This window comes from Lactuca saligna, chromosome 3, assembly GCF_052625555.1.
Source record: "Lactuca saligna cultivar CGN05327 chromosome 3, ASM5262555v1, whole genome shotgun sequence".
Classification (NCBI taxonomy): domain Eukaryota; kingdom Viridiplantae; phylum Streptophyta; class Magnoliopsida; order Asterales; family Asteraceae; genus Lactuca; species Lactuca saligna.
In genome coordinates, this window is record NC_136419.1 from 129,421,768 (window position 1) to 129,493,856 (window position 72,089).

At 36.8% G+C, this 72,089-nt stretch overlaps 1 protein-coding gene across 1 annotated transcript; it reads right to left on the reverse strand.

The window, feature by feature from the left end:
- Window positions 1-13,861: 13,861 nt before the first annotated feature.
- Window positions 13,862-22,207, reverse strand: LOC145037237 (ATPase E1-E2 type family protein / haloacid dehalogenase-like hydrolase family protein). Its single transcript, XM_078985854.1, has 11 exons — window positions 21,192-22,207; window positions 19,726-21,071; window positions 19,098-19,208; window positions 18,713-18,989; window positions 17,855-17,943; window positions 17,655-17,763; window positions 17,342-17,551; window positions 16,695-16,820; window positions 16,501-16,599; window positions 15,535-15,726; window positions 13,862-14,642 (listed from the first exon to the last, which is right to left on the reverse strand). The coding sequence occupies exons 1-11, from the start codon at window positions 21,582-21,584 to the stop codon at window positions 14,049-14,051; spliced, it is 3,546 nt and encodes a 1,181-aa protein (XP_078841980.1). The 5' UTR covers window positions 21,585-22,207; the 3' UTR covers window positions 13,862-14,048.
- Window positions 22,208-72,089: the final 49,882 nt, after the last annotated feature.

The following is a 72,089-nucleotide window of genomic DNA, read 5'->3' on the forward strand; positions in this document are numbered from 1 at the left end:
TAAAATCCCTAGCCATGACCATCCACTCCCAACTGGCCACCCAGATCAAGGAAGCCCAATTAGAAGCCCTGAAACCAGAAAACGTGGCAAGTGAAGCACTAAGGGGGATGGATAAGAACTTGGAAGTCAAAGGGGATGGAGCTCGTTATCTCATGAATCGAATCTGGACACCGAAGTTCGGTGGGTACCGAGACGTTGTAATGGACGAGGCCCACAAGACTCGATACTCCATTCATCCGGGGTCAGATAAGATGTATCTAGACCTCAAAAGGTTATACTGGTGGCCAAACATGAAGGCTGAAATTGCTACTTATGTGAGCAAGTGCCTCACTTGCGCCAAGGTCAAGGTGGAATATCAGAAGCCATCAGGACTACTTCAACAACCGGATATACCCGAGTGGAAGTGGGAGCGAATAACCATGGACTTCGTAACCAAACTGCCTAAGACATCAGGTGGGATGGATACCATATGGGTGGTTGTGGACAGATTGACCAAGCCCGCGCACTTCCTGCCAATAAAGGAAACAGACAAGATGGAAAAGTTGACCAGGACGTACATTAAGGAGATCGTGCGACTACATGGGGTACCAACATCCATTATCTCGGATCGAGATAGTAGATTCACCTCGCGTTTCTGGCAGTCCCTACAAAAGTCTCTGGGAACCAGGTTAGACATGAGTACGGCCTACCATCCACAAACGGACGGACAAAGCGAGAGAACCATCCAGACGTTAGAAGACATGCTGAGAGCCTGTGTGATAGATTTTGGTAAGGCATGGGATACCCATCTACCGCTTATCGAATTTTCTTATAATAACAGTTATCACACTAGCATTGGAGTCGCTCCATTCGAAGCTCTCTACGGTCGCAAGTGTAGATCACCACTGTGTTGGGCCGAAGTTGGAGATACTCAGCTAGCCAGAGGGCAAGTCCCTGATAGCACCCTTACCGGGCCTGAAATCATAAGGGAAACCACAGAGAAGATCATTCAAATTCGGGAAAGACTAAAAGCGTCTCGTGATCGACAAAAGAGTTACGCGGATAAGCGACGCAAACCTTTAGAATTCCAGGTCGGAGACCGGGTACTACTAAAGGTTTCCCCCTGGAAGGGGGTGATACGTTTCGGTAAACGGGGGAAACTAAACCCAAGGTACATCGGTCCGTTCGAAATCCTTGCTAGGATTGGTCCTGTGGCGTACAAACTCCGACTACCACAAGAACTTAGTAATGTGCACCCTATCTTCCACGTGTCCAACTTAAAGAAGTGTCTGTCTGACGAGACACTCGTAATACCACTCGAAGAAATCGAAGTTAATGAAAATCTCCACTTTGTGGAGGAACCCGTCGAGATCATGGATCGAGAGATCAAAAGAACAAAACAAAGTCGCATTCCCATAGTGAAGGTTCATTGGAACGCGAAACGAGGGCCTGAGTTTACCTGGGAACGTGAAGATCAAATGAAGCAAAAGTATCCACATCTTTTCCCAAACCCTTGAAGTCCCAGCCGAATTTAAATTTCGGGACGAAATTCCCTCTAACGGGGGGATGATGTGACAATCGTCAATCTTGAGTCAAGTCAAGTCATCAAGTCAAGCCGGTCAACTCTATTAAACCTTGTGTATTAGGGTTTGTGTTATGTTCGTACTGTATAACTTTCTATATAAATGGGAAAACATCACTGGAGAAAGGTTTTGTGTTAAAAACTTCCTAAGCCTTAGTACTAATCAATGAATTAAACTGATGAAAACCATGTTGCATACTCATTAGGAGTGTGTGGGATCCTTAATCATGACTTAACGGGCTCAAGAGACTCGCATTACGTAACCAAACACTCACAAATGCCACACTAGAAATCTCTCCAAGAATGTCAAATCTCTCCTAAATCTCTCCAAGTATGTGAAATCTCTCTCGAATATCTCTCTGTATGAGAAATCTCCCCAAGAATGTCAAATCTCTCCTAAATCTCTCCAAGTATGTGAAATCTCTCTCAAATATCTCTCTGTATGAGAAATCTCTCCAAGAATGTCAAATCTCTCCTAAATCTCTCCAAGTATGTGAAATCTCTCTCAAATATCTCTCTGTATGAGAAATCTCTCTCAAATATCTCTCTGTATGAGAAATCTCTCCAAGAATGTCAAATCTCTCCTAAATCTCTCCAAGTATGTGAAACCTCTCTCAAATATCTCTCTGTATGAGAAATCTCTCCAAAAATGTCAAATCTCTCCTAAATCTCTCCAAGTATGTGAAACCTCTCTCAAATATCTCTTTGTATGAGAAATCTCTTCAAGAATGTGAAATCTCTCCCAAATCTCTCCAAGTATGAGAAATCTCTCCCAAATCTCTCTCAAAAGTTTCCCGTAACTTTTTGGAATCATTCGGGTCATTCCGGCCCTTAACCGGGTCAAAAACGGCTTAAAACGGGGCGAAAACGAGAAAAATAGGCTTTAGGAACCGAAACCGGAATGAGAGGCTTCTTAGGACCAGAGACCGAGCCTCTGGTGGCTAAGAGACCAGAGGCCGAGCCTCTGGTGGCTAAGAGAACCGAGACCGACCGAGCGATCGGTGCCTCTCGGTCCACCCCACTCTCTGTTCGCTAACTCCGCCTCTCGGTTCGCTATTCGGTCTCTGTCTCTCGCGCGCTTCTGTCCCTTCTCTCCCCTCTGTCTCTCGCGCGTTTCTGTCCTTTCTCTCCTCTCTGTCTCTTCGTGCTCTCGGTTCCTTCCCTCCTTCCCCTCTCCTCTCGGTTCCGCCTCCCTCTCTCTCTCGGTTCAGCATAAGAGGGCCGAACCTCGGCCAGGTTTCGCATTTTTGTCATTTTCAGCCCATTTTTGATATTTTTAACATTTTAAGCCCGTTTTTCGTGATTTTAAAGCGGGATTTTCTTCAGAAATTTTATTTTAACATAATAAACTCTAAATATTCATAATTTAAACATATTTTTATAAAAATCATTAATTAAATAATAAAGATCTAATGGAGGATTTATTTAAGGTAGAGTGTTGACTTTGCCTTAACTTATGACACAAGCAACCACCCCACACCCACTCTATGACCAGCCATACCTCCCCACCTTACCTATGTCACTTCAATGTTCCCTTACACTCAAATTTCACTCACTCCCACGTTTTTGAGCTGGAACAAACAACCACACACCTCATTTTCTCTCATTTCTCTCATTCCACTAAGTAACAAACACCACTTTTTCTCTCAAACTCTTCTACACAAATTTTCGAGATCCAAGGCTGATTTAAAGTGTTCTTCCACACTTAGTAAGTAAAAATTCATCCTCCCTATTACTATTTCACTTCATTCTACTCAAATCTTTGGTTGCTTACACAAACTCCCTAACTATGATGTTAGATTCTCGAAAATCTTCAAGGCATCTCCAAGTGTTCTTGAATTAAACACTTCCATTCTTCAACAATCATCTACTGAAATCACTCAAGGTGAGTTCATACCCCTACATTTTCATGTTTTCTCAAGTTTTCAGGGGGGGAATACAAGTTAAAACACCAAGAACATATCTAAATTTTTCTAACAGCCTTCATCAGAAAAGTTCAACTCCATTCACGGACTGTTTTGGGCATCTTAAATATTTTTGTTTTCAAAACTGTACAAGGTGCAAATAGTTCAAGTTTTTAGCTTTAAAATGGCTACTTGCACATCTCCATACGATTTTTCTACAATTTATGGTGATTTTTACAAAACTGCCTATCATTTCAAACAACAATCCGGACCAGTCTGTGATTTTGGACTTTTTCCCCCAAGTTAGAGGTCATATTAATTTGTTATAAAAATTATGAGAAAACTAGACACATTTTGTGAACTCTCAGAATTTACGGATCTAGTTTTCGACTTCGTATGATTTTTCTATGATTTTTCCAAAACAGGGCAGAATTGCTAAATTTTGTCAACAGCATGTAAATATCATAACACTTTGTAATATGTTGAGCAAAGTGTATAATCATAAGTTTTTAGTATCTGTATGTGTTTCCTTGTTAATTTATCATTATGAACTGAAACTAAGACATTCATATTGAATATTAAGTATTATTCATTCATTTTGGAACACGTATTATTAGACTATAAAAAGCATAGTTTGATAAATTCACAATACTATTACATTCCCATAAAAGAATTCATACATATTACATACGTTTTAGATAAACTATAATAGGTATAGTTTATGATACATCACTCAACGCACTCGTACAAAAAGGGTACATCCATACAAGAAAGATTTATATTCACACACATTTCACGCAAACTTGTTTACCTATGTGTGAGACTCTCTCTCTCCCCGTACGTCCGAGTGCGGGATATAATTCCTGGTAGTTATAATCAAAATCTCCTTGAGGGAGAACGTGATACTTGTATATAGATCTATATTGGGTTTGACACCCCACACCTTGCTGCTAGCTACAGTGGGACCTGCAGGTCTACGGGTGACAAATGTCATTTCATTTTCGCGACGCCTGAGAAACGTTGTGGCAGGTTCACATAGTCACAGTATGATTATAGCGACTCACTTAGGGGGATAACAAATCATGAAGTTTACGGGGTTTTCCTAAAACCGAAGTAGGTTTTCGGTTGATAAAATAAATTTACTTTCCATAACATTTTAAACTCACAACATTTTTACCTAGAAACGATGATTTCTCATACACTCTAGTCTTTGGTTATAAGGCTACATTTCTCGGATTTCAAGGGAAATATCGGATTTTTCTGAAACAAACGCGACATTTGCATGTGAAATACTTCTACTAAGTTTATTAATAAAAGCTTATGAACTCACCAACCTCTGTGTTGACACTTTTCAAACCACTTGTATTCACAGGAAAACACTAATCAGGTTATCAAGTGCTTTTGAGGATGGGACGTTAAGGCGTCAAACTTTTCACATTTTGACAACATATTGTAATTGATTTTGAAACATGTAATTCATACAAGTGATGTAACTTTTTCAATTATATATATGTGGATTGTGTTTGCTTAAATTACTATTAAAAATTGTGGTTATGATGCTATACATGAAGTCCTCCACCCCCGAACGTTTCCGCCATCCTTGGTTTGGGGGTGTGACAAGATACCACATAAAGTTGCAAACTTTACATGCATGCAAGGCCTCACAAGGCTAAAACATCAAAGCTAAGCTTCCTACAAGGTTTTAGTGCATGGAAAGGACCTACACTGGATAAAGTGAGCAACTTTATGTCATTAGGGACCTAGAGAGGTCCAGGTCTAGAACCATATCCTTGTGATAATTCCAACTCCGAGTAGGACTCCATTTTGCACCAAAAATTGTCATTTACTTCAAGGAAAAGGGATCTAAACAACTAAGATCAAGGTAATGACTTTATACGTCCAGATGGTTGCCAATATAGAGTAGATGTTAGATCTACTGCTTCTCTCCTTGCTACTTCTTCTTCAAGCTCCAAAATCCTTCACAACCACACCAAAATTTCTCTCTCTCTCTCTCTCTCTCTCTCTGTCTCTCTCTCTCTCTCTCTCTCTCTCTTTCTCACTCAAAGAGGTGCAAGGTTCAACTAGAGTTTTCTATGGCTAATGAAGTGGTAAGTGGGGCACAAGAGGCAGGTTATGTCCTTTAAATAGGGTGCAAACACTGAAAATTAGGGTTTACCTTTACAGCGCCTACTCATCGAGTCGGGGCCCTCTAACTCATCGAGTAGGATTTAAAATCCGCGTCCTCATAATGACTTCTACTCGACGGGTTGGAGCTCCCCGAATCTCCAAGTCCATGCAAAAAACCCTAGAATTGATAAATTAAATAATACTTGAAACATGTGTTACATCTGGAGCCTTTTGTTCAACTATTGAACAATTGCACTTTAGTCCCTACACTCTTAATTAATTCCATAAATCCCAAAATTAATTCCAATTAATTTATAATTAATTATTAATTAAATATTATTATTTCTAATTAATATATTATTCTTATAACATATTAATAAATTATTTATTTCAATTTAGTAATCAAATAATAAATCAACCACTTTCTCCAGAAATCGTCCTGTCCAATTGCTAGGTTTGAGGACAACCCAAAAAGTCAGTACTACTATCAATTCAAGTTTATACCAATTATAGTTATGAGCTTAGATACCTAATATAACAATTGGACCTATCAACAGATTCCCACAGGTTTATAAGAATCTCCAAGGTCTTGAAAAAGTGGTTCCTAATTTTTATGAGATTATCATAACTCCATAAATGAATGGGTATCCCCATAATTTTAAGTCATGCCAGCCTCTCGAACTTGATTTTCTCAAATCCATCTGGCTTTAGCCACTTAAACCATTTCCCACACAATCCTTTTTTCCTTTAAAAACTCATTTGTTCTGGTCGATGATTGCCAGTACAACATAGCAATCATACCACCAAGATAGTATATATTTATACCTTCTACTCCATCGACTTCAAGGATTGTTGGTAAATTACGAAGATGCTCTAGACTATGTACTTTGCTAACCAGAGCCTTCATGGCGAACAAATCTGCTTTATATGCTTGCACATTAAGATAAATGACTATAGGGGGAGACTGCCTATTGTGAATCTTGTCTACACCTTTGACAACATCAACAAAAGATCTTTGGTTGTCTGTCTAATCCCTACCTAGTATTTTGGTGGAATGCCTCACAGATGTTTTTCGTGGAGCAAATAACTTTGATTTTGTTGTTGCATTCTATAAATATCTAGCTACGTTGCACTTGAGAATATTGTTCCAATTTTTTTTCAGATTCGAGTATTTTGTCTAGTGCCTTGATATCACCTGTCACTTTAAACCTGATGAAGGCAAAGTTGGAACCACTAGCATCCTTCTTTATCGCTATGTTTACATCCACCACCTTGCCATACTACTTGAAAACCTCTCTTGACTTGTTATAGTTAGCCCCATTCGGTATGTTCATCACATAGAACATCATGATCATTTGGTTAGGCGAAAGTTTCCATCGATGAACTTCCGTTAATTCGCCCTCCTTGTTCACTTGACCTTTCACATTGTCTTTATCACAAATCCAAACCCAAATGAGTTTTTGTTAGTTGGAAGATTGGACTGTCAAGATTTCTCGATCCAAATTCCAATATGGAAGACCATGTTATTGGAAGGGTTATTAATCTTTAAAATAATAATAATATTTTTTTTTTACAAATTGATGTTTAACTAAGTCCAATTTAGTTTTGAGCGTAAATTGAACTATTACTTTTATAATTTTAACTTTTGATCTTGATATGAACCTGGTTTTTATCTTAAAAATTATAATTTGATTTTTTTAACTAAATTTGTTATTTATATTAGTATTACTAGAATAAATATAAATTTGGTCATTGTGTCAGTATATATATATATATATATATATATATATATATATATATATATATATATATATATATATATATATATATATATATATATATATATATATATATATATATATATATATATATATACTTTCAATCTCTTGAATAAAAGAATTACAGAAATGTCCAAATAGTAGTTTTTTTATTTTGCATGAAGTTTATTAAATTATCCTAATTTTTTTAATATTTATTTATTTATTTTAATATTTTAATTTATTAAAACTAACATAGGGCTCATATCTATCCTGACCCCACTCATGTAGGCCTCCCTTCTGCCGCGACCATCACCACGACATGTTTCCCTCTCCCCCCTCTATTTTCATATAGCGGTTGATTATAACAAAAATACAAATGAAAAACTCTTAACAAACTTTTAATCCAAGCTTGAATTTGAAAATATGCTTGAACTTAGAAGTTTTAGGTTAACTATCTCTATACATAATTATGGATTTTAATTTATTGTTTTCATATTCGTATGGCTGATTGGATAGTATAAATATTTCGATTGGATGTAGCCCTCTAACAGGTGAGCCCCTTTATAGGAGGCCATTTTGTTCATACACGTGTGAGAAGAATAACGTGGAAACATGTCATCTAGAATATTGTTACACTAAGATTGATCTCTAGCTCCACCTACACAAGATGACGAGGTTGGCTAAAAAGACACTTCATATTATAATATGGACACCCTAGTTAAATTTTTAAATATTTTTATTAGCTGAAATTACATTGTTTTGTGAAAAAATTGATTATAAGTAGTTGATTATAGGTTGATTTTTTATAAAAGTGATAATAGGGTGTCTAAGGGGTGTCTTATTAGCATCTAAAAACTTAGACAACAACTTGAAGTATATTGTATATTAAATAAATTAGGATATTGTATCTAAAATATATGTTACATTATTATAATTTTCTTTTATTCATTTATAATTTCTTGTTTTCGTTTTACAATTTAATAAGTTAAAGATAAAGTATAATTCGATCGACTCATTCACAATCCTTCATGTCAAAATCACCACTCTATACACAACATTCATAATTAAACCATATTTGGTCGATGATCAATGAAATTTCAAAAACCGTTTGCTTATAAATTTATTTTTATTTAAAAGAGTCAGCATATAAAGTGATTAAAGAAAATAATACATTTATTCTTAAAACATAAACTCACAAGCCAATAAATATAAAATTATGTTTGTGTTATTAAGAGGGTGTTTTGAGAATAGCCTAAAAGATAAATCTTTTAATTTATTACCGGTTCTATACCTATTAGTCTTAAAAAGTGTTTGAAATTAGATAGATACTTATAGATATCTTACATTTTCAATAAGTCATTTTTTATAATTTACTGTTTCTAAATTATTAAAAACCATTTATAACGTATAGTTGTCTCGTATTTTTAAAATATTTTTTTGGTCATTTTGCAAAACACTAAAAAAAATATTAATCAACTTATAACATTTTGAAATGACAATCCAAACTTTTTTTTTTTTGAAAGTTTCATTTTTATAAGACATAAAACGTTAAAAGAAATAGATAAGCAATTAAGCACTCACAAACACCCTCTAAATTATATGTGGCTTTCCAAAAATAAAAAGGAAAAAACACATGTCACTAAAAGGACGCATATGTTTGGATCAGGAATATTGGTGAGGTTTAGCATCCCAAAAAGGTTTGGTAGTTGTACAGAAATTAGTTGCAAAATGTACGTGTACAAATGTGGTTAGTTCTTGTAGTTTGTGCCCAACATAATTACATTTACATTATGGGTCCCAAGTCCAACGGCATACATCAAAATTTGACATCTGGAACCAATAACTAAACCTAATAAATATGATTCGATCTTTGGCTCTTTGCCCCTATAAAACGTGAACCGTTGATATTATCGTGTCACCACAACCATCAATATCTCCATCGCTATTATTGTTGGCTGTGATTGATTATTGAATGCTGGTGATGTTACAGTATCAGAAGTCGTATGTTATGCTTTTATGGAATAACGAAGTTTTATTAAAAAGAAAACTAGTAAAATATTGGGAAGTGATTCGTACACAATAATTTTTTGTCATACACAACAATTTATGCATTATAGAGTTGTACAATACAACACTTTAATGCACAAATTGTTGTGTATGGAAAAAAAAAAAATATTGTGTACGAATCAGTTCCCTAAAATATTAGTAAAAGGGAAGCGTTACAAAACAGAATTAGCTAATATAAGGTTGTGTTTAGCATAGTAGTTGAAAGCTGTTGGATAAAAAGCTAGTTGTTAAATAAAAAATTAAATGAAAAAAATAACATTTTGTAAAAATAGCTTAAATATATAAAATAACATAAAAGAATATGTAAGAATATGTGTTTTTATAATCAATTAAGGGTGTATTTGGACATCTAAAAAAAAAAAAAAAAACCTCCTAAATGTTTGGCGCGTCACATCTAGTTGAAAAGCTAACTTATTTTTCAAATTTTTTTAAGTTGTCATGTCTGACAAGCCAAAAAGTAGTTTATAAGCTAGTTTATAAGCTAACTTTCTAAAAAGCTACTTAGAATAGTTTTTTAAGAGCTTTTTTAAAATTTTCCAAATATACTCATTAATTAATTATAAAAACATATTATTTTAAATGTCTTTTAATGTCATTTCATATTTAAACTAGTTTTACTAAACGTTATTTTTTATCAGCTACTTTTCAGCTATCAGCTAACTTTTTATTTAACAGCTAGCTTTTCAGCTATCAACTAGCTTTTTAGCTAACAGTTAACTTTTCAGCTAAGTAGCTTTTCAAAAAGCTTGCTTATAAGCTACTTTTTGACTTATCAAATACGACAACATAAAAAAACTAGAAAAATAAGCTAGTTTATCAGCTAGTTGTGACACATCAAACACAGCTGAAATCGCATATTTAGTTACTAGTGACACTTAAAAGATTAGAGTGTAGTTATATATATGTGGCCATATATAGCTTAATATTGATTTTTCATGAAAATGTGGTTAAGATAAAATTATTTATCTGTTTCATTTACCATGGTTTAGATAAGTAATGTTTGAAAGATATTTTATAAAATCAAGACAAAATTGTGGAAATTGAAAGAGAAAAAAAATGGGGGAAAATATTTTAGAAGTTAGGAAAAGAATTACTAATTTACTTTTACTTTTGAAAAATGTATATTTTCATAATATATTTTAAACAAGCCACATAAGGATGCTGAGAGTGATGTCATACTTGTCATAGTCTACATAGACGTCATGTCAGTTTTGTCATATTTTAACCAAAATTTGTCATTTATTTGGTATGTGTTGCCAGTTGTCATGCTATTTTTTTTTTCTAAGATTAATTAATATAAAAATAAAAATTTCAAACATATTTTTTTAAAATCTTAAATTTCGTTAAACTTAAAAAAATTACAACACATCTATATATATATATATATATATATATATATATATATATATATATATATATATATATATATATATATATATATATATATATATATATATATATAATTTCAAATTACAAACCTGAAATTTAAATAATGAAACCATGAAAATAAAATAACAAAACCTAGATGTTATATTTTTTCGCGACCTCCTCTTTTGTTTTTACCGTCATTTCCTTTTCACGTCATGTGAGAGCACTACTATCTCTCGTTAAGATCGTCATGGCACAGTTTTTTTCTTTCTCTTGTGCAACCGTCAAATATTGTTCCAAAGACGCCTTCAAATTGTCCATTTTGGTTGTTAGTTAGTCGATGTCACCCGAAGCATTTCACGAACCACTTGCCTCCGTTTTTCCCATTCGCTTGGTTCGATTTCTTCCCATGGGACGAGTAGCTCTTGGAGTCTCAAAAGGCTTCTCTTCATTGAGGTTAATCCCAACATGCGCATCAGGCGTTCGACTATGCTTCATCTCAGATGTTTTGGTTCTTTTAGAAGAACCACCGTAAAGGTTTCAAAAACGTCGACCTCTTGCTATTTTTTTCACAATTTCAAAATATTCCAAACATATAGAAATTTGAAATTGGGCAATTTCTGATTCTGGTACACTTCAACAATTTTTTTCAAAATAGTTTTATCATTTGCACCACTTTGCCATTGTTGTTTGACACTTGAAAACACCCCCATTAAACTTTTGTCACCACTTTGTTGATATTTCTCCATTTCGAATAAATTTGGTCTTTTCTCCGGTACTCTCCAAGATTCATCTTCGTGAAAAAACGCTGTATAATTTTAAGGAAAAAAGTTGGACAATCTTGGTTGTTTCCGACAACTGGATCTTCAGAAACATTCACCCACGCACGAGTTAATACCTTTTCTTCGGCGGTGTTCATTGTTTTAGAGTTGTTCTTCCAACTTTTTTGTAGTGGATTCTCTTCTGGCTCCAATTTTGTTTTGGGACGACTTCAGGTTACCCTTGAGTTTGGAATTGGGTTTGGAAATCCATTGGGGAGTCGGGAAGATCATCAAATAGATTGAAGTCAGTTTCCATTAAGAATGAGAAGTCCATTTGTGGTTGGTTTGAAATTAGAGTTGTCTTTGAAATTGTGGTTGGTTTTGAAATTGAAGTTGGTTTATTGTGTTTGATTTTAGTATTGAGGTTGGTTTTTGGTTTAAAATGGGTAGTAAACACTACCACAGTGTAAATTTTGTGGATAGTAAATTAGCCGATCGCTTTAATTTTGAACGAATTTTGGTGAAGAATATGAAATGTTTGGGTTTTTGGTGTTTCTTTGTGTATATATATATATATATATATATATATATATATATATATATATATATATATATATATATATATATATATAGTTTTTGGGTAGAAGGAGAAGCCATTTTTTTACAAAAAAAATGTATTGTTTGAGTGAAAAAATGAAGATGGTGAAGTGAGATAAAATAGAATATGTAGTGTTATTTATGTAGTGTAAAAAGTGGGGATTTTTTGAAGAAAAAAAATTGAAAAAAAGAGTCACAAAGACCCTTCCAACGTTCAACTCATTCAAACCCATACAATGGCATACACTCTCTCTCATCGTTATATTTGTGCCAAGTTGTCGAGTCGAGCTCTAAGGGCCCGACCTAGTGTTTGCTGAGCTAGCCGAGACCATTGTCGAGTCTACTCCCAGAAGCCTAATGCACACAATATTCTGCAGTTCGAACTTGAGGCTCGTTTTATTTTGAAGTGTGCGTAGCCTACCCAACAAGTAGACCTAAATAACCAGCTTCTAGTCCAACTAGCTAGAGCTCAAGCCCAAGCCTCCAAATTGAAGCTTTGGAGAGCCTTCAAAGCATGCCATCATTTTTATAATTTATAATTTTATAATGTTATTGTTATCTTTTAACTTTTTTGTATTTCTTACGTACAAATAAAAAATGAGGTGTTTTTATAAAAATAAATTGTGTAATATTTAACTGGGTTTGGAGGTTCGTAACAACCCATCCGACTATCTAAGAGTGGTGAAGGTGATACATGGTTACATATTATATTTCAAGAAGACAGATTATATATGTTCGTGTAAATTAAAAAAAAAAATTTATATACTTTTTTTGTAGTTATTCTAAAATTATTTATAGGCAACTGCCCACGTTTTTCCGACCCTAGACACGCCCATGCATGGTGCTTTCATGCTTTGGAGTCTAGGGTGCAAAGGTGGAAGTCTAATACCACATGGCTCAACATTTTAAAGTTGTCCTTCGTGTTGCGTGGGTATTGATCTTTTTGTTTTTAAGAAAAGGTTGGCTATCGTTCTTTACTTCTTTTTCTTCTCAGAGGATCTTTGGTCAATTGGCTGGAAGATTCATATCTAAAATGTATATTTCCACAAGTGTATGCTTTGGAAATAGATAAGTCAATTTGTGTTAAAGACAAGATGGATCAATTGGTTGGACCTTTCTTTGCATGGACCTCCTAGCGGGAGACTCAAAGAAATCCAGTGGACTACTTTGGAAGGCTTGCTTAGATCCATGTTCGAAATCTAGCCTCCTTAATCCTTAACCTAGTTCATTGCTTGGAAGCTTCCCACACCTCTCCTCTTAGTCGAGGTTGTTTCAAAAACGAACACAAAGAATCATAAACTTTTTTTGTTAGGTTGAAGATAAATGTACATATGATAAGTTGGAATTTATGAGGCACCCGAATTGTTGCCTTTCTAGTTGGGATTTTCATGTTTTCTTTGAGTTTTTTTTTTAAGGATAACAGTATCTCGACTTTTTGCTAGTTTTTATGTTTGTGTTTTGTAACCATTAGATGTTTATCGTGTATACCGTCAATAACTTAAAAGGTAAAACTGATTTTCCTATAAAACGTATCTTCAAAAGAAACAATAGATGAACAAAAAAGAGAACAACTATTTGTCAATGACATTGACTCCTTTTTGTTTTAATGTTCTTTTTTTTTGTACGAATATGTGTTTTTTTTAATAAAAATCCAAATGTTTTGTTTTTATAAATTTATATAGTACACGAGACATTACCAAACCCTATACACACACATCAACAAAAAAAGACTTGTATTTCAGTAAAAAAGAAAACGAACACATAATTACACACTAATATATACCCTATAATAACATTTACAATTACATTACACATTACACCTTTTACCCAAAACCCCCTCCTCCCCAAACTTCCACACAAGGCTATTTCCGTAATTCCACAACCAAACAAACCAAACACCGCCTTACAATTCCCTATGGCTATGCCTCATCCTCTCACCCAAAAGGTCAATTCTCTCCTTCACCCTATCAAGCACCTCACACGCACTCTCACTCCCTTCCGACCTCCTCCTTTGTATCTCATCATGAAACATGGGATGAAACCTCGTTTGGAAGCTTCTATAAAGAAAATACGGCAAAAGCGTCGACACAACAACCAACAACGTTGTCATCCAAAAAAACGGCGTTGGTGCACACGCTTCAATAAAAACACGATATGCGGTTGTTGACCATTGGGGTTTTAGGTATCCGTACACGATTAAAAATACATACCAAAAGAAGATGCTACCCCAAATGAAAAAATGTTGGATCCATGTGAAGTAGTTGATGGAAAGTGCCATCTGGCAGTTGACAGCCCAGACGACACATGTGTACATTATGACACCTAGGATTTCGTAGTCGATGACGTGGCCATCTGAACGGAAGGCTTGGTGGATTGTGGAGTTTTTGCATATGAAGAAGATTATCATGGAGCTTAAGAGTCCGTTGAACATCCATCCTAGGATTCTTGGCCAGTTGAAGAGGATGTTTTGTACTCCCTCTTGGTATAGCATCGGGTACTGCGTATTATCGTTTTATAAAAAGTTTTACTTTAGGCACTTGTACTTTTACTATTTATCGATTTAGTCGTGTAACTTTTTTATGCAAGTGAATGTACTTTTTTCAACCCTTTAAAATATAGATTTTATCGATTTACTTGTTCAACTATTGTTATTTTTTTTTTTATTGATTTAGCCACTCAACTTATAATAATAATTGTAATCGGTGGCTAAATTGATAAAATGCTTTCTTGTATTTTAACATTTTTTCGTACTTTGGTTAAAGGAGAATATGTGTTTTAAAGGGTTAATGTCATGAATGGGTAACGATTAACGAACTATCTGAGATTTTCAAAAACACAATTGTTTTTTTTAAGTACCCTTAAAAGGTAAAAATGCAACTTTTTGTTACAAAATACCATTAAAATAAGGATATACTGTGAATAGTTTTTTTTTTTTTTTTTAAAACAATTGTGTTTTGTAATATATAAAAAAAACACACACAAGTAGTTTGCTACCCATTTATGACATTAACCTTTTTTTAAAACAGTGATAAAAGTAAACGACTATTTTTGGTCCCTTGGTATAGCTGATTTTTTTTCAATTTTTGTCTCAAAAATATAGTCATTTAATTTGGAACAAGGACTAAAAACGTTACAAAAACCTTGAGGACCAAAATTGCAAAAATAAAATATACTCACGTACCAAAAAATCTAATTTACTACAAAAAATAATTTTCTTGCAAGCATATGAGTAAGCACAAAAGGGAGTTGAATGGATGAAAAGGTAATTAATTAAGTTAGAAATAGTTCTAAATGCATAAACCTTTTAAGATTTGTTGTAACTTGTATGTATTAAGTCAAAATGAAACATTTAAGTCCATTAAATCAAAATAAATAAATAAATAAGTTACCTTTAGGCAAAGTCGTGCTGAAACATCTTGATCAAAAACACCAAGAGCAATGACAGGAAGTGAAGTGAAGAAAACATTGTAAAATGACATGTACCAATCATTGTAAGCGGGTTGACCCGAGAATGAAGCATGTGCCTCAAACCAAAATAGTGTGAACCCAAAAGCAATGTTTTTGTAGAAGAAATAGCATATCTGTAAATTAAATAAATAAATACATATATCATTTAATGTATATTCAAAACATTAAATAAACACACTTTCAAGTTTCAAGTTTCCACCACTAGGATATGACAAGTTTTCTAGGACTATTTTTTTTATAACCAGGATGATGAGGGCATTTTCGTCTTTTGACAGACAAAAGAGAACCCCACCTTTTATCAAATCATTGTACAACTTCACTTCTTTCTATTACAACATCATACTTTCATTGGAGTAAATTACACGAATGGTCCCTGTGGTTTGGGGTAATTTGCATGTTTGGTCCCTAACTTATTTTTTTAACACGGAAGGTCTCTACTGTTTGTTTTTGTTGCGGGTTTGGTCCTTGTCTTACCTAAAAAGACTATTTTGCCCTTGATTTTATAATTTATTTAAATAAACACACCCCAACCCCACTTCCACCTCACCTTACCTACCCCATTTTATTTAAATAAATTAAAAAATCAAGGGCAAAACAGTCTTTTTAGGTAAGACAAGGACCAAGCCCGCAAATTAAAAAATAAGTTAGGGACCAAACGTGCAAATTACCCCAAACCATAGGGACCATTCGTGTAATTTAATCTATTTATTGGGTAGATTGTTAAAAGTAATATATGTTAAAAAAGAAAGTATGATGCTATAATAAACAAATCAATGAAAGTACATTGTTATTTCTAGTGTTTACCACTATTGTGTAATATGAGGAATATTTTTGGTAAAAATAAAAAAAATAAAAAAGAATATTATTAAATCATGGTTTTACTTTACCATCATAGCTATTCGTCTGTAGCACCAATGTCCATGTACCAATAATAATCTTTCAAGAAAACGAAATTGAGCTATGGCAAAATCACTTGCCATTACAGCCTGTAATTAATTATTTAAAAAAAAATCAGAAAATAAAAATATAAAAAGTACAATGTTGTAATAAATAAGAAGGAAAAAAAAAAAAAAAAAAAAACCTGCATTCCTTCTGCACCACTTATTCCAACTCCAATGTCAGCCTCTTGAAGCATCCCAACATCATTTGCACCATCACCAATTGCTAATGTTGTCTTTCGTGTTCCTTCTTTTACCATTTTAGTAACCTGTGTGTGTGTGTAAAAAAAAATAATAATAATAATAATTTAATTAATGTGAAATTACTTGAAGATGATAAATTTGATAGAATTTGTTTGGTTTGATGAAATGGAAAGGAATGGAATGAATCATCATGTTTGGTTTTATGCAGAAAACTAAATTTTTTGATCAAGTCCTAAGAGTTTTTTTTTTTTTAACAGAAAAGTCTCATTATTTTGGGAAAATCACATAATCTGTCATTTCTTGTTAAAGTAAAAAAAAAAAAAAAAAAAGGTCTTTTCCGTTAATTTGGGCAAAATGTTAAATAATCGGGACTTTTCTGTTCAAAATTTTTTTTTAGGACTTTATCAAAAACTTTCCCAAAATAATGAGACTTTTCTGCATAAAACTCATTAAAGTATTGGTAGTTAAACCGCATTTTTCCATTCCATTCCATGATTGAAGGAAACAAAAACACCTTTTCTACCTATGTTAATACTTAACAATGGAATAAGCTATTCCATTCCTTTTACCTAAGAAAATTACTTACAAGAGCTTTTTGTTTTGGGGATGATCGACAACAGATAACAGATTTGCAATCAATTGCAACATCCAAAAACAAACTTTCAAGATTTTTTTCAAGAGCAAAAGTCAAAGATCTTCCATCAATTATCAAAGCAAACAACACAGAGCTACTTTTAGCTAAATCAAGTTGTGATCTTCCTTCCATTAATTGCTTCCTTATGCTCTCTCTCTTTGCCTACAAAAATTTCAAAATGTTTTATCAAGTGATTCTCATTATTTAATTAATATTATCTTTAAACAAATAATAATAATAATAATAATAATAATAATAATAATACGTTTGTAATGGCTTCCTTGTTGTTTAGCTTTTCTAAAGCTGTAATATCATGTGAGTCTAATGTGATCACAATTTGCTTCATTCCTTGAATAAGCAAACTACATGCGTATCTGTAGATGTCATGGTCAAAGAGTCAACTTCTATGATTTATGTGATAAAAAAATGTTGAAAATAAATTAAGGTTGTGATATCATATCATACCCTATGTTTATTGCAGTCTCCATTTTATCACCAGTTAAAACCCACATCTTAATTCCAGCATTTGAAAGTTTTTGTATGCATTCAGGAACCTTGAAAACCAATATAATATCATGTGTTAAATAATAATCATAAAAAATTATGCTGTAAAAGTATTAGAGAAAAATAATGGAGTTAATGAAAAAATGACTAAAATGGGTCTTCAATGTTCATATCTAACAAATCCACCATCTTTTTGACCTTTTACTAACAAAATAAACTTAAAAAATTGAAAAAGATTCGATTTTGCAATTCAGAAAAGGGTTAATCTCAAAATAGACCTTACATTTTGTGTTTTTTTATTCCAGATTAAACCTCAAATGTGAGAAAGACCTTGTATTTTTTCATTTTTTTCCGATCTTGTCCTTTAAGTCATTTTTTCCAAAAAAATTGTCAAATGTGAGGGTTTTTTCGAGAGAATCTAAAAAGATTGAGGGTTTATTCGGAAGTATTTAGAAGGTTGAGGGTTTTTTTCGAAAAAAGAAAACAAAGTTGAGGGCTTTTTCTTAAAAAAATGAAAAACACAAGGTTTTTTTCAGGCAAAAAATAAAATTTAGGTTTAATCCGGAAAAAAAAAAACACAAATTATAAAGTCTTTTTTGAGATTAACCCTTCAGAAAATGATGATGTCATATTTTGCAGCTTTTTTGAGTAAAAATAATTTTCCAAATTACTGGAATTTTATAATTAGGCATTGTGAAATAGGAATCCATTTTGTTAAAAAGTCAAAAAGGTGGTCAAATAGTCAAATAAAACCCGACCCATTTTGGTAATTGTGATGATTATCCAAAAAATAATGACTTTTTAAATTTTTATACTTACCCCCTTTTGAAGTTTATCTTCAACAGCTGTAGCACCAAGTAAAATCAAGTTTCTTTCAATCTTTTCAGCAGCAGCATCCACCAAATCATCACGTTCAACAGACACTGAAGTTTTAGCTTTTATAAACTCTTCTTCCCATTTTTTATATTCTTCTTCTTCAAGAACACGATATGCAATCACCAAAGTCCTTAAACCTGCCTCTGCATATTTGTTGATATGATTCTTTGTTTCCTCTTCAAAGGGTTGACTTTCTTTACAAAGTCTTTCAAACATGACACTGAATTTATAAAAAAAGAATATATACAAATGTGAGAGGAAACTGGAAAGATTTTATATTTAAATTTGAATGTTTATAGTTTATGTGTTAAAAGAGTAAGTAAGCCACCTGTCAGCACCCTTGCAGAGTAATAATAGTTGATTTTCAGTGTTTCTTATGATTACTGACATTCTCTTTCGAGAACTGTTGAATTCTATCATGTTTAGGAGCTCATATGATCTGTAAAAATTGTGAAAATGTTAAAAAGATTGAAACTTTGTAATGTTTTTTTTATGATTAAAGATAGGGATAAATGCAAGAAAGTAACATATTTTCATTTATTTGAGTATTACATCATCTTACTTTTTAAATATTTCAATAACAATATTGTACTTTCAAATTTTTTCTTACAACTTTTTTCTTATTAGGAGATTATACTTTGAAATATATACCCAATTGCTTTGTATTTGGATTGCATTGCTATAAATAGATAGATATTAGCCTTTTTACAATTATATTTAATCATATTAGTTTTTATGAAAAGATTAAATGCAAAATGTACTTTCGTTGATTTCTTTAGTATAGCATCCCACTTCAAATTCTTCCTATTAATATGGAGAAATGAAAGTAAAGTGCCATAATAAACAAATCAATAAAAGTACATTAACATTTGACATTTCTTTCATTTCACCCTTCTACAATTTTAGTCATGAATTATGCAAAAAAAATAAAAAAATGTATCTAAATATTATCCCACCTGTCAACCTTTTGGCCATTTACACATTCATGCAAAGAGATTCTTGTTTGTGTTCTTTGAAAGAATTCAAAACCAAGTTCTCTTGCAGCTATAACAAAAGCAGCTTCATCAGGTGATTCAGCTTCATATGAAAGTTCATTTGTTTCCTTATTAACTTCAGGTATTGCTGTATGACAAATAGCCAAAACTCTAAAGAACTTCTGTATAATATCTGAGTTACTTTCATTAACCCATTCTCCCTTCATTATCCTCTCATCCCTAAAGTTAAAACCCTTAATCAACTTCCCTGATTTCACATTATCACCACCATGGCTGCCCGAGGTATCACCATGGCTGCCCGGGCTGCCCGTGTTTTTCCTCTTTGCAAGAGCTAACTCCACTTCTGTCATCCCACGTCCATAAGCAACACCTCCTATTGAACATTTAACAAACTCCATTGAATTACATGTCAATGTTCCAGTTTTGTCTGAAAGAATTGTGTCAACTTGACCGAGTTCTTCGTTTAAATTTGATGTTCTAGCTCTAGCTGGTTTGTTTGTTTCTTCATGATACATATCTTGATCTTGATTTATGAATATGCTTTGTAATACTTTTACCATTTCAATGGAAACGTATAAAGATATTGGGATTAAGTATCCGTATAACATTAACCCTGTTAAGAAATGAAGAAATGCAGCTAGAATTGGTCTTTTTGGATCATAAAGAGCAGTTGTTCTTGTGGGTTCAAGATACCATCTTCCATAACTTCCATGGTTTAAGTCTCGACTTGTTCTTATGCCAAAAAAGATTGATCCGATGAAAGATATTGAAATCAAAGTGGTGAAAAGAATGTAGATTATTTTATCCATTCTTTTTTCTATCTTACTTCTCTTTGAAGGAGGATCTGTTGCATTCTGCATGACTTTAGTATCATGTCCTGTGAAAATCACCACTCCGTATACATACTCTGTGTTTCTTAATTTGGAATCTCTTAATAGAATCTGTTGAAGTGAAAGTGGATGCTGTTGACCATTGTAGGATAAGCTTCCAATGAATGAGTAAAGATCTTCATTTGGATCTTCACATTTGACAACTGCTTTGAATTGGTGAAAGGAGGTGTCGTTGTTTAAAGAAGATGTGAAATCGAATGCGTGTTTTAATTTCAGATTAGTTTCTCCATCTAGATTCATGGTTTCAACATAACAGATCCCATCTGGGTAGCTTGATGAAAGGAGAAGAAGATCTGATGGAAAATACTCATCTTTATTCACTTTAACAAGATCACCAACTCGTAAATCTTTCCATTTGCTTTGAGAAAATGAGTGGCCTCTGTATACTTGGATCTTTCTATTGTTGGCCTTTATGTCCTGAAAACCAAGTAAAACATAGAGTCAAATCTTCGATATGGAAATAAAGGAAGGTTTCAGAAGGAAAAAGAAAAACAATGAACATATGAGAAAAGTACCCAAAAGAAAAAGCAACTTTACCTGTTTCCGACGTCTCCAATCTTCGACGCCTTCTTTTGCCATGGTTGCCCCAATCACGACCAGAAGAGGAAAAAGGATACTGGAAGCTCGAAAGGGTGCCAATGGACTAAACGAAACACAAGCTACAACAAGAAAGTAAATATTTGCAACGCGCCTAAACTGTTCAAACAAAGACTTCGGAATGAAATTGATCGCTGTGTACTTCGTCGTCGACACGTAATTACTCCGGTATCTGAGCTGAAGTGCCTCTGGATTCTCGGGATCATTGCAATACACAACTCTAGAGTATCCCTTTTGCCCGATTTGAGCATGTTCATCACTTGTTGAAGGTCGGAAACACGAAAGAGAATAAATTTTACTAAATCGAATCCTCTCATTCCTACCAAACGGCATCTTGTATAAAAAACCTAATCCGCCTGAAAACTAACCTCCGGTTTCAAATTCCGATTACACACGGCAACTACACACATTCCGACGAAAACGTATACACTAAAAGACGAAGAATACACAATGAATCGGAAATACATTCATCAATACTTTAGAGTTTACAGAGCTTTAGAACTATAACTAACAGTAACTTAACAAGTTAATATCTAAACATAGCAAAAACAGATCTCCATAACCTGATCCATCACCATATGTTCCACATCCAAAAATAGAAACCGCATCTAAGCTTTCGGAATTCGGCTTCAACTTTAATTTATGTACTCGATATAACTACTTGTTTAACGAGTTTGGAAAACCAAATTTGAAACTTTTGGTGTCCAAATTGAGCTGTTGGAGAAGGTTCCAAACCCTAGAAGAAACAAAATACAAGAACAGAGTAGACAAAATTCCTTACTTTGGTCAGAAGTTGCAGAGATCTCTTACTTCCGCCATTAAATCACTGGTTAATGTTGTGTAGATATGGATATAGGCTAATATGCACATGAGTAATATTATTGTATAGTTTTGTATAGGAGTAGTTAGCTTGCTGAGCTATTGCCGTGTCTAGAAGCAAACAAACATAAAACGATACACACATAATGAACAAAATGATATTTGGGTAATCCACTTATATATATTTGTCTTTAATATTTAGTTTTATATTAATAATTTTTATTATTATTTTGTGTCTTAAAATTGATTAGTTATAGGGCATTAAATCATTACATTGATCGACAATGACTTGATAAAATATACAATGTCCTTTTAATTTATTTATTAATCAAATTTTACAAGGTATGATTTATTTTTTAAGTTTAATGATTTTTTTATTTGATAGAAAATAGAAAGAAAATGAATAGACTTTTGCCTTACAAACTCCCTTTATCCTTGAACTTATTTTTTTATTTAATAATGATTGAGACCCATTTTAGTCTATCTTGTTATCATTTCTATTGATGTATTTTTATATAGTTAGTTTTGTCAACTTAAATAATATTTATGGGTTGTGATTAATTTTTAAGGCCCTGTGTAAAAAGAAAAAATAGGTTGTTAAAGTTTCAGATTATCAGTGGATAGCGATGGATTAACAACAATCTCTATAGATTAGCATGAATAGCGACGGATTAAAGACAGATTAGCTACATATTAACAACGATAACGTAACAGATTAATGATTGATTACAAACAAATTATTGACAAATTCAAAGTTTGACCCTTCACGATATGTGTCATGTGTCATGTGAGATTACACTCCTATCATCATTTTAGGTTCAGCCCAAATAACATTGTTCTTTAACATTTTAGCTATTTTTAGGTTAAAAAATCCACTTTTTGGATTTGGATCTATTAGAGATTCTATAATAGGTTTTTTATCATGCAAAAATATGCAAAATGTATATAAAAAGAATGTATTTTCAGTCCTATTTTTCTATGAAATGTGTTATTGTAATCAATGTTTAAGACATTACATTATAATTTTATAATCAAATAAAGGACATGTTAACAATAACATAATTAATAACGACTAAAAGTATATTATGTAATGCACGATTTTTCATTTTATATATCTAAATTCTTTTCAAAGTCGATGATAACCACCACGTAGTAATCATGAACATAGGTTCAGAAAAAAAAAAAATAAACAAATAAAGTGAGACATTATGATAATTATCTTTGGGTGTTATCCGTTTTTTTATAGATTTTTTCTAATAATCAAAATTGGTAGAATTTTCTCGTTTCATATGAAACTCATGTTTAGTTATAGGGCAAAATCATTCAGATATTAAAAAATAATCATATATCTTTTAAAAAAAATGATAAATCAGGTACTTTTGCAATAAAAACAAAGCTATGGATGAAAATGAAGACATATTTAAGATTAAAAATTACTAATGAGCAATAATAATTGTAATTATATCAATTATAAGTAAAAGTTGTATTATATTATCGTTCAAAAGTACACCTGGTTACTATATTTTTTAAAAAAAGGTTATTATATAAAAAATAAAAAATAAAAAAAATAAAAAAAGTGAAGCCGTACAGATTTGGTCATGCAATGAAGGAAAAGGATTTCGAGACACAGAGAACGTCGGCTTTTAGTTTCTCGAATTCTTCGTCAACAGCAGCATCGTAGCCGTACACGTGTCGCGTATCTCTTCGTGAAAAAAAGGGAATATCTCAATTTCCACGAATAAATGTGCAAACGTTGACGTTCGTAGGCCTTGGTAAATCATATTTTCATCTTATAAAAATTACAAAATTAAATGTTATTACGAAAACATGGTAAATGTTTTTCAGTTTTAATTATCTTCAGATTATAAATTCACAAAAGTGTTCGGTTTTAAATCACTTTGGTTTGTAACCGCTTTGTAGGTTTTGGTATGGAAGCTGATCCGTACATAACGTATTTTTGGTCATCCACAACAAATTTTTATTAATTGACAAATTTACCCTTTTCTTTATTTTATCAAACTTTATATTTTACTCCCTCCAACTAAATTAATTAAAATATATAATTAAAACAAATCGAAAGATAAAAAAATGACAAATTAAACTATAAAATAAAAAGATATTAACTAATTTAACCATGTATTCAAAGAAAATAATATATATATATATATATATATATATATATATATATATATATATATATATATATATATATATATATAAATAAAAAGTAGGTTAATGCGGAAACATAAATATCTTATAAAAATTAAACACATGTACTATAAAAAATTAATTTATTAGAAATAAATTAAATATAATAATAAGTTTACATTTGATTGTGTTATGATAATATATATTTAAAAATGTTTTTAACAATTATTTTTTTTTTCACGTTATAAACCATTTTTAAATTCATGTTTTCATAATAAAAATATCAAAAATCATATTTTGTTAATATGACACAATTTCTCATTTATTATCGATTATCATCATGTATTTCAAAGTTTGAATAAATTATTGTCCAAAAAGATAATGTTGAGGTGACATAATCTCATAGGTTTTTCTAATTTTCGCGTTTTCGTAAATTATTTGTATTTTCGCATGAACTCTCCTATATATATATATATATATATATATATATATATATATATATATATATATATATATATATATATATATATATATATATATATATATATATAGGTTCAGGTTCATTTGAAACCATTCTAATTTTGTGAGACCAAATCTAAAAATAATTTTAAAATGCAAAATAAATGGAAAAATCCAAAAATTATTTTTTTTAAATATTATTTTCGGAATATGAATTAACTAAAAAAAATAAAAATAAATAAAATATCCTGTTTTTTTTTTTGAAAAATACACTGACATACTCTAAAAAATAATTTTAAAATGCAAAATAAATGGAAAAATCTAAAAAAAAAATTTAATATTATTTTCGGAACTTGAATTAACTAAAAATAATAATAAAAATAAAAAAAAAATCCTATTTTTTTTTTTAAAATACGTGAAATATTCTAAATAGAATATTACACTGTACATATTCTAAAAATAATTTTAAAATGCAAAATAAATGGAAAAATCAAAAAATTCTTTTTTTAAATATTATTTTCGGAACTTAAATTAACTAAAAAAATTAAAAAAAAATAAAAATAAAAAATAAAAAAAATAAAAAAATGCGTCTCACAGTCTCACAAAATTAGGTCGTCTCATATGAACCTAACCCTGTGTGTGTGTATATATATATATATATATATATATATATATATATATATATATATATATATATATATATAACAAAAGTAACCATTTACTCCGAAATGGGCATTCCAAACTAAGAAAAAACCTTTTTTTTTACAAATTTCGGAATGGCATTTTGTATTACGGACTAAAATTTCATATTTTGAAAAAAAAATCCTATGGAATTTCAAGAACAGTTGTGGAATTTCGAGAAATAATCGATTTTTTACTTAAAATTAGCAAATGTTAAATAAATATAGTAATCTGAATTATATATGATATTAGTACATATATTAGATTATTTATTGAAAAATGATGACATCAAACATTTCAAAATATAGTATTCAAAATCCAAAAAAACCAATAAAAAAATTTTGAAAAAAAAAACTCTGGAATATGAGCTATAACATTCTAAAATTTTAAGATCGTGTTCATAACATAATAAAGTAAATAAGTGAAAGATGAACTATATAAATAAAGTATTATGGGATAATCATATCATTAATTTATATGAAGTTTAGAAATTTAGAAGTGAAAATTTTAACATCTTAAAAGTTAAAGAGCTATTTGTGAAAATCGGGTGAGACTTAGGTTTAACTAGACATTTGACCAACTTAATAACTTGGAATAAGTTTGTGAAGATTAGGATGGAGAGGGGTTATTTGTGAAAATTAGGTTGACCTATTTAAAATAAAAAATACATAAATAAATTAACTAAATATTACACCAGTTTAATTATTTATAGACTTAAATAAAATTTCAAAGTATGACAAAAGCAGAATCTCAATTCACATATACAAAGAAATTGTTCAAATAACATTAAAGATATGTAATTTCTAAGTGATTTTTTAGAGTGACTAGTGTTTTCGATGCAAAATAAAAAAAATATGAATTAGGATTCTATTTTTTTAAAACATAAATAATAATACGAACATTATAATTTATAAACTAATACTTATTAATAAATGATAATATTTAAACAATTATTAAATTGTATATAAATTAAAGTTAAATGGTTTGTGAGTTGAAAACGGATTGATAATTTTTACGCGATCCAACCTATTTAATTAAATGGGTTAGACAGGTTGACCCAATTAACTTAAAGGAGATGAAAAAATCTCAACCCAACCCGCTAATTATGGATGGGTTTGGGTTTGGTTGGTAGGTTGGGTCGATTTTTGCTAATTCTAATATAAATATCTATGTTCCATTCAATTATTCATTTATGAATATCAAACAGTTTCTTTATAAAATATATATATTAATTTCATTAATCTTCTACTCACTAATGAATGAAGGTAACAAGATTGATATTTCTGATAGACCCACCAACAATGAGAGAAACACGTTCCATACAGAAAACTGACAAAGGTATAAAATTCCTATCATAATTGTTATATTCATTTATGAATAACTTGTATATCCCTACTATATTTTTGTTTAGTTAACATATAAATACTTCAATATGTATATGTTTTATGTAACGACCAAATTTTCAAAAGAAAATTTTCGTTTTTGATTAACCATCATACTTTCCACACACCATGAAATCCCAAATACAATTGTTTTCAAAATTCATATCAAATACAATTTTATTTCAAATCATATGAGTGTCCCGTAAAAACGCATGTGAGAGAGTTCACGCCGGGTCATCAGGCCTTGCCCTTGCCCTTGGGATCAGATGTACCTGAAACAAATCCACAAACTGTAAGCTAATGCTTAGTGAGTTCCCCAGAGCGTACCCCATACACAATCCACATAACATATATCACATTAGATGTAAAAGCTACATAAACACATAAGTCATGCATACAACATATAAGGAAGCAATGGAAACCCTTCAAGGTCTTACACATAGTGCCACCGGAACCCCCACGTGGTCTTACTACCTGCCATGGGAACCTCCACATGGTTTTTCTACCATGGGAACCCCCACATGGTCTTCCTACCAAGCAAATAGCATACAAATAATCATGCAAATATACTAGGATGCCATGGAACCCCTCCAAGGTCTTATACCAAATATCACGGGAACCCCCACGTGGTCTTAGCCTACTGCCACGGGAACCCCCCGGGGTCTTCCATACAAATGTCATACTAACATAACGCATAATCAATCGACAGATCACAAATCATAAAATAGGTTGGCCTTGGTGCCTTAGACCCATTGGTATGGTGAGAAGACTCACCTTACGAATGCTGAACGGGTAAGCTAAGATCGAATATATCCCACACACTGCTCCTCTTCAACTGCATTTAATCAATATGTGGTTAACTTGTCATAATCCCATAAATACCCTCATAGTCAACACTGGTTAACCCTCGTCAAATTCAATGTCAACAGTCAAGTTCAACAGTCAATGTTGACCTCAACTCGCCGAGTGCATCCAACAACTCACCGAGTTCTTCCTAAGTCCATTCTACTAAATCCTGAGTTAACTCATTGAGTCACCTTAGTGACTCGTTGAGTTCATCATATGTCTATAGAACCTAAAGTCCATTCTGACCAAAACCCCAATCCTTCACTGCACTCGGTCCAAACTAAAAAATCGGTAAACCCTACCCCGACTCGTTGAGTCAACTAAGGGACTCGATGAGTTCCTTCAATCACTTTCATGATCAGCCCTTTTTAGTGGGATATAAGGTCCTAAACTTCAAATCCAAACTCCCCTAGTGCAGATACCACGTAAAGTTGCAAACTTTACGTGCATGCAAGGCCCTCCAAGGCTATAACATCAAAACTAAGCTTCCTACAAGGTTTTAGTCCATGAAAGGGACTAAGCTAAATAAAGTGAGCAACTTTATGTCATTGGGGACCTAAAGAGGTCTAGATCTGGAACCATATCCTTGTGATAAGTCCAGATCTGAGTTTAACTCCAATTTTCACCAAAAATGGCCATTTACTTGCAAGAAAAGGGATCTAAGCAACTAGAGATCAATGTCATAACTTTATACCTCAAGATGATGACCAATATAAAGTAGATGTCGGATCTATTGTTCCTCTCCTTGCTCCTTCCTCTTCAATCTCTAAAATCCTTCACAAAGGCACAAGTTCCACTCTCTAAGGTCCACACACCCTCAAGGAAGCTCAACTATGCGGCTAGGGTTTCTTTCTTGGTTGCAAGGACGATGAGGGAGGCTACAAATGAGCCATAAGTCCTTTAAATAGGATGCTAACCCCTGAAAATTAGGGTTTCTCTCTACAGCGTCTACTCGACGAGTCGGGGCCTTCCAACTCGTCGAGTAGCATCCAAATCCCGTGTCCTTATAATAAGTCTCTACTCGACGAGTTGGAGCACCTCAACTCGACGATTCCATGCACAAAACCCTAAAAATTATATAAATTAATTAATACCTAGAACAAGTATTACAAATCTCCCCCACTTGAACTAGACTTCATCCTCAAAGTCTGCTGGTCCAAATAATTTCGGGTAATGGTCTCGCATGTCGTATTCCAGTTCCCATGTCTATTCGGAGCCCATGTGATGCTGCCATTGCACCTTCACCATCTTCACTTCCTTGTTTCGAAGAACCTTGGTCATCCTATCTAAGATCGCAATATGCCTCTCAATGTAGTTCAGGCTCTCATCCAACTGAATGTCGTCCAGAGAAACGACTACGGCCTCATCAGTGACACACTTCCTGAGTTGTCGCACATGGAAGGTGTTGTAAATATGGCTAAGCTCATCCAACAAATCCAAACGATAGGCCACCTTGCCTACTCGGCCTGAAATCCTGAATGGGTCAATATATCGCGGCCCTAGCTTGCCCCTCTTCCGAAACATGATGACTCCCTTCCATGGCGACACCTTTAGTAACATATAGTCCCCCACTTGGAACTCAAGATCCGATTGTCGCCTATCAGCATAACTTTTCTAACAGCTCTGCGCGACCCTGTAGGTTCCCATTTTATCGATTGGATCAGTGCAGAGGATATTACCAAGAAAATAATCGTGTATGAACATGATGAAAAATATATGTGAGTAAAACTGTAGTAGATAAATATAGATATATAAACTATTACAATAACACTCATGGTTGGGAGAGATAACTCTCCCATGGTGGGAGATATCCCACTACATTATCTCTAATCTACAAAGTCTACATAGTGAACACTTACACAATAAAATGATCATCACCTCCACTTTATATACTAGTGGAGGGAATATGCTTTTCATACAGTGGAATATTCTAACCTAATAAACACTAACCTTGCAGAGCATTTTCATGCTCCAACAATCTCCCCCTAAATGCTCGGAAATAGTAAGGGTAAATCAGTGATAAAAGGCATAACATCTGACAGGCAGGTCCAGTGGGTCTGGTGTTGAAGTGTCTCGGAAAAGCTGAAGATGTCGTGATCTCAGAATCTGGCAATGAAATCTTGAGCATCAAAGAACAAACAGATAAACCCCAATCTCTGAATAAAAGTATGAAATTCCAATCTTCGAATGTGATCGGTCCCCAAAAACCAATCATGTTCACACTATCCCCCTCAACTGTAGAACCGAAGAGCACAATGTCGAATCACACAACGTCTTCACTATTCCGAAATCGGATGATAATGCACCAAATAATCTTTGAAGAATAATCTGCTAAAAATGTGAAGCATCCAAAAAATAAAGTACGAATGATAAATAATGTGAATCCGAAGACATGGTTTAGCAATGCCAAAAATTTGATCGTCAGATGAAAAATAAGTGCCACGCCGCATTGCTAAAATAATCATCATCTTCAAAATATCGCAAATCCAAACTCGAGCAATCATACGCAAACACAAAAGAGACATCCTAATGTGTAGAGTCTGAAGATAGATAATTATAATCCGAAGAACATCAATTAGTGCCAAAAATTCGATCTATGAAGACCAAAAATCAATGTCATATCACACTACTAAATGAATCTTCATCTTCAAATGTCTCTAACGTCAAAACTCCAATAATAAACCAAAATTGGTGCTCATGATTCTCCCCCTGTTTTTGATCGACAATGCAGTAAAGATCAAAAATAATAATGAAAACGGGAAAGAAAATATGTCGGATATGATGGAGCATCGCACGCTCCCCCTTGATGTGAGCATGTACCCGTAAAAACGAGGATATTATTTTTCGGACATAGATAGACATGGTGATGTATTGCCGAACTGAACAAACACTGTAGAATATGTATCATAAAACCCGCTGCTGAAAAATGATAATGTTGAACCGAAGTAATGCCGAAAACCGAAATGCAAACCCGAACTCCCAAATAATGGTCTGAAACCATATATAAATAGTCTAAATGGTGTAAAAATACGAGTAGCTCGGTGGAAGTGAGACACAAAAATAATAATCTCTGAACCAACTGTGTCGTCACTCATAATCAGCAAGAAGGATGAAGTCTTGAACCATTGGGCTAAAAATTGGTGTTAAAAAAAATAATTGGTTTGAATAAAAAAAAATAACGGGTAAAAAATAATGGATGTTAAATAAAATTAATTGGTTTTAGAAAAATATAAGAATAAATTGATTTTAATAAAAAACTTGAAAAGAAATGGGTTAAAAATATAGAATGCATGGGTACGTTTTGGAGGTTAAAAAAGTAAGAAGTAGGTAAGGTGGATCCACAATCAAAATGGATTCACTTAGAAAAATGGGTTAAGCTAGCTGAAAAAGGTTAGGAGTGGAAAAGTTTAGGAGTAAAAAAAGTTAGGAGTGGAAATGAAAAATAGGGCTAGGAATAAAAAAAAAAGGTTAAGGTTCAATTTTTTTTTCCTTAAACGGTCGGGTAAGATGGGATTTTTTTTAAATTCCGAAATGGGTCTTTAGAAGGAAAGGTTTGGAATAAATTGAAGTTCCGATGTAACACCACGTTCATTTATTAAATAAATACCAATGAAGCCCAACCCAGCTGGGAAAGAGGTGTTGGGTTTATAACCATTGAGGGACAAGGTGGGGAGTTCGACTCCTATTGGTGGCCACTCATGGAGAGTTCTCCTTTGGAATCCCATTAAAAAAGGTGAGGGTTTGCCATGTAAAGGAGCTCGAACCCGGGCTTCCGCTTGGTATTTGTTGTTCCAAAAAAAAGTATTAAATAAATAAATTAATTAATGAACAATTAGTAGCCCTAAAATAAATAGTTGTATATCAAAAGATGGTCTCGAAGAGCTAACTGTCACAATATTAGAATTCGGGAGGTTAAAAGTGTAAGTTCCGGATTGGTTTCATAAATATTATTGGAGGCCGGGAACAAATGGTAATTTCTGGGACTTCATTTGAAAATAATTTGTAGAGGAGGGGCAGTTTGGTAAGTCTTGGACCTAAAATGAAATGAATTTATAGAAGTAAGGGTCAAAGGGTAAATTTTGGACTTAAATTGGAAACAAATTTGTGAGGAAGGGCTGAAGTCGAATATTTGAATCGAAGTTTGGAGGAACACGAGATATAACCGGTGACCCCCTTTACCCCACTGTTACATTGCTAAACCCTAAACTCGAAGTACACATTCAGCCGCCACCCTTGTTGAGGACATTACCAACCGCCACCGCCATAGGAACCCTTCTCAACCGCCGATTGCACCACCAAGACCAGCTGCCGTTCTAACCTCCACCACCTTATCCGTAAACACCACTGTCACCTCCCTTGCTGCCTCCAGTGAAGTCGTGAACGGCTGGGAAGCCCCATCAACAATGAAGACATGGCTGTGAACGGTGAACTTGAGTTGTGCGTGAATAGAATGCTCACGGTAAGGTTATCCTTCATCTCCTTCATCCCTTTTAATTGTAAGGGTCTGTAATCGCCATTTTGGTCGCTTCCGCCGTTGGTCGCCATTTCTGTGGCATTCCGGCGATGTCCTGCCACCTTGTAGGTGGTTAAATGTGTGTGTTCGCCTTAAGAGGATGTTTCCGAATCTAACAGTGAGGTATGTACGCTATTTGGGCAGGAATCAAGATAACCCACCACCGCCACCACCATCAGGTGGTGACTGTCATCTCCAACCACTATAAGCTACCACAAGTCATTGAATGAGTGCACAACCCGGTGTTGCTGTGTTCAAGACGCGTGCATGTGTGGGGTTGCGGAACAGAAAAAAATTAAGGAATACCACCATGGCTATCATGGTGGCTGCCACCGCCAGCCACCACTAGGTTGTTGTGTTTATGTGTTGTATTAGTGTGTGTGTGTGTGTGCGATTATTTGGAGTTTTAGCATTGTAAAATGTAACAAAAGAAGAGTAATGAATAGAAAACTGAAAACCACCACCGTAGGGTGGTGGCTGCCGCCACTGGTAGTCGTGTCGGGTGGTAGTGTGCTTGCCTCGTTGAGTTTGATTTGTTTAGGGTGCTTGAAACCCTAATGGGCCTTGTAAGCCCTAGTGGACCCTAACTGACCCAATAAAACCCTAATGGGCTTAATGATATTCTAGTGGGCCTAATAGGCCCATTAAAGTCCTAATTGACCTAAAAGCCCAAAAAAATGATAAATGGGCTAGTATTTCGGTTAGGGTTTGGGAAACCCTAATTACAGTAAAACCCTAATTTTCAGAATTTATCGGGACAGACACTGGAATTATTTAATAATTTGAAATATTAAATAACAATCATTTGCAGAAATTAATCTAAGCAATATTTGACTTAGTGGATTAAGTCCTTAGTGGGTTATGTGCTTAATGGGTTAAGTGAGAAACACTTAACCCTAATCGTCATTTTATGTGAAGCCCTAATTTCACTAGGGCCTTAAGTTGGGCCTTTCCATTGGGCTTTGGTAATTGGATTATTTATGGGCCATCCAAGAATAATCTTATGGACTAAAATATGTTAATGGGCTTAGGGTAAGACCCATATGATGGTTTGGGCCTAATTTGGAAAATTGGGCCATAGTTTGGGCCTTTGTGATTATGAGATATTGGTGTTGGATTAGTGTCTAAGCTCGTAACTATATTTGGTATGTACTTGACCCGGTTGTGCATGATCCTTTTGGGTTGCCTTCACCAAAGCAACTTGACTAGGTTATTTAGGAGAGAGAGAATGTATTATGGTTTATTAATATATTATAAGAATAATATATTAAAGGAGAAATCATATTATTTGATTAATATTAGTCATAAATTAATTAGGTTTTAATTTGGTGACTAAAAAAGATTAATTGAATAAAGGGGCATAAACTGTCAAATGTGTGACAGTTGAGTTTTGGGTTGGGAAACCTAATGGACTAAGGGGGAACGAAATTATGATGGGGATCCATCATATTTTCGTCCAAAGTCCCTAATCTAGAAGGTTCCATGGGCTGCTTGGTAACTAAGCTGTCCATTAGGGTTTAGACTGAAACCCTAGCAACCTACACTATAAATAGAGGCCCTTGGATGCAATTTTTGGGACCTTGACTCCAAGTGAAACCCTAGGGCTGATTTTTAGTGTTCTTCCTCCTCTCTCATAATAGCCTTCTTGCTTGTGGTGTTTGTGTAACGCCCGCAGATCCGGGCTAGTCAATTTAGAGGCAATAGGGGTTGAAAATGACTTTTCGACAAAAGATTATTTAGAATAAATAATTTTAACCAAATTGTAGAATATGTCACAAGCTTTCCGTACATATAAAGAACGCCGAAATCCGAGTTATAACGAAGAAGTTATGGCCCGCCGAAGTTTTACGGCAAAACCGGCACAGCACCGGGAGACGTAAATAGTGAATTTACGATAGAAGACTTTTTAGCCTTAGCAATCTAAACAAAAGTTGTAGAATATGTTAAACAAAGAACATCAATAAAAAGAACGCCCAAATCTGACTTCGTATGAAGAAGTTATGATTTTTCTAAGATTCGGCTTAGCAGTGCACGGCCCGAAACTCGAATTTTAGTTTGAGCGGTTTTTGGCTTACGCGACCTAAATGAGAGTTGAAGGTCTCATTAATAGGAACTAAACGGTAAAAAGACAGACGAAAACGGAGTCCGGATGAAGGAGTTATGAACTCTTCGCGGTCATTTAACAGTCTAAACGCCTCCTACTGTTAAATTTGAGATCGGTCGATAATTAGCTGACAGAGTCTAAACGAAAGTTGTAGATCTTGATTTTACCAACGCATGAATATAAAGAACGTCGAAAACGGAGCTCGTATGCGAAAGTTATGATTTTTCTAAGTTTGAAGGCTGATACGCGATAGGGGGTGACGTGGCACCACCAGAATTGGACACGTGGCTCCACCAGAAGGCCACCACATGGACCAAATCGACGAGTCATGACTCAGACTCGGCGAGTCCACCAGTCAGGCCTCCTATAAATAGAGGTGCCGGGCATTCACTTCTCTTCACACCTCTCCAACATTCTTTCTCTCTCTAGTTTCTCTCTCTAGCCTCCCAAACCCTCCCTAAAGCCTAGGTAAACCCCCTAGCACCCAAAGGAAGCCCTGAGGCTCCCACAGTCCCGAGAAAAAGGGTCTTTCGGCTCGGAAACGCTGCTCCAGCGAAGCCCGGTTTTGCGAAAAACCCGCTGTAAGTGAGCTATGCCTACGCTAGCTTTACTATAACTTATGTTTTAATATAGTAACATTATTAGGAACTTATAATGAGTATTTGGGCTATTATTATGAGTTATATTGAGTGTTATTTAACGCTTATATAATAATAATAGTCAGACTATTAATTAGTCACGGTTAGACTAAACCCTAGTGGTACTGGTACTAGGTTTTATCAAAGGAATATCGTTTTGAGAGTATCGAAGCGCTGTCCGAGTGCTGAGTCACCACCTATTCAAGTGAGTGCATAGTTACTTTCAGCTTACACATAGATATGAAGTATTTTATATAAATTACGTGCTGTGTGTGTATATTATCTATATACTTGCTATCTATGCTGGATGAACGTTTTATACATGTTTTCAATGATTTAAACTGTATATGTATTTTATATCTACAAAATGTGTTGGGTAAAACATGGGTAGATGTATTAGTTGCTGTGTGATAAAATGAAATAATGAGATGCATCGTTATAGATGTTCTTGATGATCTAGTCATCTAGCGGAGTATAGATAACGACCACGGACTATTCTAGACAGTCCAGTGGAACACTAGCAGGCTCGTAACCTGTAGGTGTTTATTTGAACTGTATGTTTATTCGAACTGTGTGTTTAATCGAACTGTGTGTTTGTTCGAACTGTGTGTTTATTCGAACTGTGTGAACTGTGTGCTCACCAGGTATACTCCATCCCAATGATAGTCCTTTGACTAGGTCCCTTGTGTTAGATGTTTTAGGGACGTAATGTGAGGATAACGGGAATGGGTAATTGGATTGATTGTTTAATGTTTAAAAATAATAATTATATTATTGTGGGTTGAAAACCCTATGTGCTCACCAGGTTTCCCAACCTGACCCACTCAGTTTATTTATATCACAGGTGTTGATACGAAGTCACTTTACACTGAGAGATTTAAAGAGATGTAGATCACTAGTGTAAATAAATGTAAGTTCTGTTTATGCTTATGTTTCTGTATTAACGATGACATCCCAAATGTTTTGAAATGAATAAAATACGTTTCTCCGAAAATGTTTTAATAACGTATTTATCATGTTTTTCTGGGAACAAATTCCGCAACATTTTTATGAAAAGAAGTACTCTGATTTTTATAAAGCATAAACAAAATCGGTCTTTTCTGGCCGTGATTTTGGGGATGTCACAGTTGGTATCAGAGCATTAGTTTAAGCGAACTAGGAATATGGCGTTATTTCTAGACTTAAACTTAGAATGCTAAGCAATGATTGTGAGGAGTGTGTTTAATAAAATTTAGGTAATACACCTGAATAGACACAAGCACTAGCTTATTCAGGGAAAATTCCTAACATGCTTTTGTGTGCTAAATGATTTATGATATGCATTATATGATCGGATCTATGGTCTGTTGCCGACCGGATCTGGAAATTTTATGTGCTCAGGTTTCTAAACGTTTAATTATGATATTAGAACTGACATGTAACTTTTTGGAGTAATAAGGAGGAATATGTGTTTAATTCTTCCTCTATCTATATTCTCGTCTCGATACACCAAAAGCTTGCTTTGGAGAATAGAATGTCATGATAAGGACTCATAGAGAATTGAGTAAGTGGATGAAATGAAAAGGCTTACGATAGTGAATGACACATATCGGAAGATATCATAAGAGTGGTATCTTGCCTTTAGAATATGTCATGCTGTACGTTTAGAGGAGTACAGTACGTCCGAAGTACACCTTCGATTGGCAGGATGATGGAATGATTGGCGTAATTCATGAAGCCGACCCATCGTATGGTATTTCCACCGAGCTGAAGCAGAATTGATGATTGAAGATATGCATAGAAGAAGTCCTCGTAGAGTCTAGGGAAAATTTTGTGATTGTTTGGACACATTTTTATGTGTTAAAAATTGTTTTGTGATAATAACTTGGGAAAACTGCGAGACAATACTTGGGACGAATATGAGTAGGTGTGAAAGGTAGTAGATGCATATACTACCAGAAGCACAGGACTCACGCTTGGATCAGGGAAAGTCACAAGGTTACCAAGAAACTAGTAATTGATTTCGTTTTATTCAAGTATGTCGTTACCATTGTTTCGGTAATGGCTAAAAAGATTGTTGTTATCCCGACCCTAATGGTCATATCACATTGAGTCCGACTACGATGAGTAGGTTACGTGCTTCAGAGAACCAAGTTTGATGTAGCGTCCGACTTAAACCAAACGATTGAAATCAAAGCGATCAATAGAAGTATCGCGCTCGTTGTTAAAAGAAGATGGTTTCTAGAGATGCTACCTTTATAGATGTGACTAGGACATGAAGGAAGGTATAGACTGTTCTGGAATTTGACTCTAAGAGACCTGAGTCTGAGCATTGCAACATACGATGAGAGGTCATTAGAATATGACACATCGGTCCATAGTATTAATAAAAGAACTTATCTTAAGTTCGTATCCAGTGAGGATCGAGATTGTGACTTGAAGGTCATAATTTGGAGTCTAACGTGAGATAGAGAGCGTATGCAAGATCGAGCACCGCCTGCAGTTAAGGAGTCTAAGAGTTAGATACACGTTCGAAGAAACATCGAAGTTATGACTTAGGATGAATAGATAACAAATGGAGTCATCATGTGAGCCCTGTTTCGTTGATGATTCCGGGACGTAATCATCCTAAGGGGGAGATAATTGTAACGCCCGCAGATCCGGGCTAGTCAATTTAGAGGCAATAGGGGTCGAAAATGACTTTTCGACAAAAGATTATTTAGAATAAATAATCTTAACCAAGTTTTAGAATATGTCACAAGATTTCCGTACATATAAAGAACGCCGAAATCCGAGTTATAACGAAGAAGTTATGGCCCGCCGAAGTTTTACGGCAAAACCGGCACAGCACCGGGAGACGTAAATAGTGAATTTACGATAGAAGACTTTTTAGCCTTAGCAATCTAAACAAAAGTTGTATAATATGTTAAACAAAGAATATCAATAAAAAGAACGCCCAAATCTGACTTCGTATGAAGAAGTTATGATTTTTCTAAGATTCGGCTTAGTAGTGCACGGTCCGGAACTCGAATTTTAGTTCGAGCGGTTTTTGGCTTACGCGACCTAAATGAGAGTTGAAGGTCTCATTAATAGGAACTCAATGGTAAAAAGACAGACAAAAACGGAGTCCGGATGAAGGAGTTATGAACTCTTCGCGGTCATTTAACAGTCTAAACGCCTCCTACTGTTAAATTTGAGATCGGTCGATAATTAGCTGATGGAGTCTAAACGAAAGTTGTAGATCTTGATTTTACCTACACGTGGATATAAAGAACGTCGAAAATGGAGCTCGTATGTGAAAGTTGTGATTTTTCTAAGTTTGAAGGCTAATACGCGATAGGGGGTGACGTGGCACCACCAGAATTGGACACGTGGCACCACCAGAAGGCCACCACATGGACCAACTCGATGAGTCATGACTCAGACTCGGCGATTCCACCAGTCAGGCCTCCTATAAATAGAGGTGCCGGGCAGTCACTTCTCTTCACACCTCTCCAACATTCTTTCTCTCTCTAGTTTCTCTCTCTAGCCTCCCAAACCCTCCCTAAAGCCTAGGTAAACCCCCTAGCACCCGAAGGAAGCCCCGAGGCTCCCGGAGTCCCAAGAAAAAGGGTCTTTCGGCTCAGAAACGCTGCTCCAGCGAAGCCCGGTTTTGCGAAAAACCCGCTGTAAGTGAGCTATGCCTACGCTATCTTTAGTATAGCTTATGTTTTAATATAGTAACATTATTAGGAACTTATAATGAGTATTTGGGCTATTATTATGAGTTATATTGAGTGTTATTTAACGCTTATATAATAATAATAGTCAGACTATTAATTAGTCACGGTTAGACTAAACCCTAGTGGTACTGGTACTAGGTTTTATCAAATGAATATCGTTTTGAGAGTATCGAAGCGCTGTCCGAGTGCTGAGTCACCACCTATTCAAGTGAGTGCATAGTTACTTTCAGCTTACACATAGATATGAAGTATTTTATATAAATTACGTGCTGTGTGTGTATATTATCTATATACTTGCTATCTATGCTGGATGAACATTTTATACATGTTTTCAATGATTTAAACTGTATATGTATTTTATATCTACAAAATGTGTTGGGTAAAACATGGGTAGATGTATTAGTTGTTGTGTGATAAAATGAAATAATGAGATGCCTCGTTATAGATGTTCTTGATGATCTAGTCATCTAGCGGAGTATAGATAACAACCACGGACTATTCTAGACAGTCCAGTGGAACACTAGCAGGCTCGTAACCTGTAGGTGTTTATTCGAACTGTATGTTTATTCGAACTTTGTGTTTAATCGAACTGTGTGTTTGTTCGAACTATGTGTTTATTCGAACTGTGTGAACTGTGTGCTCACCAGGTATACTCCATCCCAATGATAGTACTTTGACTAGGTCCCTTGTGTTAGATGTTTTAGGGACGTAATGTGAGGATAACGGGAATGGGTAATTGGATTGATTGTTTAATGTTTAAAAATAATAATTATATTATTGTGGGTTGAAAACCCTATGTGCTCACCAGGTTTCCCAACCTGACCCACTCAGTTTATTTATATCACAGGTGTTGATACGAAGTCACTTTACACTGAGAGATTTAAAGAGATGTAGATCACTAGTGTAAATAAATGTAAGTTCTGTTTATGCTTATGTTTCTGTATTAACGATGACATCCCAAATGTTTTGAAATGAATAAAATACGTTTCTCTGAAAATGTTTTAATAACGTATTTATCATGTTTTTCTGGGAACAAATTCCGCAACATTTTTATGAAAAGAAGTACTCTGATTTTTATAAAGCATAAACAAAATCGGTCTTTTCTGGCCGTGATTTTGGGGATGTCACAGTTTGTGAACCATTATAGGAGTTATAATTGTGACTCTAAGCTCAAGATCAAGAAGATTCAAAGGATTTCAAGCCAACTGAAAGAGGTAAACACGTAGATTTGTTCTTATAATGTTAATTTCGAATTATACATGCTAGTTCTAGGGTTACAAGTCTTAGATTAAATACATGTAAAATAGAAAAGCCTAGATCCAAGCTTTAGGGTTTTGCATGAGCACATAGGATGTTCTTTTGCTTTAAAACCATCAGTGGTATCAGAGCCTTGGTTGGTTTTTGTTGTCTGTGATGTAATTGTCGAGTTTTTACTGAAAATCATTTTTTCTGGCCTCTGCCCGACTCAACTCGGCGAGTCAGTATCTGGACTCGGTGAGTTGGCCCAACTCGGCGAGTCCAATAATTGACTCTTCATGTTCGAGAGTCAGACATAGTATATCTTGGGATTTCTTGTTGTTTTGCTATAGGATAAATGCCAAAATCGTTTTTTAATCATAAAATCCGAAATTTTATTGTATTTAAATGATTATCCTTGCCAAAACAAAAGATAATTTCAAATCTTTTGAATAATAGTTTCTTTATATGATAAATATGGATTATTTAAATTATTTGGTAATTATCTTGTGACTAAAATTGGATTAGGTCAAATATAGATAATCATAAAATTAATTGTTTAATTTATATTATTTGTTATTTGATCCTTTATGTTTTGAAAAGTTCAAAACTTGTCCTCAAGTTTTGAAATTTAAATTTTATGATTAAAAGTTTAATTTTGAATGATTTAAATTTTAAACCCTTAGAATTTTACAAGTTTAAAATTCAACCGTATACTATTATGGTATTACAAGATTAATTAATATATATGTATAACTTAAAGTGCTAGTCTTACCTTTAGTAGGCCTAACTCATGAAGCCGATCTATAAGGGGGGGGGGGGATATAAGGTTATGGCCTATAAAATGGCCTTTTAATGGGTATCCACTCTTACCTACCGCTTTCTTGATTGGTGGAGGGTCGTTAGCCAAACGGGTAGGATAGGGCAGTCCTCTCCTCATTAAAAGTATAATGAATGATACAAAGTAACTGCAAAGTTTTTACAAATTCACAATATTAGTTACTTTAGAGCAAAATGTGAAAATGATGCTACTCCATGGAATTACACTTTGTACCCTTGTCAAACGTTAGTGGAGCGTGCGTGGTTAACATGCACACTAATTTAGGATTGACATTGGTAGCGAAGGGTGGATCAATGTTTGTCATAGATCAATGGAGCGTGTGTGGTTTACCGACACATTGATTTGGTGATAGAGACATTGAGTGCACCATGTTGATTCGCATGGTTATTCACACCTTGTTTGTGATCCTCGGTATTCCAGTCACAAACTTGAAGGGCATATCAAGATATAAACATGCCATTGAAAAGTTCAATGAATCTCAAAGGAATCTAGGAGTTTTCAAATACATTTAAAACTTAATTTCTTTTCGTTTTTCATGGTGGAAAATAGTGAATCATCATTCACTTACCTTCAAATTATTTGCATTTAGATTACGACATCCCTTTTCTAAGTTGTGAATAATGTTGTTGGATCCTAGCCCTAATTTTTCATGTGGGTGTTTAATTGGGGATTCATTTCTAATAAAACTTTGTTCCTTTCTTTTTCAGATGTCTGCTAACAATAACTACAATGCTTCTGGGTCATTCTTGCTGATGAACCTATGTCAAAAGGTGACATTCGATGGGTCGAATTTCAACGAGTGGATGAGGTACATTCGCATGATCACTCTCTACGAGGACAAAGAATATGTCCTCGATGAGAAGCTTGAAAATATCATCCCAGATGTCGCTACTCCTGAAGAGTTGGCCGCCTTTGAGGCCCACGAGCATGATGCTACGAAAGTTCATTGCATCATGCTGGCCACCATGAACCTCGAATTCCAAAAGTCCTATGAGGACATGTATCCGTATGAAATGCATCAAGATTTGTTGGACAGGTACCACCAAAGTGCAAGGCAAGAGCGCTATGAGATCATTACTAACATGATCACCGCTAAGATGGGGAGTGGAGAATCCCTAACCTCTCATTTGTAGAAAATGCAGAGGTATGTTGATCACCTTCTCAAACTTAATGTTAAGTTTGATGAGGATTTGGCTATCGACATCATCCTCCACTCCTTGCCTTCCTGCTACAACCGGTTCAGAATGACCTACCACATGAATAAGGAAGAGGTCTCCTTGAGTAAGCTTCAAGGACTGCTGAGGACTGCTGAGAGCAACCTTAAGGACAAATCTGCTGCACCATCCCCTGCTGTGGCTGCTCCTGTGTTGGAAATTGGCCAAGGGAAGAGAAAGAAGAGGAAGGATCCTTCAAAGAGCACCAAAAGGGAAAGTCCCGTGATGGTTCATCCTCTAGTGGGACCAAAGCAGGTCCTGCTAAACCCTCCTCTGACCCTAAGGAAGTAGAGTTCTTCTATTTCCACGAGAAGGGCCACTGGAAACGTAGTTGCCCTAAGTATCTGCATGACATTAAGGATGGGGAGATAAAGCACACCTTCGCAGGTATATGTTCTATTAAATCTAACAACTTATCACTTGCTACTTCATGGGTTCTTGATACAGGATGTGGTTTTCACATTTGTTCTGATTTGCAGGGCCTAAGAAGAAGTAGGGAGGTGGAGCATGGGAAAATAAACTTGTTTATGGGAAACAGAAGATCATCGCATGTGACCAAAGTCGGAGTTTATTCTTTAGTGTTGAGTAATGAGTTAGGGTTAGATTTAAACAATTGGTGCTACTCACCAGATATGGCAAAGAACATAATTTCGTTTCATGGATTATATAGACAGGATTTCAGATATTCATTTAATAATAGTAATGGTTCTATTAATGTTTATTTGAATGGGTTTTTTTTATTGCAATACATTTCCTTGTAATGGAATATATGAATCTGTGTTGGTTGTAGACAACTTAGGAATGATGTGTTGAATATTGATTCGTCTAATAGTCTAGACAAAGCATGCTTGTGGCATTGTCGCCTTGGCCATGCCAACAAGAAACGCATAACCTAACTCCAAAAGGATGGAGTGTTGAAGTCATTCGACCTTAGGGACGATGACATGTGTGAATCTTGTTTACTTGGGAAGATGACCAAGTCATCTTTTACTGGCACTTATGAAAGGGGTGAGGGTCTATTGGATCTCATACACATCGATGTGTGTGGGCCCTTTAGTTCCACCACAAGGGATGCTTTCCGCTTCTACGTGAATTTTACGGATGATTATAGCAAATATGGATATATCTACTTAATCAAGAAAAAGTCAGAAACCTTTGAAAAGTTCAAAGAGTTTAAGAATGAAGTAGAGAATCAGCTGGGTAGAAAAATCAAGATGCTTCGGTCAGACCAAGGAAGAGGGTACCTAAGTCTTGAGTTTCACGACTATCTAAAGGAATGCGGAAATGTTTCGCAATTGATGCCTCCAAGAACGCCACAATTGAATGGTGTGGCTGAGAGATGTAATCAGACCTTGTTGGACATGATTCATTCTATGATGAGTCGGGCTTCATTACCAATAGCTTTCTGGGGGTATGCCTTGGAGACTGCCGCCCATATCCTTAACCTAGTTCCCTCCAAGAAGGTTGCCAAAACACCTCACGAGATGTGGATAGGGAAAGCTCCCTCGTTGGAGGATATCAAGGTTTGGGGTTGCGAGGATTTCGTAAGACGAGAGACTCACGGCAAGCTTGAACCTCATAGTGAGAAGTGTTATTTCATCGACTATCCATAGAAGTCCTTTGGCTATCTCTTCTATAGACTGAGTGACAATGTTGTCTTCGTTGCGAGAAGAGGGGTTTTCCGAGAAAGAGAACCTATAAGCCAAGAGGAAAGTGGGAGGCAAATTGATCTTGAAGAGATTCAAGAGCAAAGCAATGAAGGAACTTCTAACAGTGGCACTCAACTTGAGGAGGAAACTCCTATTGAACCTGTTGACTAGTCCTTACCTCTTAGACGTTCCAGTAGGGCTAGTGTTCCACCCTAGTTGTATGGATTCCATATTACTACTGAAGGGGATACATTTATTAGTGATAGTACACAAGTAAATTTGGACAAACCTGACAGCTACAAGGAAGCCATGGCAGGCCCGGAGTCTACTAAGTGGAAAGAGGCTATGGACAGCGAGATTAAGTCCATGTACGACAACCAAGTTTGGAATTTGGTTGATAATGTGTCGGGTCGTAAGACAGTCGGGAGCAAGTGGATCTTCAAGAAAAAGACTGACATGGATGGGAATGTACACACTTATAAAGCGCGATTGATTGCGAAGGGCTTTACTCAAACTCCTGGAGTTGACTATGATGAGAGCTTCTCGCCAGTTGCTAAGATAAAATCTATTAGAGTGACACTCGCAATAGCTTTGTTTCATGATTATGAAATATGGCAGATGGACGTGAAAACTGCTTTTCTTAATGGAAAGTTGGCTAAGGATGTTTAGATGAATTAGCCAGAGGGTTTTGTCAATGCAAAGCATCCGAATAGAGTGTGTAAGCTTGAGAAATCCATTTATGGATTGAAGCAAGCATCTTGCAGATGGAATCTTTGTTTTGATGAGAAGGTCAAAGAGTTTGGCTTTCTGCGAAGTGAAGATGAGTCGTGTGTGTATGTTAAGGCCAGTGGGAGTATAGTGAGCTTCCTCGTATTATATGTTGATGACATACTACTCATAGGAAATGACGTCCCAACCTTGCAGGAGGTCAAGTCTTGGCTTGGGAAGTGGTTCGCTATGAAGGACCTCGGAGAGGCTGGATATATTATGGGAATAAGGATAGTAAGAAATAGAAGTAAGAGACTGATAGGACTCAATCAGGATACATACTTGGATAAGTACTAAAGCATTTTAGTATGGAAAATTCCAAGAAAGGAGAGTTGCCAATCCAAAGCAATACCTAGTTGAGTAAGACTCAAATCCCAAGTATAGAGGCAGAAATAGCTGATATGAGCCGAGTACCTTACGCTTCCGTAATTTGCTCTATTATGTACGCTATGACTTGTACTCGCCCCAATGTGGCCATCACTTTGAGCATGGTCAGTAGATATAAGGGAAACCCTAGTAGAACGCATTGGAATGCAGTTAAGAATATTCTTAAGTACCTTCGGAGGACCACAGAATGGTTTCTAGTCCTCGGTGGGAGTGATGACTTAAGGGTACGAGGGTAAAATGATGCTAGTTTCCAGACAGATCGGGATAATTACCGTTCACAGTCAGGCTAGGTCTTTACCCTTAATGAAGGAGCAGTGACTTGGAAAAGTTCCAAGCAGAAGACTGTGGTTGATTCAACGTGTGAATCAGAGTAGTGAGGAAAGTATGGATAGGTGTGGGAAGTAGTATTTGGCCCGCACTACTGAAAGCACAGGATCCACACTCCAATTAGTGAGAGTCTTGGAGAATCTGAGAAGCTTCAAGGAGGAGTTTATGACTCGGTTTGGGGACAAAGAATGTTCCCGTTGTTGCAGCTTAGCCATTGGCAAGTGAGTTAGTGAGCATCGCAGGGTGTCAGACCCTGAAGGGTATGAGTTCTACAAGGTTGCATATGCGAGATCGATTCGGCGCACTTTGAGAAGAGGGGATAATGCTAGGTGCGTATAATAAAGGATCCCGAGAAGAGACCCATGATTTATGATCATCAAGTGAAAGGCCAGTAGTGCCGGAGTCAGTGCAGCACGTACGGGAAAGTGCACAAGGGAATTTGTCACTCCAAGGGGTTAGGTTGCTACAGGTGTAGCGGGGTTTGTCATGTCGGCAAAAGGTGATAAGGATTCTTGGGTATACTCGGATCTTTGGAATGTCAATTCGGTATGGTTTTAAGCACCCAAGATTGAAACTTAGATTTCGGCTTGAGAGCAGAGCCTAAACCAGTTGATGCACGATCGTAGAAGTTCATTTCATCAGAGATTACTTGTGGAGTTTTGGGAATGGATCTTGGTGGACTTTCATTCAGAGAAGGAAGCGATTTGAGAGCTTAGACAATTGTCTAGAGGCCTTTCAAACCTGATTTGTCGCAGGGGGGAGTTAGGGGTTCATTTGGAACCCAAGGAATGTGGACCCTTAGAATCTTTCAGGAAGGAAGATCCTATAGTTGGTCCTTATCATCAAGATTTGGATTTTGTTAGATGTTCGTTGGTATGTCATTATGTGCCACTTCAAGTAGATATGGGGAATATGTACCGCTTCAGAATTTGAGTGAGTTTGGACAAGTAAGATATTAGGTTGGTTTCTGGTACTATCTGGGTTATCAAGGGTTTTCATATGCCAACCTGCATTCTGGAAGTCCTTGATGAACCTACAGAAGGATGTATCTTGCGGAGTGGATTCCACGTGTACCGTTCTCATCCTGAATCTTTGTCGGGATCTGTGCTGGAGCATTATTCAGAGAATATTGGGTTAGGATTATAGCGATAGTCCTCTAATGAAGTCATAGTTCAGTGATTCTATCATTTGTTAGTATATGGTCGAATTTATCTATGAATGAACTTTGGAGTTCAAGGCACTACTATTGCTAAGATAGGATTAGTGGCACGAAGATGGTGATGTCAGTTGTGGGTGTTAGATGCATAAGGGGTTAGTCATCGGATGTTCAAGGGAATTATACTTTTGCATGGATTGTGTACGGAAAGAGTTTAGTGGTGCTGCGAGATCGGAAGTGGGAGCGAGGACTCATCAGCCAGAGTGAAGATTAAAGCCTCTAGTTGACAACATGGGAGATGGATTGAGGTCATACTAGACCAGATTTCAAGAGTACTCATCAAGATTTCTGAGTAAGGCTGATCTTAAGGTTTAACCGGTGATTAATTGCTAGCATTGGTAAGGACAGGTTGTCATCAGTGGGATACTAGAGAGTGAGAAGGATTGGGAATCCTTCTATTCTCGTGTGTCGTGAAGACTTAGTTGAATCTAAGTGGGGGAGAGACTTTTTATAAAGTCCTCCAAATGTGAGTTCTGGTTGCGCGGGGTGCAATCTCTTGGGCACCTTGTCAACCAGAAGGGTATTATAGTCGATTCGGCCAAGCCAGAGGCCATGATACAGTGGGAGATTTCAAGGTCTCCATCTGAGATTCGTAGTTTCCCGGGTCTAGCAGCTTATTCCCGGAGATTTATATAGGACTTCTCTGAGATTGTGGTTCCTTTGACCTGACTGACCAAGAAGTCGATGGCCTTTCGCTGGGGGCCTGAGCAGAAAGCAGCCTTCGAGACTCTCAGACAGCGGTTATGCGAGGCACCGATTCTCAACCTGCCAGAGGGTGTAGATGATTTTGTGGGTTACTGTGACGCTTTGATCAGGGGCATGGGTTCGGTACTGATACATTGGGGTCATGTGAGAGCAAGTTGCGGAACCAGGTTAGAGTTCCGGTTAGGACTCAAGTTTAGTGGTATGTTAGGTCGAGTGCGTGTTCGACCCGGTTTGGAAAGTGTTGTAAGACTACGGGGTGGTCATAGCATTCACTGGTGGTCAATTAGCATAGGAAGTGTTTTAAGTCTGCGGGTGTAGCCGTAACGTTCACTAGCATTCAGATAGTATTAGAGTGTTGTAAGTCTACGGGTGTAGCCGTAGCGTTCACTAGCATTGAAATAGTATTAGAGTGTTGTAAGTATGCGGGTGTAGCCGTAGCATTCACTAGAAGCCAGACAATGTTAGAGTGTTGTAAGTCTGCGGGTGTAGCCGTAACATTTACTAGCAGCCAGATAGTGATAGAGTGTTGTAAGTCTGCGGGTGTAGCCATAACATTCACTAGGTTGGTAGATAGCATGAGTGCATTGTTAGGACGCGGAAGGAACAATAGTACACACCAGTTCGGGTGCAACAGTGAGGATATGGAAATCCACAGATTGGATTTAAGGATCACCTAAATGGATTAGATCTGGTTGAGCCAATGATACGACAATTGGAACCTCACTGTAGTTATGAGATCAGGGAAGAAATGGATTGCTTTGGTTCGTGTATGATATAAGGCTATTGTTGGTCATGGAGCCATCACTTTTAGCCTTAGGTTTGGTGACGTCAGGATTCGATGCATTGAACCGATCGGTTAGATCAGAAAGTTGTTAGAGTCACAGTGGCATGATAACTAGTTGCAACTAGTTCCAGAGAAGGATTTCGTTCAAAAGTCGTGTGAGGTGACTAAGTGGGAGTCCTTTGGCTCCACAGCCGGGTCGGAACCCGGTATTTCAGATGATTGGTGAACAAATTGAGACCAGGGAGGTCTCGATAGATTTTGGCAAGAAACTATGTATCAGCATACTGCTTCATGCAGTTTAGTGTTTGGGTAGTTTCAGCGTTTTGGGCAGTGTTAGTGTTTTTGTTTTAGGTTGCAAGTATAGATGAAATAGCTGGTTGATTGGGAAGTGACAAGTCACTCACAGCGGGATTAGCTGAGCTTTGGCCAAGTATAAGTGATCTACAGGGATAACTAGGTCTGTAATCCTGTTTTATAATGGAAACCTGGAGCTATTAGACGTTGAGTAGTCGGCTAAGGGATAATGGACTGGCTTCAACGACAATGATTCAATATGAGTGGTCTGTTAGGGAAGTAGACCATCTCAAGATATCATATTTCAAATGGAGTAGATGTGGTCTTGTTGCAAGGAATTCGTTCACCTGCAGATTTTAGGGCTTTGCGAGGATTGGTCACAACTGTCCTTGGAAGGCTAGGGTGTGCCTAGGATGGATACCATGTTATTAGAGTGGTTCGGTGTGTAAGAAATGATTTCGAGGACGAAATCTAATTTAAGTGGGGGAGAGTTGTAACACCCCGTTCATTTATTAAATAAGTAAATAAATTAATCAACGATTAGTAGCCCTAAAATAAATTATTGTATATCAAAAGATGGTCTCGAAGAGCTAACTGTCACAATCTTAGAATTCGCGGGGTTAAAAGTGTAAGTTCTAGATTGGTTTCTTAAATATTATTGAAGGCAGGGACCAAATGGTAATTTTTGGGACTTCATTTGAAAATAATTTGTAGAGGATGGGTTGTTTGGTAAGTCTTGGACCTAAAATGACATGAGTTTATAGAAGTAAGGGCCAAAGGGTAAATTTTGGACTTAAATTGGAGACAAATTTGTGAGGAGGGGCTGAAGTCGAATATTAGAATCGAAGTTTGGAGGAACACTGGATATAATTGGTGACCCCCTTTACCCCACTGTTACATTGCTAAACCCTAAAATCGATCTACACATTTAGCCGCCACCATTGCTGAGGACGTTACCAAACGTCACCGCCATAGGAACCCTTCTCAACTGTCGATAGCACCACCGAGACCGGCTGCCATTCTAACCTCCACCACCTTGTCCGCGAATGCCATTGTCATATCCCTTGCTGCCTCCGGTGAAGTCTTGAATGGCTGGGAAGCCCCATCAAGAACGAAGACGGGGCCGTGAATGGCGAACTCAATTCGTGCGTGAATAGAATGTTCACGGTAAGGTTATCCTTCATCTCCTTCATCCCTTTTAGTTGTAAGGGATTGTAATCATCATTTTGATTGTTGCCGCCATTGGTCGCCATTTCCGTGGCATTCTAGTGATGCCCTGCCACCTTGTAGGTGGCTGAATGTCTGTGTTCGCCTTAAGGGATGTTTCCGAAGTTAACCGTGAGGTATGTATGCTATTTGGGTAGGAATCAAGATAACCATCACGGTGGTGGCTGTCATCTCCAACCACTATATGCTGCCAAAACCCGGTGTTGTTGTGTTCAAGATGTGTGCATGTGTGTGGTTGTGGAACATAAAAAAAATTAAGGAATACCACCATGGTTGCCATGGTGGCTGCCACCACCGGCCACCACTAGGTTGTTGTGTTTATGTGTTGTATTAGTGTGTGTGTGTGTGATTATTTGGGATTTTAGCATTGTAAAATGTAACAAAAAGAAGAGTAATGAAAAGAAAATTGAAAACCACCACCGTAGGGTGGTGGCTGCCGCCACTGGCAGTCGTGTCGGGTGGTGGTGTGCTTGCCTCGTTGATTTTGATTCGTTTAGGGTGCTTGAAACCTTAATGGGCCTTGTAAGCCCTAATGGACCCTAATAGACCCAATAAAACCCTAAGAGGTTTAATGATATTCTAGTGGGCCTAATAGGCCCAATAAAGCCCTAATTGACCTAAAAGTCCAACAAATTGATAAATGGGCTAGTATTTGGGTTGGAAACCCTAATTAGTGTTTGGAAAACCCTAATGCCAATAAAACCCTAATTTTGAGAATTTACCAGGACACACACGGGAATTATTTAATAACTTGAAATATTAAATAATAATCATTGGCAGAAATTAATCTAAGCAATATTAGACTTAGTGGATTAAGTCCTTAATGGGTTAAGTGATAAACACTTAACCATAATCGTCATTTTATATGAAACCATAATTTCACTTGGGCCTTGAGTTAGGCCTTTCCATTGGGCTTTGGTATTTAGATTATTAATGGGCCATCCAAGAATAATCTTATGGACTAGAATATTTTAATGGGTTTAGGGTAAGACCCATATTAGGGTCTTGGCCCAATTTGGAAAATTGGGCCATAGATGGGCCATAGTTTGGGCCTTTGTGATTATGAGATATTGGGCCATTAAAAAAATACCAAATGATGGACTGGACTTTTGGTTGGGCCTTAGAATGAGACCATGAAAAGGTTTGGGCCCAATTTGGAAAATGGGGCCATGTGCTGGGATTTAACCTATAGTTTGACTTTTGGGCCTTTAGATTGGGCCTTGTACTTAAATCAAGCCCAGAGGGGGTAATGTAGCCTGTTACTCCAAGAACTTATGGTTATGTGTTGGGACCCTATTATTAATTGGGTGTCATTTTGGTGTTGACAGTTCGGGAATCTGTCATCCAATAACTGAGGTTGAGTCCGCAGGACTTCAGCAGTGTGGGGGTTATGTTTGCGGGACTTCAGCAATGTGAGGTGAGTTACATTCCAGTAGAAGTGGGTCTAAGGCCACAATGTCGGCCCACTAGTAGGAGTTGTATGATAGATGATTGTCATTGTGATAATCATCTAGGTTTGCTACTACCTTATATGTTTTATGTGTAATGATGTTATGTGATAGTGGTAGTAGGGGGAATAGTCCCCGGTTACCGGTCAATAGGGACGATGGGATAGTATAGTACCTAACTATGCTAGACAGATTATGATATGTGATATGATATTATGTGGTAGTAGTAGGGGTGAAATAGTCCCCAAAGTTCGGATGTCAGGACCGACAGGTAGGTCAGCACCCCAAAATGGCTTGATACGGGTATGTCAACACCCCAGAATGGCTTGACATGGGTAGGATGTCACCCCAGAATAATCGGACCGAGTAGGTCGGGCACCCCAGAATTGCCTGATAGTACATATGTTATGTGATTGTATGGTATGTGGTATGATGGGGGAACTCACTAAGCTTCGTGCTTATGGTTTTTAGTTTTGGTTTCAGGTACTCGTTCTTAAAGGAAAGGATTCGGATTGATCGTAACGCATCACACTATGGTTTTCCGCACATGAGATCTTTGGGATTACACTCTGATATTGTTTGATGATAACATGTTTTGATTACTTCTACTTTGGTTTTGACATGACATGATATTATGGATGATTTATTATACTGTTGGTTTATAATAACGTAATTAAAAATGAAATTTTTGGCCTGTATTTTTGGGATGTTACATTCGAAGTGGGTTTTAAAAGGTTCTGACTCCGGAATAGTGAAAGTGGTTCCAAAGTGGTTTTTGAGTCCGAAACAGGAGGGACATGTGAGGCTTAGAGTTTAGTTTAAATGCTACACACAATAACCGACAAAATTGAAGACTCCATTAAATGCTTACAATCAAATGGAGTGACATGTTTCACTTCGAAAAGCTGTCGGCGGGCATTGAGTGTGTCAGACCTTTTTTCCGCAAGCTTGTTCTTCTACTTGTGAAGAGAGCTAATGGCCAACTAATCAAATAACGAGGCAGTATAGTGGGACCCAGTTGGATAGGTTAGCAACAGAACATGTTGGACAAGGAGGTGACGTGTCTTGTGTGGCATAGAAGCGTGTAAAGCACACACTGAAAGAGTGAGTGGTACTCCTTATTGCACAACAGCCTCAACAATTAATGCAGATTGATTTCTTGTTTGACTTCAAAGAGATGCAGGTGGCAGTGGTTGGATGGCATAAAACATGAGAAAGGTAGGCTAAACTTTGGTACATGCATGCAACTATTGAGTGGAAAGATGGCTGAGCACGTGATTGTCTTCCATTTTAAATACTCAAACATTAACTGTAGCTGGGTCCCGAAAGATAGGTGATGTGTCGCAACCTATATGGTGCGTGCGCTACACACGCCATCATAATGAGTTATGTTCTCCAATACTTCTTGTATGTCCCCAATGTACATTTGGCTTTATTATAGAAAATTAGTCCCACACGTAAATTCCCATTTCAGATAAAAAACCACATGCAAGTGAAATACCCAAATAAAGTATAGCTGGCAGTCTTGGATACACAAATGCATACGGAGATTAAAGGATTGTACCAACAACAAAAAAATAACTTGTACACTGGAATGTTTCATACCCAAACACACCAAAAATCACAGCATCTCCGAAAATCTTATCCACACACACCAACAACCAACTTCATTTCAGAAATAGCATGCATTTAGCACTTGTATCACCAGCTCAATCACCTTGTACATTCCAAAATAAATATCCAAACACTCCTAAAAATTAACATACTCTAAATCGATGACCAACTTTTCAATCTATTACCCCAAAATCATATTTTTATCTTTTTCTATACACCTTTTGGCATGGGATAATAAGATCAAACACCACCTTTTTTAAAAAGAACATCATCTTCTTCAACAAACATATTTTTCTTTTCATAAACTTAAATTCAACAACAGCAAATGTGTATTGAACAGTAGCAGCAAAATTTTTATTTTTCTAACAACATCACCAATAAAACAGTAAATAACTCACATAATATTTTTTAGTTGCGAAGGCTGAGACAATATTCATAAACGATGAAAATCTTCAAGATAATAAACCACTCGGGATCATTCCCTTGAAATAATCATGAGATCTCCAAGGTCTTGCTCTGATACCACTTGTAGGTTCCCATTTTATCGACTGGATCGGTGCGGAAGATATTACCAAGAAGATAATCGTGTATGAACATGATAAACAATATATGTGAGTAAAATTGTAGTAGATTGATGAGAATTAAGCTCTATAAGATCAATAGATTCAAATAGATATGAATAATAATTAACAAAAGACAATGAACACCACAATGAATCAAACGAATGTCGAATGATTAATATGCTCCACCTCAGAAGAATTTAAAGAGAATTGTTACTGTAGAGGTGTGCTAGGGTTACAATACTTAATCTCCAAAATAATAATCAAAAGCTTAATCAATATAATGCATGCATGCACTATATATATACCAACCCTAAAATTGAACACGGCTAGACAGGCCCAAACCATGAGTACTAATGGACCGAACTACCGAGGCTCGATAGCACAATCACTAAGACTCAACAATCTCCCCCTTTGCGCCAATTAAGGCAAGAGATCACTTTGGTTGAGTGAGAGCAGATGACTTCACAGTCTTGAACATCTTCGGTATGATGGTAAGAAGAGTTTGATGAAAGTTAATATACCACCAAAGCATGTCTGAAAACAACTTCTTGTTTGCATCACTGTTCTGATCACACCTGTATAAGATTTCAAGAATATGCTCCAAGCACATGGTGGAGAAAAATGTTTTTCAGCAAGAGCGAACAAGCATCTTGGATCTTCACCCTTGGTGAACAAAACCGTGTGAAACTGTGGATCGATTTTTCCCTTTATCATCACAGTTATGTTGCTTGCCTTCCCAATCGGCTTTATAATGGGCTTCTTTTTTATGGCAGAGACGACTTCCTAATCCATCTTCGCAAATTGAAGAATATAACACAACAGTATCTGCTTGATGTGATCAATGATAGGTCCATACTCTTGTTGATTGGACAACAAGATATTGTTCAGAAGAATCCAATCACTAGGATTTAAATTCGGTAGATTAGCAAGGGAGATTGCATGGACCGAACAGTTTGAGCCTCGGGTCACTTTGAATTTAATGTTGATAAACTTCCCTACTAAAGTAGGTTTCAACTCCTTGACAATGGTGATCTTCTAATTACTCCACTTCAGGTATTGAGGTTGAGAGAACGAAAGATAAAATTCGAGCAAGTCTCGATCAACCTTTGGATCAGGAGAGGGGATGGTGACTGTTGACTGAAAACAATGAAAGATAAATGCCTTTCGAGTGATTAGCATATCAAAATGAGCATCCTTGGAGTTTTCAAGACCGAAGGAAAGGGCCGCTTCAAGCCAATGTGTGCTTAGAGAGTCGATTGCCTCTTTTAGAAGTCTTTCCATCGTCCACAAAAGGAATAAGGATTTCCTTCGTTCCAAGACAATGCTCGCTTCTTTTACCTTATTCTCCCTTTCAATGTCTTCATTCACCTTTTTAATCTTCTCGTCAAGCTCTCGATCATTATGTTTTAATTTGGGATGTTTAGGTTTGGAGGCTTTACCTTCAATTTCAATCACTTCTTCAATCTCGACCTCATCCCTAACATCAAATTTCTCATTTCCTTTTTCCATCATGCGGCCCGAAGCATCCTTACCCTTCGGTACATCAGTGCCTTTTGGTTGTGGTGTGGGTTTGATTGTGAGGTGTGGTTGAGTTAGTCTGTCACCAACATTGTCTCCCCCTTGTTTCAGAGGGACAAAAGACTCCGGAACGCCCTTAATCCTGCTCAAAATGTCAAAAGCAGGTCTTAACTTCTCAGCTAGGTGGCGCCAAACCGTAATAGTAAGAGTGGAGTCATGAGCTTCAAGTAGATTCAGAATAATATAATACACGTCACTAACGCTGCTTTTGATGATAGCTCGCTTTGTCTTAAGGTCACCATTCTCCTTTTGAACCTTGGTTAGTTGTAGAGCTTGAGTTCTGACCTAAGTGGTTTTGAGGGCCAGTTCATCCATGACTTTGTTTTCCATGTCGAGATCGTTTTGCAGTTTATCAAGGCGAGAGGAGATGGATGGCACAAGAGCAGTCTGATAAGCTTTTAGAGAATCACGAACCATCTCAAATTTTTGTTGCTCACGTTGAAGTGACATTGAAAGAAAATCAATAGCAGAATTGACCTTGTTAGCATTGGACTCAGCAGCTCCCTTAAGAGAGTCCAGAATAATCTTGGTATCTTCAATCACATTGGCAACCTCTACAGATGCATTCTTTCAAGACATGGTAGAGGCATCCACAGCCCTAGTTGCCGTCTGGATAGACTCATCATGCTTTTGAATAGAAGTTTCAATCAGGGATTTGACAGCAGCATCAAAATAAGCAGATGTTGAGGAAGTGGAAGGTGAAGATGAAGCGAGCAACCTGTCAAGCTTCTCATTGAGATCCTTTAGGTGTCGCTTGGTAATGGGAGCATCGTCATCATCATCACTTAGAACATGATATGGGCTGTAATAAATAGAGTCAAACTCCATATCGGCTCCGCCAAGAACAATATCAGATTCGGTTGAGGGAGGTGGGGATAAAGGTTTTGAAGTAAAAGGGATTTCAAGACTTTCGCTAGGTGCCCCCGTATCAGATACGTTGACAACAACTGGAGGTTCGATTCTAGTAGTTGTTGTGGTTGCTTGTGTGATGATTGGAGGTGGAAAAGGAGTAGTTGAAGTAGTTGATGGAGTTGAAGTAGGTTGAGCAGTTACCTGTGGAGGAAGAGGTGCAATTGAAATAGGCACTGTAGTATGAGATGGAGAAGGAGGAAGAGTTGGAACAGATTCGTGTAAACGTACCTCAGGAGTTGGGGAACGAGGATGTCTATTTCTTCTTGGTGAGCTTTCAATATGAACATGTTCACCTTCATTTGACTTCTCTTGGTCTTGATCCGACGGAACATAATCCGAATCACTTGTTGAGGCAGCCTTCGATTGATTAGCCATCTTTTTAATTATTCGCTTCATGTGGGCAGAAGAAGGTTCTTTTTCTGTTTTGCGTTTTTGGGCGTGGCTACTTGGGATGATTGCCCTTCTGCACCTTTCGTCTTCAGATATGGTTTCTTTCCCCTCTGTGCAGGTTTATTAACAACCTCCAACGCACTTTGCATTTATGGAGTTAGTTGCCTCGGCCCTATTAGTGGCAATTTCCTTTAATCATCCAAAACCTTGCTTTCAGCTGTAACACATCTATAGATTGATTCAAGAATGGAACCGATGAATGTGAATTTTGTGCGATCGGATACAATGATCTTCATGGTGTGGAAAGCAATCAAAGATTTTAAAGCATCTACCATGACAGGAACCTGAAAGTGCTCCATTGTTCTTTGAGTAACCAATGTCACAAGCGTCCATAAGAAATTTCAGAGTGTTTGGACGAAGAATTGAGACTTTGAACCACTTGAGACCAAATCAAGGATCCATAATCTAGATTGATCCCATGGTAAAGACCATAAAGAATGGTCATAAATCCCTTGCTAGCCCTATCAAACCCAACAACTTGTTCTGCTAATCCTTTGAATATAAGAGTAAAAAGACCATTCCACTGAGAAGGCAAACAAGACTTCTTAAACATCGTCACCGTGGTAAGCACATCGGTGTAACCCATATCATAGAACATTGTAAATAGCTGTGTGGTGGTGATAGAATCATGAGACACGACTGAGTCATCAGAAATAAGCCCTAACAGAGAACAAAAGCAGGCTTTTGAAACAGAATTGAAGATCTCAAAATAGATCCTCTCCTTGCATTTATCATAAGAAGCAGATGAATAGACTTGGGATAACAATGACATTGGTACCGATTCAACTTGGGTTAAGGCAATCACCAGTAGTGAATATTTGAGGCGTTCAACCACCTATTGCATGTAAGGATCATAGAGGAAGGGATTCAATTCGATAATGAGATTTTGATTTGGTTTGATGGTCAGATGAGAAGATGAAGCGGTTTGTTCATGAACTGATGATGATTCTGCCATTGTTGCAAGAATGAAGAGGATGAACAGTATAAAATCACCTGTTGTATTCTTGAGGAAGTTTTGGAAGTGGTGAAGAGGTACAAGGGGTGTGAGAGACCCTTATATACCATTTCCAAGAGAGAGAGAAACAAATCCGGTGTAATGATGACGATCTTCTGAATCATCGCCTGAAAAAGCGCGATTTGACAGCTTGGTTTCTCTAGAAAAATGTCATAGGCGTGATATTAGGAGTTGTTTCAAATTCACGCGCCCGTTGTAAATGTTATCTAATAAGTCAGTTTGAAATTTTATCTTGTTACCGCCTTTTCATCTTCAAAAACGTTTCAAATTCATTTACAAGATAAACCTCGTTCGCTTCATATAAGGGTGGCAATGTTCACTCCTTAACATAGAGTTCCACCACAGAAGTTACAACTAAAGCACCAAATCTAAAAAGTTGTCATTAGCACCACGAAAAAGAATTGGGAAAATCATAAAGATCTTCATGCAAGAGTGTGCCAAACGAAAAAAAATAAAGCTAAGTATTTGTGGGATTTAAGTGATGTCTAGATAGACACGAAATTGTGGATCCCGGGCATGAATTGCTTCCTTCAAAGTCAAGAGAGACTTAGAAGTGTCTATGTGGTTACCCATTGAAATACGATCAAATGTTTATTAAGAAACATTGAAAGGCATCTTTTCAAATATAGGCTATAAAGGGTGGCTTAGCTTCAATCGATCTTCAACACTTCACATAAGACCGAAAGTTGGATGAAGTACTTGTGAGACCGATGTGGCGTATAAAACCAGTAGTTTTGAATAATTTTCAATGACTTGGTGGTTTATGTAGAAATCTTAAAAACAAAACAAACTGAATCTTTTGGGAAGAAAAGTCTTGGTATTTAGACAATTTCATAAAGATCTCTTCAAAAATGAAAAACAAGATTCCTTGGTACTTTCCATCAAAGAGAATTCGGTAAAACATGGGTGAAAACTAGAACATTTTATTGTTCACCATCAATTCATTATTGGTGTTGGATTTTGGGTCTCACTTAGCACGTGGTGAAACGAAACTAAGATCATCAACACAAATGTTTTGTAACAATAGACCTCAGGGGTAACTTCTGAGAGTCTCAAGGGTTACGATTATAAACCGAATTGAGATGGAGAAATAATGATGAGATGGCTAACGGACCAAAAGTACCAATGCTGTGTGAAAGTGAACAAGCAGACAACTCTTTACTCAATATGAGACTATTAAGGTAGCTCGTGACTTGAGTGAATTTGTTAGCCTGATTGGGAAGAATCGATTAGTGTATATCGAATCATTAAGGCTTCACTTGAAGTTTGTGAAGCTTCAGTCAACATGCAACAACATGCTTCTAGGGACACTTAGCTAGTCAAAAGTGAAAGAGAAATATACCTGTCACAGCTATTGCATGAGTCGATTTGGTTAACATTTTTGGTATTTTGATTTTATGGGAACAAAAATGAAAAGAAAAACATAATTTTTTTTTGGATTTTTAGGAATTTTCTGAAAAAGAAATAAAAATAGAAAGAAAATATTTTTGGAATTTATGAAGATAAAGAAAAACATAAAAGATAATAAATATACAACCAAAACCATATCTTAGAAATTATGAAGCGAAATAGACCGAGCGTTCGGTTCATTTCGGTTCCCGAAAATTCTGGAGCCGAAATACATCGAGCGTTCGCTCTATTTCGCTTTACCAATTTTAAGAAAGAAAAGTATGTTTCGGTACAGACTCAGCTTCCATCATTCCTAAGCCTTGGATAATTTTATTAAAACTTACTTCTGGTAAGGTTTTTGTGAAAATATCAGCTAGTTGATCGGCTGATCGAACAAAATGGACTACACCATTTCCACCTTCAACATGGTCTTTGATGAAGTGATATCTTAGTGCGATATGTTTCGTTTTGGAATGTTGCACTGGGTTGTGATGTATCCGAATAGCACTTTTTGAGTCACTGTAGAGAGGAATAGTCTTCATGTTCAGGCTATAATCTCTTAATTGACTTTGGATCCAAATGACCTGAGAAGTGCAAGAGGCTGCAACAATATATTTAGATTCGACTGTGGAGAGTGAAACACATGTTTGATTCTTGGACTGCCAACTGGCGAGTTTGCCATCAAGGAATTAACATATTCTTGTAGTTCTCTTTCGGTCCAAACCACATCCTCCAAGATCAGCATCTGAGAATGCTTGAACAAAGATGCTTGATTTTGTTGGGTACCACAAACAGAGAGGCGAAGTTCGCTTTAAGTATCTAAAGATGTTCTTAACAGCCACCAGATGAGGTTCGCATGGATTCACTTGGAACCTGGCACAATAACAAACAGAGAACATAATATGGGGTCTACTTGCTTTTAGATACATAAGAGATCCTATCATTTGTTGATAGAGGGTTATATCAGCAACCGATTTCTCCAAAGATGGTGTTAGCTTTGTTCCAAATGCCATAGGAACCTTCACTTTGGAATCTCCCATCATACCAAACTTAGCTATCAAGGTCTTTGTGTAAGCTTCTTGATTGATAAATATGCCTTCGGGTCTCTGTCTAATATTCAAGCCAAGGAAAAAATTAATTGGACCCATTGAGCTCATCTCAAACTTAGTCTCCATCAATTTCTTAAATTCAGCTATTAGGATGGGATTCGTGGAACCGTAGATGATGTCATCGACATAGATTTGGATGATCATCAAGTGGTTACCCTCTTTCTTGCGAAAGAAGGTTGGGTCAACTGAACCTTGTTTAAACTTGGACATTTTTAGAAACCAAGTAAGAGTTTCATACCCGGCTCTAGGAGATTGCTTCAAACCATAGATAGATTTTTCCAGAATATAGCAATGATCAGGATACCTTTCATTCACGAAACCCAGTGGTTGCTCAACATATACAGTCTCCTCTAGTTCTCCATTTAGGAGAGCACACTTGACATCCATTTGAAACACTTCAAAGTGTTTGTGTGAAGCATATGCTAGAAATATTCGTACCGATTCTAACCTGGCAATAGGAGCGAAAGTCTGTTCGTAGTCTATTCCTTCTTCTTGACAGTGTCTCTTTACAACCAACTGAGCCTTGTTGTGAAATACATTTCCCTCTTTGTTCATCTTGTTTCCAAAAAACCCATTTTAACCCAACTACAGATGCATCTTTTGGTGATGGAATCAGCCTCCAAAGTCAACTTCGCTCAAATTTTATTATGTTCATCTTGCATAGCTTGTACCCAATCAGAATGGTCAAGTGAAATATTAACTGTTTTTTGTTCTATTTTCCAGACAAACGAATTAAACATGAAAAACTCTACTTGAGAGAATAGAGCAGTTTGTTTCGCTTTTATTTGAGACCGAGTAAGAACACCCTCAGATGATTCACCAGTTACTTGAGTTTTTGGATGATCTCTTGTCCATTTAGTGAGAGGAGGATAGTTTGGATCATAGGAAGGATCCAATTCAGCATTTATTTCTTCTTCAAATTCAGATTGAGAGTCTTCGTCATTTGCTTGATTATTCTCCCCTAAAATGGCGATACTATTTCAACATCCGATCCAGAATACTCCCCCTCGCCTGGACTTCCATGGATAGAAGTTGGATTCTACCCCTCGAATGATGAAATAGTTTCATCCTCAGGGTTAGATTGCTCCCCCTCAAATGGGATGTCATGGGTATTTGCTGGTGATGAAGTTTCCTCCTGGAATGTATGACTATCTTTTGGAGGTTCGCTTGGAGCAGGCTGTTCGGTTGGTTCCTTAAATTCGCTTGTCATTTCTTTTGCTGCTTCATCGATAATTTTCTTCAAGTTTTCAATCTTGTTGTCAGCAGCCTTCATCTCAAAGTGAATTGCTCATTCTGGTTCATCAAAAAGTGACATGTATTCATCAAATAGATTGGAAATAGAGACTGAGACTTGACCTGATTTTTGAAAGATTTCCTCCGATGGATCTTTGCTTGATGGAAGCTTCTTTACGTAACGATCATCAAAGGTGACATAATAGGTTTCCTCAATTTTCTTTGAATGTTTATTTAGAACCCTATATGCCTTTGAGGTTAGGGAGTAACCTAGAAAAATCCCTTCATCAACCTTTACATCGAACTTGTTTTGGTTCTCTTTGGAATTGAAAATGAAGCACCTTGAACCGAACACATGGAAGAACTTTACACTAGCTTGTGATTATTTAAGATTTCATATGGAGTGATAGAAAATTGCTTATTGAGGAAAGTTCAGTTCTGGGTATAGCAAGCAGCAACAATTACATCAGCCCAAAAGTATAGTGGTAGGGAGGCGAAGCTGAGCATGGTTCGGGGTGCTTCATACAAAGAGCGGTTTCGCCTTTTAACTATGCCGTTATATTGTGGAGTGTAGGGAGCAGAGAAGTTGTGAGACACTCCTTTTTTAACAAGAAATTCTTTGAACTCTTGATTCTTTAATTCCAACCCGTTGTCGCTTCTTACATTCCTAACCACCTTTCGTAATTGAAGTTCCACTTGCTTTATAAAGACTTTGAGCTTTAGGGTCGCTTTTGATTTCTGTTTAATAAAGAAAACCCACGTGAAACGTGAAAAATAATCGACAATTACTAAAATGTACTTACTACCACCGATACTTTCAATTGCTGAAGGTATACACAAATCGATGTGTAGTAGTTTGAGTGGTTCGATGATCTTTGTGTTAATACGAGTCGGATGACTCTTTTGACTTTGCTTTCCCATCTCGTATGCAGCGCACAAGTGTTCCTTATCAAATTTGAGAAGGGGAATTCCTCGTACATGATCACCAATAACTAACTTGTTGATATCCTTGAAGTTGAGATGTGAGAGCCTTCGGTGCCATAGCTAACTTTTGTCAGAGTGTGCTTTCGTTAAAAGGCATATAGCTGGCTTTCCTCGAATTGGATTTAGATTAAGAGGATACATTTCTCCTTTTCACTTGGATTTTAACAGGACAACTTTCTTCTTCTTTTCAATAGTCTCATAACCTTCATCATCGAACGAAACCTTCAAGCCAGTTCCTGCAACAAGTTGAGAGACACTGATTAGATTGTGATGCAATCCCTCCACATATGCTACCTTCCTGATTGAGAACTGCCCGTTTGTGATCATATCGTAGCATTTGATCGTTCCATATGAATTATTCCCATATTTGACACATCCACCATCCTTAAGGACTCGAAACTCCCTTAACTCTTCCCTCCTTCCTGTCATGTGACGTGAGCAGCCACTATCAATGTACCATTCGTCATCGAACTGCTCGTCACTTATAAGCTGCAAAAATCAAGCATATTTAGGAACCCAAAGTTTCTTGGGTCCTCGTGAGTCTTTTTCAGGACAAGGAATTGCAATAGAAAGATCAACCAAATAAGTTCTTTTTATTAAATTGGTTTCATCTTTTCGTTTGATGGTAAAAACTTTGATTTAATGTTTTCTTGTTTTGGTTTATTTGAATCAGACTGTTTGGTTTTGTTTTGACTCTCATTTGAACTAGTCTTTAGATTCTTGGGGTTAGCTGACGTTTTCTTGGCATGAACTTCAGAATGCAGGACTTGCTTGCCCTTTCCTTTGATATCCTTGATTGGGTTCTGCTTCGGTTGTTGATAAAGGTAATGGGGTTTAGGACCAAAACTGGTTTTTCGGTTCTTATCATTTCCGGATTCGACACAAACATTATTCCTATGGTTCATTTGACTGCATGAATGACAGTGAGTGCATGGACTTTTGTTTGCCTGAGGCCTTTCTTTCATCCGTGAATTCAAAACTTTGTGAATGTTATTGGCGTTTTGAGAATTCCAAAACTGTTTCCTCTCTTTGAGATTTTTCTGGCACCTTCTGTTCCTTTGTCATGTTTGTTCACCAAGTTGTTTTTGTGTGACAACCCGAAATTTATTTCGTCATTTTTAACCCCTTCTTTCGTTAATAAGCCTCGCTTTATTTAACTGTCCGTTAACTTTTGGACTAGTTAATTTATTTGGGACTTTGTGAATGACTTTATGAAGGTTGAAATAAATTAGAAACACCCCAAAAATTTCCTTTGAAAACTTTTAGTTTCAACCAAGTCAAAATACGACCACTAAATCGGGTGCGACCAAAAGCCATATTTAACAGCAGTATCAGGTAGATTTCCACTGAGCTTCAACTCAAGCCCCTATATAAGGGAGAGTAAACTTCATTTCCACCCTTTTTACTCTCTCTACACTCTCTCTCTACAACTTAATTTCGAGCCAAAATCATCCGTTTCGAGCCCCAAACGAGTAAGAACTCTATCCTAACTTGTTATATAGCTTAGCTAACATGCAAATACGTGTTTAAAACATCAAATAGTGGTAAATTCATGTGTTTACGTCCCAAGAACACTCTTGGACCGTGAAAACCATTAAATGGGGGGTTTATAGGCCCCAAACCCCTCTAAACTACCCCTAAGGCTTAGATATGGCTAAATGACTTATGGAAACGGACTTAGAAGACATTGAACTTAACTTTTGGGGAGTAAACTTGAGTTTACTGCCCAAGAACTTGCTTGGGCTGTAAACTCCTCTTCATGAGGAGTAAACTCAAGTTTAGGTGTTAGAAATTCCCTTAAACACCTCATATGGCCTTGTAAAATGTCTAGAAGCAACCACCATTGAAGTAAGGACTTTAAACTTCAATAAATCCAAGGAAATAGGAGTTTACGGCCGTAAACCCCCCCTAGGAAAGGTCCATGGTCCGTAAACTCCTAAAAGGTGCCCAAATGATGCCCTAAACTCCCCAATTGTCTTGGAAAAATGCATAGAACTTTATTCTCTACCATTTAAGACCTCAAAACACAAAAGGAAAGGGTTAGTAGGAGTTTACGGCCGTAAACTCCATGTTTACTGCCGTAAACACCCAAAAATGGTCCAAATGAGGCCTTAAACCCTTCATAAGCCCTAGATTTGAGTCTAGCCCAATTCCTTGAGTGATATAAGACATTTTGGCATCCTAGAACACCCTCACCATGAGTTTACGGCCGTAAACTCATGGGGAGTTAGTCCCAGGGCCGTGAACTCTATAAAGAGTTTACTCTTGAAGAGTAAACTCCAGATCTAAGCCATACACACCCTTAGATGTTACCTGGGACACTCCAAACACATAACCAAAGTGTTTTCCGCACTTTAGGATACGTATACATGTTTAATTAGTATTATAATTGCTAATTGGTTGTAAACATATGTCATCATATGTTAATAGGTCACTAAGTGTGTTCAAGTCTTTACTTGACGCCGAGCACCCAATCGACACCTTCGTCGGATCCACTTACAACAGGTGAGTTCATACCCCTGAATTAAACTTTTAAATGTTTTTACATGCTTTTAGGGGGGGGGGGGAATACAAGTTAAACATGCCAGTTATCATATCAATCACATGTGATTGATAACCCGCATGCACAATGATTCATTACACTGTCAACTGTTTTACCAAGTATGATACTGTAAATGGTTTTTCTAAAACGTCTTTATGTGTTCAAAGCTTTTCTCAAATTGCCTCTCGTGCTGTATGTTTTATTTCAAACTCTGTTACAACAGCATCTTTGTAACAACCCGAAATTTGTTCGTCGCAAAAACCCGTTCTACCCGGAAAGTCGCCGTTATCGGATTCGTTCCGATTTCCCTTTAGAAATTATTTGTATAATTTATATGTTTATTTTATCCTAATGAGTGTCTAAAGCACTCAGGAACTTATATTTTTCGTCCAAAATCATTATTTCATAAGTTTTAAAAATGTTCCCGTCAGGTGACGGAAACTCAATCGGGTGCGACCAAAAGCCGCGTTTAGTGTCGGTATCGGGTAGAATTCCACCGTGTGCAAATTTTGGGAACTATATAAACAAGTTTCAGCCTTCATTTGAAGCTTTTTCCTTCTCTCACTACTCTCTCTCTAACCTCTCTCCAAAATCCAAAGATTTAGTGTCCAAAACTCAATTTTAAGGCTTCAAATCCTTAAGGTACCTTCCCAGCCTTAATCTATAGCATGTTTAGCTTCCAAATTAGACACTTAAACATGAAATTGGACAAAATGCATGAGTTTACGGCCTAAGAAGGTGCTTAGGCCGAAAACACCCAAGATGGTGGGTTTTGAGCCTTTAAACCCTTCCTTGACTAGTTTGGACCTTGGATATGGCTATGGGACTTTAAAATATGGAATCTAAACATGTAAAACATAATTTTTGTGATGTTTGAAGGAGTTTACGGCCAAGGATCATTCTTGGTCCGTAAACTCACATAATGAGGGTTTTCATGCCCTTAAACCCTTCCAAATCACCCCTATAGCTTAGATATGAATTATAGGACTTTAATTCTTGCATTTGGACACTTGAAACATTAATTTTGAGGGACTTAGATGAGTTTACGGCCAAGGAGAGTTCTTGGGCCGTAAACTCCACAAAACTTGGCATAAATCTCATTCTAAGGTGTTAGAAAGCCATCCAACACCACCAAAAGCCTTGGAATAAATCAAGGGACCAACCAAAAATACTTTGAGGGCCTAAAACACAACACTTATGGGGTTTCTAAGGGTTTGCGGCCAAGACATGTTCTTGGGCCGTAAACTCCAAAAATTTTGGTGTTAGAATGCAAACTACACACCCCTAAGGCCCTTAGATGAATTTTAGAAGTCCTTTCATGCAAGTTCTAGACCTTGAAACACCTTGGAGCACCATGTATTAGAGTTTACGGCCATGAAGGGAGCTTCATGGGCCGTAAACTCCACAAACACCTCAAAAATCACATGCAAACTCATGTTAGGCCTTGGATTAATTCTACCAATCACATGTGATTTGTTCTAGCAACAATTAACACCATTTTCTTGGACAAACAAGAGTTTACGGCCATGGATCTTGATAGGCCGTAAACTCCCATCAAATAGGGTCAAATTGATGTTTTAAATCATTCCAAGTCCTTAAACCTAGTCTAGAAATTTTCCCCTAAGTGTTGGAAGTCCAAAAGGCACCATAAAACACCCATCATGAGTTTACGACCGTAAACTCATGGGGAAGGGTGTTTTGGCCGTAAACTCCCTTAATGGGAGTGTTCCTTTGATGTCCCAACTCATTTCCCAAGTCCCTTGTGCCATTCATGTCCCTAAACGCCACCTGGGTCCCACCAAACACTTGTATCGGAGTGTTATCGCGACCTGAAGCAATTGTCCCTATCCGACAATCAATCTAAGTCCTAATTAGATACAAATGTGTATCTTTACTTCATAATTAGGAACCTCGTGTGTTTACAAGTCCCGACTCAGCTCTTAGCATCCAAATCGTCTCGTACCTCGTTCGGTGAGTTCATACCCCTACGGCTTTTTCACTGTTTTCAATGTTTTTAGGGGGGGAATACAAGCAAACTATAACTGTTTTCCAATCACAACGTTGATGTGTTTCAAACAATATTTGACAAATCTATAAACTCTTTTACTCCTTATGTATTATGCTGAGCATAAGGAATGACTACTCGATTTCAACTAAATGGATTTTAGTTAAGAAACAATCAAACTAATCAAATTATTATGGGAATAATTTGGGGGTCTTTACTGTTCTTTCTATCGTATACTGATATCTATACTAAATTATTAGATAAACTATGTCTGTTCAGTTTATCTCCGTATCATTTGAATATATTATCCGATGATTTCATGTATGTATCTATACTTTACTGTACTATGTTTCATAACTTTCCGTATGTCAATATCTTATAAGAACCCTGTGAATAGTTTAGTACTAGCTTGTGAGATAGTCACTACCCTTTATGGATGATCAGTAAATCCTCTCCGGAAGTGTAACCAGAGTCTCCTGGAGGGAGAGCGCGGAATTTGTGAATAGATCTATTCGGGACTGACAATCCCACACCTTAACTGCTAGCTACAGTTAGGCGGGCACGCCTAGGGTGACAAATTTCTGGATATCGTTCGACATCTGACAAACGTCAAGGAGGTCACGTTGTCGTATCAGTATGGTTACCCGACTCACAATATGTATTAATACCAACTTATTCACAGTTGGGGTTCAGGATCTTTATTTCGTTCGGGATAGTGATCCTATGGTTTTGTATCTATATTCCATGTCTCTTTCGGGATTGTGATCCCATGGTATTGTTTCTATGTCTCTTTCGGGATAGTAATCCCATGGTATTATCAAACTATTCTATATCTATGTCCTATACGGGATAATGATCCCATGGTTTATCCTTATATCTCTTTCGGGATAGTGATCCCATGGTATTAACTAAACTATTTGGTATTTAGTTCGGGATAGTGATCCCATGGTTTTATGTCTATAACTTGTACGAGATGTCTTTCCCCATGATCTTTAACTATATTTTATACGGGATAGTGATCCCAAGGTTTCATATCGATAACTTATACGGGATAGTGATCCCATGGTTTTCCAAATCTATATACGGGATAGTGATCCCATGGTTTCTAAATCTGTGAACTATTCGGGATAGTGATCCCAAGGTTTTCTAAATCTATATCTTATACGGGATAGTGATCCCATGAGTTCTAAAATTTGTATCTTATTCGGGATAGTGATCCCATGGTTTCAAATCTATATTTACATACATACATTAACTTATCTCGTGTTAGTTCGGGATGATAGTCCCATGATCTTGAACCGTACTTTCGAATATCTCAAACTAACTTATATGTCTTTCGGGATAGTGATCCCAAGATTTTCATTATATAGTTTTGTGTGCTAAACTTTACTTTGTGATATATTATTGATCTTACAATTAGGAAAATATGGGATTTTCCTGGGGTAAATACAATACATAATCGAATTGGTAACAAACGATAACTTAACCAACTTCACATAAGAAAATATGGGATTTTCTTGGATAACAAATCTTTTTGGAAACTAAAGGAAACCGATACATTTTCACAAAACAAAACCGCTTATGAACTCACCAGCTTTATGCTGATTTTCAAACCGCTTGTATTCTCAGGTCCAAGTTAGACAGGTACCCGGTGATCTCTTTTGGCGAAGACGGAGTGCGTAGAAGACTCGTCTCAACTTTTGTTAATATGATGCATATGTATATTTGTATAACTTTACTTTTGAAACACATGTAAACTTTCATATATATATATATATATATATATATATATATATGTAATGTTTGTTTACTGTGAATACTATGTACATTGGATTTGATAAACAACGTGGTAGTCAACCCCAGAGACGTTTCCGCCTTTGGTTTTTGGGGTGTGACAGATTGGTATCAGAGCCCTTGTTTATAGTGAACAGAGTATACCAAACCTTACATGGTATAAAACTATAAACACTAAAGGGCCTCAGTGCTCTGAATTAAAAGTATCTTCAAAACTACAAGTATTTTCAAAAGTATACAAGTATACCGAACCGTCGAAATCCGTAACTACAAGTAGAACAAAACATAAGTAAATGGGTGTTGTATACTGCGGTTAAACCTGGGCAGTTATGTAGTTGTGTCTAGGGTCAATATAGCCTGGCCAACTATATTCATTTGAGACACGGCCAACATGTGCTTGGGAGTGACTGTGGTACGCAGCATGCCTAAAACTTACCTAATATCTCAAACAACGAATCGCCAATGCAGCGCAACCATGAAATACTATGGGAGTATTTCTCGAGCCGATCCTTCGTAGAAAATCCTCGTATACGCGATGTTACTTGATCAATCCGCTGGCGATAAAATGTTCTGTCTTGATAACTCCTTCCTGCTTTATCGCTTAGTATGATGCTATATCTGTCTTGATGAGATATCCCCTGTTCAATATCTCTTGATTCAATTCAGAGGACTTATAATCCTCTCTTTCCTGATCTTTTTAGATCAAGATGCCTCCGAGAAAGAGACCCAGCTCGAAGAACAACAATAATCCTCCTCCGCCAACACCTTCTCCTCAATTTGATCTAGCATCACTTCAAACAGTTCTGACTGCTGCAATGGTGGCAGCTATGTCTCAAATGAATCCCGGTGGCTCCGGAGGTGGTCCCCAACCTCAAAACCCAGAAGGCAGCCAGGAACACCGAAGAGGGGGTTCCTACAAAGACTTCATGAATGCAAAACCCACAACCTTTGATGGCACTGGAGGTGTCATTTCCCTGACTCGATGGTTTAAGAATGTGTGGTTTCGCTCTACTTCCTTTTCCTCGTTGGGATGTGGATATAGAGTAGTATCACATATTCAAAGGCCTATCGTATCTAAGCTATATATGATTTGTATACCCTATGTAATCGTAGCAGGACTCGATATGGATCACCCAATTAAATGTTAACAATCTCTTAGGATTCTTTAGACATTTCCATTCTCGCACGAACCCTGTAGAAAACCCTATCCACTTCAGTACTCGGCAGAAGAGGTGATGCAGACCCAAAAGAGGTTCATTGAGAGGATTTCCAGTTAGGAAATAAATGAACCAAGACGAGACTATTGAAATCACCAAGTGCCTATATCTTTTTAGGGACATGGTGGGAAATTCGCATAAACTTCCAAAATTTCCAGTCATCCATCCTGAAGCAATGACACTCAGAGTCGGAATCAGAAGGAAGGTGGAGTAGAGATTCAATATGTCCATACGAGGAGAGAACCTAGGTAACTACCCGAAGGAAACCAATGCCGGTCCCAGTCAAAAATACAAGGTTGACAGAGGGAGCCAGTACATGGAACCCAAGAAGTGTCTTTTCCTCGTGTTCGTCACGCTAATACACCCATAAAATAATACAATTTAGTGAGTTAGTGGTTACACTAGTCACACTATGTGTTAGGTAAATCGCCATTTCCCGATGCCAGTAACACGATTAGAGTGGATCCCAACACCTCTATTGAGGACATTTAGCCATAAGTCTTCATGAGCTTTTCTTCCTGTGGACTTCGTTCCGAACTGTTCTCAAATCTTTCCAGGTCGGAGAGTGAAACCTTTCCCAGTATAAAGGTAACTTAGTAGGAACGATTCGCATCTTATAGCTTTTTTCCGATGCTCACACTCCTACCTTGTACACCAGGACTACATCATAGGGATGTAGGTCGACACTCAGACAACCAATATCCGAGGCACGGGAAAAATTTGTGCCTAATGCAGTAAGGACAAATATGTCCAGGGTTAACCATCGTCACTCATCCACTTGAGTTCCTTTCCGTATAGGGAAAAAACCATGCCTCCGAGCAAGCGTAACCAATCCACTAGCAAGAAACCTACTCTCCTACTTGATGAAGCTACGTTCCAGGCTGCAGTCTCGGTAGCCGTTGCAGCTGTCAGGGCTCAACTGAATGCTAACAATGCCAATGTTAGCAAGAGCCCTATCGGGAATTCTGATCCCAGCCACAGACATCAGCAACCCTCAACCGCATACCCAACCACCCAAGGACCTCAACCAACTTTACTAAAGAGAAGGTTCCAGAACAGGGAGGGAAATACCTTGGCTCAAGGTCCTTCCGAAGGGCAACGAGCTGAGGCAGTTAATACCCTGTCAATCCTTCCATCCTGACTTCAAGAAGACCATACGTAGGAAACCTTCCCCGCTGCAGCAAGTACAGTTACCACCATCGTGATAGCTGTCGAGAACTCTTTTGTGCTAGGTGCAATATGCAGGGCCATACTACTCGCGTCTGCAGAACCCCAGTTGAGTTTATTACATCAACCACCAATGTGGTGACCAATACAGTTTGCTATCTATGTCATGAAGCATAATGCTTCAAAAGGGACTGCCCAACTGAAAGAAACAATAAGGACACAGGAGGAGTCTAACTCTAATGCATAGGGAAAAGCATCAAGGAACCCGATAGATTTTTGGTACGTCTCTCAATTCAGATAACTAACCGAAAACATTAAAAGGCTAATTCTAAATATAATTACTTCCCCATTAAGGTGAAAGTCGCAGCACCGTTATAAAATTTAAAATTTCATCAGGTAAAACTATAATGGCTAAATATATACGTTACGACCATGTATAATTAACATGGATAGACCTAAAGTGAGTGAATGCCACCTCATTTCCTGTTCCTCGTTTGGTTGTGGATTTAAGGCGGAGTCGCTCAGTCAATAGTTCTCCCCACCTTAAGTATACATGACTAGTATATGTGAGGCGATCATAGAAATGCCTTGTGAGAATCCATTCATGAAAAGGCACTCTATTCAGAAACATTCAGGACTCTCTATAGTTCCATGTCAACTCTATCAGTCAAGTATCCACGGCAGTGATACACGGGACGAATCCCGAGACGCCCAGAACTTGTGTGCCCGTTCGACACATGACTCTATTGACCCTCATTCTATATCATGTCGATGTGTGCCAACTTCGACGCCTCTATCGATCATGGTTTGACTTAGTGCAACCGTGTGTAACTCCCTAGTGCTGTGTAAAAAGAACTTTCACCGTAGCCATTTCGGCAAATAGAGGTTCTTCCGAACCTAAACAAAATAAAAATAATAAAGACTAATGGGATCCGTCAGTCGTCAGTCTTATTTCAAACCTTCCGAAGTACCCAGGAGAAGGGTATCGCACGCTGTTAACCAACCCTTCTTAGACAAATAGAAATCGAAGCAAAAGACAATGTAGGTATTCCAGAAGACGATAACCACCCGAAGCATACCTCGTAGATCCCTCAGAAAGACCCTTCATCCTATCCCATGGAACGGGAGCTAGAGTCAAGAGAACCCCTACGGGTTGAGCTACTATAATGACCGCAAATCCGAAGTTTGTTGTCATCCCTGTTAAGCAAACATAGTAGCTAGCACCCTCAGTTTGTAAATAAATCTGAGTCGTAAGAGTCAAGGACATTGGCTACGACCATCCATTCATGCTTAATCCCACGAATTAAGCATCTCAGCGGATATCCCGGAAATCCAGAAGCTGCGATAAGTTAAACCTCGAAAAGAGTGGATGAAGAGATTAAAGTTCCGAAGGATGGGAACCTATACTCACTAGATTTGACCTAGATCGGGAAAACTCAGAACCTTCGGGAGAGTAGTTGCTGAAGATGCTTGTACTACTCAGACACTTCGTCCACCCGTTACAGATGAGTAGTGCCTAGGATCCTCCACCCTCTCGCATGAAGGAAGTCACCGCCGCCTTGTAGGCGATAGACTGCATTCTCCGAAGCGAACACTAGAATACCGAGAACCACAGGATAACCTCCGCAGCCAAGTATACTTGGTCAAAATGTGGAAGTAGTTGCGTTAATCCTTATAACCCAGATCCCGAAGAGATTATAGCCTTGATGCCAGTCTAGGTGTTAGTCGATGGGTTATACAAGAGCACACACTTTCCGCACTAAAATAAACCAACGCCTTGGAAATTAGGGCATGTCTTACAAGATTCATTGGACTATTTGGTGTTCCACGAATACTAACTCACGTAGAAATAATAGAACCACCTCCTGAAATAGTCCAA

Coding starts and splice junctions, on each gene's coding strand:
- LOC145037237 (XM_078985854.1), bottom strand. CDS start 21,584: ATGCCGTTTGGTAGGAATGAGAGGATTCGATTTAGTAAAATTTATTCT. Junction 17,764..17,854: donor GAGACTGCAATAAACATAGG/GTATGATATGAT, acceptor TGACATCTACAG/ATACGCATGTAGTTTGCTTA. Junction 16,600..16,694: donor GTGGTGCAGAAGGAATGCAG/GTTTTTTTTTTT, acceptor AATTAATTACAG/GCTGTAATGGCAAGTGATTT.